At 43.6% G+C, this 63,696-nt stretch overlaps 1 protein-coding gene across 1 annotated transcript; it reads left to right on the top strand.

The window, feature by feature from the left end:
* Positions 1–5,569: 5,569 nt before the first annotated feature.
* On the top strand, positions 5,570–58,435 carry LOC145867166 (uncharacterized). The gene is made up of 3 exons (XM_082971219.1): positions 5,570–5,582; positions 7,657–7,954; positions 57,708–58,435. Exons 1-3 carry the CDS (start codon positions 5,570–5,572, stop codon positions 58,279–58,281), a joined length of 885 nt encoding a protein of 294 aa, XP_082827345.1. The 3' UTR covers positions 58,282–58,435.
* Positions 58,436–63,696: the final 5,261 nt, after the last annotated feature.

The raw sequence follows: 63,696 nt of genomic DNA on the forward strand, positions 1-63,696 counted from the left end.
CCTGCAACATCATCCAGCATGACCGGTTTAGCGGTGGGTCAGTCATGGTGTGGGGTGGCATTTCTTTGGGGGGCCGCACAGCACTCCATGTGCTCGCCAGAGGTAGCCTGACTGCCATTAGGTACCGAGATGAGATCCTCAGACCCCTTGTGAGACCATATGCTAGTGCGGTTGGCCCTGGGTTCCTCCTAATGCAAGACAATGCTAGACCTCATGTGGCTGGAGTGTGTCAGCAGTTCCTGCAAGAGGAAAGCATTGATGCTATGGACTGGCCCGCCCGTTCCCCAGACCTGAATCCAATTGAGCACATCTGGGACATCATGTCTCGCTCCATCCACCAACGCCACGTTGCACCACAGACTGTCCAGGAGTTGGCGGATGCTTTAGTCCAGGTCTGGGAGGAGATCCCTCAGGAGACCATCCGCCACCTCATCAGGAGCATGCCCAGGCGTTGTAGGGAGGTCATACAGGCACGTGGAGGCCACACACACTACTGAGCCTCATTTTGACTCGTTTTAAGGACATTACATCAACGTTGGATCAGCCTGTAGTGTGGTTTTCCACTTTCATTTTGAGTGTGACTCCAAATCCAGACCTCCATGGGTTGATAAATTGGATTTCCATTGATTATTTTTGTGTGATTTTGTTGTCAGCACATTCAACTATGTAAAGAAAAAAGTATTTAATAAGATTATTTCTTTCATTCAGATCTAGGATGTGTTGTTTAAGTGTTCCCTTTATTTTTTTGAGCAGTATATATATAAATATAATAATAAGAGTGAAAAGTAGCAGCAGTGCATATGCTGGGTGTGAGTCTGTGGTGGCGTGTGTGTGTGTGTATGTGACATCAGTATGCGTGAGTGTGTTATGTGTGTGTGTTGTGTGTGTGGATAGAGACATGTGTATGTGTATATAGCCAGTGCAGGTAGAGTCAGTACAGATAGTCTGAGAAGCTATTCAGCAGTCGAATTGCTTTCAAGATAGAAGCTATCTTGGAGCCTGTTGGTCTGAGACCCATTGCTCCGGTAGCACAGAGAACAGTCCATGTGCTTAGGTGGCTGAAGTCTTTGGCAATTTCCTGGGCCTTCCTTAGACACCGCCTGGTATAAACGTCCAGGATGGCATGGAGTTCGGCCCCAGAGAAGTACTAGGCTGTCCGCACCACCCTCTGTAGAGCCTTGTGGTCAAGGGCGGTGCAGTTGCCATACCAGACGGCGAAGCAGCCAGTCAAGATGCTCTCATTGGTGCAGCTTTAGAACTTCTTGAGTATCTGAGGACCAAATCGTGTGTGTGTGTGTGTGTGTGTGTGTGTGTGTGTGTGTGTGTGTGTGTGTGTGTGTGTGTGTGTGTGTGTGTGTGTGTGTGTGTGTGTAGTGTGTGTAGTGTGTGTAGTGTGTGTGTGTGTAGTGTGTGTGTGTGTGTGTGTGTGTGTGTGTGTGTAGTGTGTAGTGTGTGTAGTGTGTGTGTGTGTAGTGTGTGTGTGTGTGTGTGTGTGTGTGTGTGTGTGTGTGTGTGTGTGTGTGTCTGTGTGTGTGTGTGTGTGTGTGTGTGTGTGTGTAGTGTGTGTAGTGTGTGTGTGTGTAGTGTGTGTGTGTGTGTGTGTGTGTGTGTGTGTGTGTGTGTCTGTGTGTGTGTGTGTCTGTGTGTGTGTGTGTGTGTGTGTGTGTGTGTGTGTGTCTTCTTTGTTATTGTTTTTGTTTTGTTGTTGAAACAGAGGAGAGGAAACTCCGGCAGCGACGTCAGAAAATTGCAGTACATATTGTGCTGTTCTATCACGCATGCAATAATGTCAGAGGGAAAAACAGTGTTGGTTGTTTGCAGTAACTTCTTTGTTGTTGTAATCCCAAACGGATGTGGCAGTTTCACCAATTAAGGATTCCAGCTGTAGCCCTTTCCTGCAGTCAAATGACCTAGTGGCCTCAAAAAGGAGGATGGTTATGAACAAACCACTCCTACGAGTGGAGTACTTTTGTTTCAAAGTAGATTTGTTTGACTACCAAGAAACACTCTGTGTGACACTGATGTAGTCCTCTGCAGTAAAAGGTTTTTAAAGCAGGAGAAAGAGACGAGTTGGTGCACTGTTACCAGCCTTTACTCTTCAGCTGTATGGTTGCACTTTCACGTTGCTGTACTATGCATTACTGTACTATGCATCCTCTCTATTTTCGCTGCAGCACAAATCAGGATAGCTATGTCTGTCTATACAAAGGTCATGAATGTTTCAAGCTATTCACGTTGATTCAATCACTGCTATTCAATACGGAATCAACAAAGGTTTACACCACACACTGATTGCCAATCAGAGGATGGTGAACTGTCCCTTTGAACCAGGTGACTCAAATGCCTGAGTCATATGTGATCATATAACATTCAAAACCTCCTGAGATCAACAAGTTATCACATAGTCTTGAATGACAACTACAGGAATTTTGTAACTCTGGACGTCATTCATTTCTTTGATATTTTATTTTGAAAGAATATTTCAAATCCATTGCTCTGAGTCATAAGAGTTCATTGTATTTCAGTTGAATTAATTGTATTCACAAGTGCTGCTCCCATTGAGAAGCCTCTCTATCTATGTAAATAGTGTTGTGTATTTTTCCAGACCCTTAATAAAAAATTGTACTCTTCTGAATAGCAGGAGTCAGGCAAGTGGGCTGTGGACTTTCTTGACTTTTCTTGACGTCTTTTAGTTTGATTGACTCCACCAAGGGGCAAAGATATAATCCTGTCAACAGTTTAATTTATAGATTTGTTGCTTCAGAGTGCAATCATTTATGATGCTTACGCATTTGACCTTCACTGTCCTCAAACCTCTGTCAGACCACATACAAACAGACATCTGTTGTTAGATGTTCGTTACAAATATGAAATATTAAATCAGTGACTTTCTATATATTTCTGTGTTGGTATCAAAGCAGAGCACAGCTTGTGTGAGCAGACAAAGGTGCTCAGGCAGCAGTCTGGAGGACTGGCTGCTGGCTGCTTGTCAACAACTTTTCAATACATCTATTTATGACCTTAGTTTAACTGTTGTACCCCATCAGAATGCAAAATATAATCTAGTTTAACTCCATTGTTTGTAAACAATGTGAATGTAAACAAACACTGTATAGCCTCAAAACATGGTTAAAACTATAACTTTGATACCGTGGAAGGTCAGTCCTTGCATTCATAACTCTGTCTATAATTTTGAAAGTGGTTTCATTTCTCCAGTGCCATCCCTCATCCCTTTACTAAAACGTTGTTATGGTTCAAACTGCACATTACCATTGGCTACATCAGAGTGCTTCTGAGACAGGATGGAATAATTCACAAATGACAAGAGGAGAATCTACATAGTAAAGCACTCGTAGCAAAAATATCAATAACACCACTCTCAGTACAGATGCTATGACTCTACCTGACAGCCATGTGGTTGAAAATACAGTACATTCTTACCAGAGTGCCGTACCTTTAAAGAGAGAGGGTGTGCTGTGGGGGACCATATGTTGTGTTGTCTCTCTTGTTTTGATGTGTGTTTTGTCCTATATTTATATTGTTTTTATTTTTTATTTTTAATCCCAGGCCCACGTCTCTGCAGGAGGCCTTTTGCCTTTTGGTAGGCCGTCATTGTAAATAAGAATTTGCTCTCAACTGACTTACCTAGTTAAATAAAGGTTCAATTAAAAATAAATATGGTGAGAGGACACCAAGGGACTTTGCAGATCATAATGAGGTATGGGGTCATTAAGTGGGAGGGGGTGGGGAAAAGGGTGGGTGGGGTGCTGTGACTGACCGAGAAAATGGGCGGAGGGCATGGGAAGGCAATGGGAGCAGTGCTTCCCAGGTCTGACATTGTGATGTCAGCGTAGTAATCTACCGATCAGCTGCATTCCCCAGTTGTCTCTCATTGTGGGTCATATGACCATAGAATTATGAATTAGAATACTAGAATAGTTATTTAATAGGATCTCTATACATATTATTCAGCTGGAGTGGACCGACAAACTCATTAGCTAGCTACATCGCCTCATGAGAAACAAAAGTCATTTCAGAAAATTAGTCAAATTAACCGCATGGGTGAGCTTACTTTCATTCAGAGCATAATTTAGTTACATGGAGAGTTTTTCTCCTGGAATTTCTATTTTGCATCAGGCTATGTCACTACATGCTGATTAGCTTTTAAAAGAGGATAATAAACAGTCTTTTCTCTGGGTATTGTTTTGCTATCTTGTCTGTGTAATTCAAGGACAAGTTGACTGAGTGTGATCGTGGAGGGAAGACACTGTGCTGAAAATATACATATAAATAGCAACTGTCAGGCCCATTGACTGCACTGATACAGGTGGAGACTGTTGTATTATTCATTACATGAGCTTGAAGCCACAACAGACAGTGAAGTCATATGTTTGTCCCACTCCATTAACAGTCAGCACGCCATTTTAATTTAGCCTTCTGGATTTGTAGGTATGTGGACTCCATACCACACAAATGCATTATAAGACAAGACAAACATGGACATGCTAGGGGGAATGCTTTGACGTTGCCAGATTATCCAAATCGGAAAGAAGAATGACCTTGTTATATTGCTATGAGATTGAGTGTGTGCATTTATATGACGTTCATTTATATATTGTTAACAATTATGTGGTAAGTCATTAATAGTTCACCACCCCAGTATTACAATCTAGTGATTAAAGAAGTGTTTACCTGGCTAGGTGGATCTACCGTTGACTGCAAGCTGTTGTTATTTTATTGTGATAAGTTATTATGATTGGGTGAAGCAGCCATGAATGCTCAGTGCTTACACATGAAGTGCAGTGATAGTGGAGGGGGGAGTTGACTAGGATGGTGCCTCCCTGAAGGCTGCGGCAGGGCCGTGGCAGGATGTGACCCATGCCAGGGCCCCTAAGCGATATGCTGCTACCTCATCAACTGGAGCTGGGCTGACGGTCGCCAGCGTATGCTCTCTGCTCTACAAGGGCATGGACTCTGGCGGGGGGATTAAGAGTGCACTGCCAGGGGTGGAAGAATGAGAGAGGAACAGAGTAGAGAGGGGGAGAAAGGAGAGAAAGGGGGAAGAGGAGAGAGCGAGTAGGGGAGGGAGAGAGTGCCCAAACAAGGAAGCCAGGGGAAAGAATACAAGCCACAGAGAGAGAGAGAGAGAGAGAGCTAGGTAAGGGTTAGTCACGTGTCAAACTCATTCCACAGAGGGCCAAGAGTCTGCAGGTTATCCCTCCACCCTTGTACTTGATAGATGAATTAAGGTCACTAATTAGTTAGGAACTCCCCTCACCTGGTTGTCTAGGTCTTTATTGAAAGGAAAAACCAAAAACCCGCAGACACTTGTGAATCGAATTTGACACCCCTAGGCTAGACGTTGTTGACTGTGGAGTTGTTGACTGTGGAGTTACTGGAAAAAGACTGACTGAGGGAGAAAAAAAGAGCTAGACAGTGCCTAATTTGTAAATCAGGAGTTGCCGGAACAAGTGAGCACGAGAGGGGGGTGACCTGCATTGCATGCATATCATCACATTTGCGTAGTGGCATAGAGCAGTAAGTAGAGGCATTTACAGAAGTTGCCCACATGGGGAAAAAAGGTTTGTGGCCTAGGGTCCAGAAAATGTTTGGCCTTTTTATAAACGCATTTAATGCAATTCTACGTCATTTTACGATTGGAGATTTTGGCACGATCTTTTTTTAATGCTGCGTTCAAAACAACTGGGAACTCGGAGCTGGGCAATCTACGACTTCAGACTTCCGTGCGTTCAAGACAACTGCGAAATTGGGGAAATAACGAGCTCAGACTGGATTTTTTTTTTGTTGATGGTCATCCAATTTGAAATTCCACATGGGGAACTCTGGCCTCTTCTAGAGCTCCGACTTTCCGACCTGACGATCACTGACATCATGATTCGGCTTATTTTTTTTCGAGTTCCAAGTTGTCTTGAAAGCACAAAATGATCGAAATGACAGGCAATTTAGACACGGACAAACTGAGAATCTGAGATCAATGAAAACGACATTGAATCCATCAATAGCCTAGGCCTATTTAATGTATTTCTCAACAGACAGCAGTAACCATAACTTTGTCAAATGTATTTCAACCCTTTGCGCGGCTCTATAAGGACATTATGAATTGCAATGCTGGAGAGATGAGAGTTGCAGGCTCATGTCTATCGGAGTAGAGAGCGGGAGAGAGAGATAATAGAAAGTGAATCTCATTGTAGTGAGAGATGGGGGGGGATTAAAGAAGAGGCAACTCCAAAGAACTTTGATCACGTTTATTAGAATCTTTACATTGCAAAAAGTGACAATTATTTTTCATGCCAGAAGAGGTACCGGATCCGGACAAAACGAAACTGTTCCAAGACGGAGAGGTGCCAGATCCTGTTCCAGTAGGATCCGGCTAAAATTAAGCACTGGAGAGAGGGCAAGTGCTGAGCGATTAACCGAAATTTCGTATTTTTTTCTCCGGTTATTCAACAACTAATTGACCGATGTGGGTTCAATGACTTGAATTCCATTTAGTTCGTTATTTCTGTGATCCCAACGCGCCGTTTCTCCAGAGAGAAATCAAATCATTCACGAGAGAAATCAAGTCAAGAACTATGTGGGACACTGGGCTGAAGGGAGTTGTAGTTTTCATTAACCAAATATTCAACCTAGTTCAGCGCAGAAATGTCGTAATTAACTACATTAATCACGTTTTTATCAACAGTTTTTAATTTGTTCGTTCGACATGGTGGGATATTTTTGTCTGTAAAATTAATTATGCGAGAAATGGCGGTGGAAACGCCTTTATGCTCAAATCTTTATGTCATTTCCATCATATCGAAGTAAACTTGTCACGCGATGATATTGAGTGTGGCCCTCCCACTACTACTCAGGAAACCATGCAGTTTCTTAGGCAACAGATTAAGTATATTATGATGAATTTCACAGTGTTGAAAGTGCACGGTGATGAGCTTGGTGCTCCTTTCCAATAAATATCGAGGGTCTTATTCTGGTGACACGATGCTCAACTGCCCTTTTGACAAATACAAATATCATAAAGCCTTAGGAAGTGCAAAATGAACCCTAAGTCACTATGTTTGATAGGCAATGAGTTGAAAAACTACAGATCTCAGAATTCCACACTTCCTGGTTGGATTCTTCTCTGGTTTTTTGCCTGCGATATGAGTTCTGTTATACTCACAGACATCATTCAAAACGTTTTAGAAGCTTCAGTGTTTTCTATCCAAATCTACTAATAATATGCATATCCTATCTTCTGAGCCTGAGTAGCAGGCATTTTACTACGGGCACGCCTTTCATCCGGACGTCAAAATACTGTCCCCTACCCTAGAGAAGTTAAGACAATTGTCAAATAATCATTACATTCATTACAGACGACAATTGTTGTCCAACATCATGGCTCCGCTGTTGGCATCACCTTTTACAGTGGATTACCGCTGTTGTGGGCCTTTAATCATCTGTCTGACTTTGTTGTTCACACAGGAGAGAGACGGGACTATCGTGGATCCTCTGGGGAGCCTCAACACCCTCATGATGCTGAAGAGGCAGAGAAGAGTCTCTCCACATTAGAACACCTCAATAAACACCTGCAGAGATCCACAGGGAAGAGAACTCACTGCTGCTCTGACTGTGGGAAGAGATTCACCTCCCCATCAGGCATTAAAATTCATCAGAGAATCCACACAGGAGAGAAACCTTATAGCTGTAATCAATGTGGGAAGAGTTTTACAGACTCTAGCGGTCTGACTAAACACCGGAGAACACACACAGGAGAGAAATCTTATAGCTGTAATCAATGTGGGAAGAGTTTTGGTCTATCTGGAAGTCTGACTGTACACCAGAGAACACACACAGGAGAGAAATCTTATAGCTGTGATCAATGTGGGAAGAGTTTTACTACATTTGCCACTGTGACTCGACACCAGAGAATACACACAGGAGAGAAACCATATAGGTGTGATCAATGTGGGAAGAGTTTTGGTGGATCTGGATGGCTGACAGTGCACCAGAGAACACACACAGGAGAGAAACCTTATATCTGTGGTCAATGTGGGAAGAGTTTTGGTGGGTCTGGAAATCTGACTGCACACCAGAGAACACACCAGAGAACACACACAGGAGAGAAATCTTATAGCTGTGGTCAATGTGGGAAGAGTTTTACTACATTTGGCACTGTGACTCGACACCAGAGAATACACACAGGAGAGAAATCTTATAGCTGTGGTCAATGTGGGAAGAGTTTTACTACATTTGGCACTGTGACTCAACACCAGAGAACACACACAGGAGAGAAACCTTATAGCTGTGATATATGTGGGAAGAGATACTCTGATAAAAGATCTCTGATCAAACATCAGAAAATACATACATGAAGGAATTGTTTCATGATATCAATGAAATGAAATCTCACAATGTAGAATGTTTTAACATTGTAGAAGGAGTATTTTAATGTCACAATGTAGGACCCTAAACGTTTGTCCCCTGTTCTATTGATTTCAACATGATATGGATATTAGCCTCAGGGGGAAAATCCAGGCTCTGAATTGAAAGAGTTACTATTTATGAGATTTAACAAAAAGTGACTAACACAAAAAGAGTTGTGTTACACTTACCATGTTGGTGACCCACTTGAATCAAAATGCAACACTTCAAAATGTAGCGAGCTGTTTTCTACAAATTGTCCTCTAACCAGGGATGTACACATTATTCCCAGATTCCGTGTGGTTGTGGAGCTGTTCGTTTTAACAGGACGCGCAACCTCATCTTCCTCCTTTCGCACAATTGATTGCCAGCAGCATACCACCCTGCATCCCACTGCTTGCTTCTGAAGCTAAGCAGGGTTGGTCCTGGTCAGTCCCTGGATGGGAGACCATATGCTGCTGGAGGGCTAGTCGGAGGTACTCTTTCCTCTGGTCTAAACAATATCCCAATGCCCCAGGGCAGTGACTGCCCAGTGTAGGGTGCCGTCTTTCGGATGGGACGTTTAAACGGGTGTCCTGACTCTCTGAGGTCATTAAAGATCCCATTGCACTTATTGTAAGAGTAGGGGTGTTAACCCCGGTGTCCTGGCTAAATTCCCAATCTGGCCCTCATACCATCACGGCCACCTAATCATCCCCAGCTTACAATTGGCTCATTCATCCCCCTCCTCTCCCCTGTAACTATTCCCCAGGTTGTTGCTGTAAATGAGAATGTGTTCTCAGTCAACTTAACTGGTAAAACAACGGTAGAAAAAAAATCTACATGATATCGATGAGTTATGACAAATAAGTGTTGTGTTCCTTTGTTTAGCGACCCCTACATTTAAATGCATCACTCCAAAATGTAGCTGACTGTCTTCTGCAGGTTGTCCTCTAACCAGTGAGGTAACAGATATCTCCCATTTCCATGTGTTTTTTTTTAGTTGTGTTAATTTCAACAACGTGTAGAACTGATTTCCCCTCTAATTGATATCAGTGATTTATTGCTACTTGTCAAAACAACAGCGTTTCTGGTGCTTGTGCAGTTTATAAGGAGCTTGTTTTAAAAAATCCAAGTAATATGATTATTGTGGCAGATGTTTGTGTATATAGCACATGTTATGTTTAGGTTTTCAATTTATCACAAACTGTTTCTGTTTCTGCATGTTGGTTATTGATTTAGACACGTTAAAACTGTGTTTTGACATTGGGGATATCCCATCTAGCAAAATGTCATTGAAAAGTCGTTGAAAATAACACTATGCAACCAAACATTTCATTTTTACATTTCATGTAACATTTAGTAGTGGTATTTATTCATGCAACCAACTGACCATTTTTTGGGTACAATTATATTGACATTGTTGCCCTGCTTTTAGAATATCAGGGTTCATTCTCAGATGTGCCAACCCAAATGTACTAGAGCATGACATTGGGGACTGGGCCCCGATCCAACAACATGCCTATCTAGTGAACCCTGAAAAGAGAGAGAAGCTCTGCAGTGAGGTGGAAAGTTACATGTCCGTGTTAAGGACAACTTGGTTGCTGATTGTCTCAAAGTGGGCAGTCAAAAAGACTTGTGTTGTGCATTTAACCAGTGCTTAAAGCATGGATCACAATTTATTTTGACTGCACGTTTTTCCGTATTGGAGATGAGTTTTGTTTGGGCTCGTTCCAAGGGGACGAGAGTTCTAGAAGCTAGTGAGTTTTAGGAAGACGAGAGTTCTAGAAGCTAGTGGGATTTAGGAAGACGAGAGTTCTAGAAGCTAGTGGGTTTTAGGATTCTATGGAAAGAAAATGGATCTTAAAAATTATGCAATTGTAAATTATTATTTAGAAATACGTGTTTTTAATTGTTGACAGCCAGTAGACACCATGTTTATATTGTAGAAGGTGAAGCATTGTAGAAGCATTGTGAAGCATTAAGTGAAATGGAAGTTGTAGAGATCTGAATGAAGACGAGAGTTCTAGAAGCTAGTGAGTTTTAGGAAGACGAGAGTTCTAGAAGCTAGTGAGTTTTAGGAAGACGAGAGTTCTAGAAGCTAGTGAGTTTTAGGAAGACGAGAGTTCTAGAAGCTAGTGAGTTTTAGGAAGACGAGTGTTCTAGAATCTAGTGAGTTTTAGGAAGAGGAGTGTTCTAGAAGCTAGTGGGATTTAGGAAGATGAGTGTTCTAGAAGCTAGTGGGATTTAGGATTCTATAGAAAGAAAAAGGAGAAACAAATAATACTATTGTATATTATTATTTAGAAATGCGTGTTTTTTTCTTGTTTTTAATTGTTGACAGCCAGTAGACACCATGTTTATATTGGTGAAGGTGAATCATTCTAGTTGATTATAATGAGAAATGGAAGTTGTTTTCTGTTGGTGGTGAGCAAACTTGTCCAACTAAAATATAGGATATATTTGTTGTCTTAAGGGGGGAGGTATTACAGGCTTTGGTTTTTCCATTTATGTTTTGAGGTTGGACTTTAGCACGTCTAGCTCGTTAGCACGTCTAGCTCGTTAGCACGTCTAGCTCGTTAGCACGTCTAGCTCCGTCAGCCCGTCTAGCTCGTTAGCACGTCTAGCTCCGTCAGCCCGTCTAGCTCGTTAGCACGTCTAGCTCGTCAGCACGTCTAGCTCGTTAGCACGTCTAGCTCGTTAGCCCGTCTAGCTCGTTAGCACGTCTAGCTCCGTCAGCCCGTCTAGCTCGTTAGCCCGTCTAGCTCGTTAGCACGTCTAGCTCGTTAGCAGGTCTAGCTCGTCAGCGCGTCTAGCTCGTTAGCGCGTCTAGCTCGTTAGCACGTCTAGTACGTATAGCTCGTTAGCACGTCTAGCTCGTCAGCCCGTCTAGCTCGTCAGCCCGTCTAGCTCCGTCAGCACGTCTAGCTCGTTAGCCCGTCTAGCTCGTCAGCCCGTCTAGCTCGTTAGCCCGTCTAGCTCGTTAGCCCGTCTAGCTCGTTAGCCCGTCTAGCTCGTTAGCCCGTCTAGCTCGTTAGCACGTCTAACTCGTTAGCACGTAGGACGCACTGATTGGTGTCACCTCGTTAGTCAGTATGTGTTACACCTGTGCTGGCTTGTCCATCTCGTTAGTGGGAAGGTGATTCACCTGAGCTGGTCCAGGTTCTATTTAAGAGTGTCTGGCCCAGTGCTCCAGTTGTCTTGATACATGTGGAGAGTCAACACCTTTAGTTGCTCCACCTTTTTGGTTTGCTTCCTGTCTTTAAGTTTGGTGTGGGTTTTTCTTTTGTTTTCCTCTTCTTGGGAAGATTTAGTGGGTCTCATGGTGGGTGTCTTTTATGTCCCAGTTGTTGTTACTAGTCAACTTCCAGTGGACACCCCCATAGTGTCTTTCAGAGACCCTCCTAAAAAACAAGCTTATATTTTGGGTTGGATGTTGCATCCAATTAATATTTTAATCAATGGCATTTCCTTAGAATGTTCATTAGTCTTTCAGTTGTTAGTCTTCTGTTTGTTGTTTACTAAATATTTCTGTTTATTTTCATTTTTTTATTTTTTCCTGTGAAGCCATTGTGTTGCATCCATGTCTGAAATGTGCTGTATAAATAAAGCTGGATTTGATTTCAACAAATTAACCCAATGACTGGCCAATCAACAGACTCTTGGTATGAAAAACAGTATCACGTTTCCAGCCTGCTGAAGGCGTGGTGGAGTGGTAAACACCACCCCCGGCTCTACCAGGGGCTTGAGGTGGTCTCCCACAGCTCTGCTTATGTCATGTTCTGTGGCCTTGCTGTTCCATTTCTTGACTGCCCCTGCAACACAGAAATGCATTTAGTCATATTATATAAAACACTCAATGTAATGTATATGGAGCATCTATGGCCTCAGTTACACCTGGCACCTAAATGTGACTTCTGTCATCTGATCACTCCAAGCTGCATTAGGTTCAGATCTACCAGGATGGGCCTTTGACATAGTCTGGACGCAGTCAGACCACTGAATATGCATAAGCAATGTAAAGAGGTGGGGTGAATGAGGGGAAAAGTACATTTGACACAAATGACCTTCATAATAAATCAAATGTTGTTGGTCACATACAGGTGTTCAGCAGATGTTATTGCAGGTGTAGTGAAATGCTTGTCCTTCTAGTTCCCACAGTGCAGTAATATCTAACAATTAATATCTAACAATTTCACAACAAATACCTAATACACACAAATCTAAGTAAAGGAATGGAATTAGGAATATATAAATATATGGATAAACAATGTCAGAGCAGCATAGACTGAGATACAGTTTATACATATGAGATGAGAAATGATATGTAAACATTATTAAAGTGACTAGTGTTCCATTTATTAAAGTGGCCAATGATGTCAAGTCTATATGTAGGCTGCAGCCTCTCTGTGCTGTTTAACAGTCTGATGGCCTTGAGATAGAAGCTGTTTTTCTGTCTTTCGGTCTCAGCTTTGATGCACCTGTACTGACCTCGCCTTCTGGATGATAGCAGGCTGAACAGGCAGTGGCTCGGGTAATAACAAAGAACAAATGTGTGTGCCTGAGGGGAAATTAACTTTCATACAGCCAAAAGGGGTGAGAAATGTGAACAATTTGCACTAATGTAAATAAATATAGATGATGGAACATATTCCCTTTTGCTGACGTGATGAACCACTAAGGGGACATAAATATTTACCATCTAAATCATGTGTGACCTCTCACCTCTCTGGCTGTAGAAGTGTTCTTCCTAACCAGTCCCTCAACAGCTCTCTGACTGAGCTCCACCCTCACTGGGTCTTCAGAGGAGAGGAAGGCTGAGGAGGGATGGAAGGATGAATGGATCAGTCAGTCAATAAAGTGTAGAGCTGCTGTCTATGCTGTCTGACTAAATCACTATTTTAGTAGTTCATTAAAGTAAATAAGGCTTTATGACTGCTGAATACCAACTATCAATCACTTAGATCATGTATTTTCAGGTAGAGATACATCCTTGGGACGTCCCTAGCCCGTTGAAGTTGACATTTAAAATGGTTAAGGTAGGGGTTAAGGTTAGGGTTTAGGGTAGGGATGTCCCAAGGATCCCAGATAGCATTGACCATTGTGCATTCTTCTGTCTATTTTACATAGCAGGTGATGGGTTCTGACTTCTGAACTTGAAAATATTAAATATCTTTATTATGTGAAATTGAATGAAACAATAATGTATGTTGATGGTCATATAATGTACAATATTCCATGATGTTTCTATATGATAACAATAGAGTAATATATTTAATATGATGTACAATATTCCATGATGTTTCTATATGATAACAATAGAGTAATATATTTAATATGATGTACAATATTCCATGATGTTTCTATATGATAACAATAGAGTAATATATTTAATATGATGTACAATATTCCATGATGTTTCTATATGATAACAATAGAGTAATATATTTAATATGATGTACAATATTCCATGATGTTTCTATATGATAACAATACAGTAATATATTTAATATGTCATATATTTTTTAACAATTTCACTAATTCATTTTAATGAACTTAATGATTATGACACACCCCTCACTATTGTCATTGGTTGCACTAATTGCACTGTTTGTCTACATAAGCTGGTTCAAGTATTCATGACATCACCCTGAGGAAGGCACAGTGATGCTGAAACGTTGGTAAATACCCAATAAATTACTGGGAGTTTATATATGGAGTGTGCGACTTTATTTATTTTGATAGTTTATAGTTTATTCGCCGTTAGTCAGCACCTCCACACAAACAATTTTTCTGGGTGTGCGCCAGCTCATGTTTTTTAACCTGTTAGGGGTAGGGGGCAGTATTTACACGGCCGGATAAAAAACGTCCCTGATTTAATCTGGTTATTACTGCTGCCCAGAAACTAGAATATGCATATAATTGGCTTTGGATAGAAAACACCCTAAAGTTTCTAAAACTGTTTGAATGGTGTCTGTGAGTATAACAGAACTCATATGGCAGGCAAAAACCTGAGAAGATTCTGCACAGGAAGTGCCCTCTCTGACCATTCCTTGGGCTTCTTGACTCTCTTTATTGAAAACTTAGGATCTTTGCTGTAAAGTGACACTTCCTACGGCTCCCATAGGCTCTCAGAACTCGGGAAAAATCTGAATGATGTCTTTGCAGCCCCTGGCTGAAAAACATTAGCGCCTTTGGTAAGTGGTCTATCAGAGGACAATGAGACTGAGGCGCGTGCACGAGGCGACCACATGTTTTTATTTTCTCTGTCTTTGAACTAAAACACGGTTTCCCGGTCGGAATATTATCGCTTTTTTACGAGAAAAATGGCATCAAAATTGATTTTAAACAGCGGTTGACATGCTTTGAAGTACGGTAATGGAATATTTAGAAATGTTTTGTCACGAAACGCGTCGGGCGCATCACCCTTATTTACCCTTCGGATAGTGTCTTGAACGCACGAACAAAACGCCGCTATTTGGATATAACTATGGATTATTTTGAACCAAACCAACATTTGTTATTGAAATAGAAGTCCTGGGAGTGCATTCTGACGAAGAACAGCAAAGGTAATAACATTTTTCTTATAGTAAATCTGACTTTGGTGAGGGCTAAACTTGGTGGGTGTCTAAATAGCTAGCCCTGTGATGCTGGGCTATCTACTCAGAATATTGCAAAATGTGCTTTCACCGAAAAGCTATTTTAAAATCGGACATATCGAGTGCATAAAGGAATTCTGTATCTATAATTCTTAAAATAATTGTTATGTTTTTTGTGAATGTTTATCGTGAGTAATTTAGTAAATTCACCGGAAGTGTTCGGTGGGAATGCTAGTTCTGAACGTCACATGCTAATGTAAAAAGCTGTTTTTTGATATAAATATGAACTTGATTGAACAAAACATGCATGTATTGTATAACATAATGTCCTAGGATTGTCATCTGATGAAGATCATCAAAGGTTAGTGCTGCATTTAGCTGTGGTTTGGGTTTATGTGACATTATATGCTAGCTTGAAAAATGGGTGTCTGATTATTTCTGTCTGGGTACTCTGCTGACATAATCTAATGTTTTGCTTTCGTTGTAAAGCCTTTTTGAAATCGGACAGTGTGGTTAGATTAACGAGAGTCTTGTCTTTAAAATGGTGTAAAATAGTCATATGTTTGAGAAATTGAAGTAATAGCATTTCTAAGGTATTTGAATATCGCGCCACGGGATTACACTGGCTGTTGCGTAGCCCAGAGAGGTTTTTTAAGGGTAGGTAACAACACACCCGCCACGCTGATCCTCAACACAGGGGCCCCTCTGGGGTGCTGCTCAGTCTCCTCCTGTAGTCCCTGTTCACTCATGACTGCACGGCCAGGCACGACTCCAACACCATCATTAAGTTTGCCCATGCCACAATAGTGGTAGGCCTGATCACCAACAACGATGAGACAGCCTATAGGGAGGAGGTCAGAGACCTGGCCGTGTGGTGCCAGAAAAACAACCTCTCCCTCAACGTGATCAAGACAAAGGAGATGATTGTGGACTACAGGAAAAGGAAGACAGCACGCCCCCATTCTCATCGACGGGGCTGTAGTGGAGCAGGTTGAGAGCTTCAAGTTCCTTGGTGTCCACATCACTAACAAACTATCATGGTCCAAGCACACCAAGATAATCGTGAAGAGGGCACAACAAAACCTATTCCTCCTCAGGAGACTGAAAAGATTTAGCATGGGTCCTCAGATCCTCAAAAGCTTCTACAGCTGCACCATCGAGAGCATCCTGACTGGTTGCATCCCTGCCTGGTATGGCAACTGCTCTGCCTCCGACCGCAAGGCACTACAGAGGGTAGTGCGTACAGCCCAGTACATCACTGGGGCCAAGCTTCCTGCCATCCAGGAGCTCTTTACCAGGCGGTGTCAGAGGAAGGCCCCCCCCCCCCCCCCCCCCCCCCCCACACTCTCTGTTATCATCTATGCATAGTCACTTTAATAACTCTACCTACATGTACATATTACCTACTAACCGGTGCCCCCGCACATTGACTCTGTACCGGTACCCCCTGTATATAGTCTAGCTATTATTATTTAACTTCTGCTCTTTCATTCTTGTTCCTTTTATTTAGTATTCTTATTTGTACTTTTTTAATCTGCATTGTTGGTTAGGGGCTTGTAAGTAAGCATTTCACTGTAAGGTCAAATTCAATTTGATTTGATAGACTCATAGTACAGAATGAATGACTGACTGCCCAGTTCAACATCAGTTCACCGTCTCACCTCATACTGTATTGGAGCAGCAGCAGCTGACTGCCCAGTTCAACATCAGTTCACCGCCTCACCTCATACTGTATTGGAGCAGCAGCAGCTGACTGCCCGGTTCAACATCAGTTCACCGTCTCACCTCATACTGTATTGGAGCAGCAGCAGCTGACTGCCCAGTTCAACATCAGTTCACCGTCTCACCTCATACTGTATTGGAGCAGCAGCAGCTGACTGCCCAGTTCAACATCAGTTCACCGTCTCACCTCATACTGTATTGGAGCAGCAGCAGCTGACTGCCCGGTTCAACATCAGTTCACCGTCTCACCTCATACTGTATTGGAGCAGCAGCAGCTGACTGCCCAGTTCAACATCAGTTCACCGTCTCACCTCATACTGTATTGGAGCAGCAGCAGCTGACTGCCCAGTTCAACATCAGTTCACCGTCTCACCTCATACTGTATTGGAGCAGCAGCAGCTGACTGCCCAGTTCAACATCAGTTCACCGTCTCACCTCATGCTGTATTGGAGCAGCAGCAGCTGACTGCCCAGTTCAACATCAGTTCACCGTCTCACCTCATACTGTATTGGAGCAGCAGCAGCTGACTGCCCAGTTCAACATCAGTTCACTGTCTCACCTCATACTGTATTGGAGCAGCAGCAGCTGACTGCCCGGTTCAACATCAGTTCACCGTCTCACCTCATACTGTATTGGAGCAGCAGCTGACTTGATCGTTGATACTAATCATCATGTTTGAATCTGAGAGTAAATAGAGCCGACTACACTCTAAAAATGAAGGGTTCAACTGGAGTTGTTCTCAGATCCCCTAAGAACCGTAGGGTTCTTGGTCAATGAAAAACATCCCCAAAAGGTTCTTCAAAGAACTTGTTAGAAGGTGGGTTCATCGAGGAACCTCCGTTGTTGCTGGACTTCTTCCGGGAACTTCGCAATTACAACTGAAAACGATGGTGACAAGTTTGGATGCGACAACAGTTAAAAAGGTTAAGTTGGGTTGATGTTTGGCTCTGAATATGTCTCGAAATAATGTATTATAATAATATAACATACTAATAATGAATAACGAAGACAATGATGGTTTTCTGTGAATATCTTCCATAACGTTACTATAGTTAATGAACGTAAATATTAGAAAGCCGGGTTTGACCGTCGGCGTTGTATGAGCTACAGTACAGTACCGTTAGCTAGCTAGCTAACGTTATGTCCTAACTAGGCACAACTAGGTTTGGATTATTTCCTCAACTATATTCTTTCCCATATATTGTATATCGTTTCCATAAAGCCAACATGGCTTTACACTCATTAACGTAAGTTTCCAATCTAGAGCAGTTCTCACTTTTGTGATAATGAACTAGCTAACGTTAGCTTCGTTAACTAACTAATTAACTAACTAAGGACGGTGACTTGTCCAGACGAGATGTTACAACGAACTGAATCGTCAATGGAGGTCTTCCTCTTTATATAGCCTGCTACAGCATGCAATACTATTAACTCACAAGGGGGCATAACGTGACATGGACAATACTATCCCATTTTGGAAACGTTACATGTACAATACTATCCCATTTTGGAAACATTACATGTACAATACTATCCCATTTTGGAAACATTACATGTACAATACTATCCCATTTTGGAAACGTTACATGTACAATACTATCCCATTTTGGAAACGTTACATGTCCGCCCCCTTGTGGAGGGAAATTAATATCTTAGATGGTAGCTGTAGATGGGATTCAAATGCATAATGGTATTAATACAGTGTCTAGACTACCTCTTTTGTATAAATGCCCTTCAGAATCCAAACACAGTATTGCCACGCAGTAAAATGTTGAGTATAATCTTTCAAGTCAGCCTGTCACACAATGCTATTCTCAAACATAACTAATCAATTAGTTGTTTTTCAACAATATTTTAACCTGCAGAAATATTTTCACATTTCTATCTCATGGTTAGTTCCTAGGATAATGCAACTCATACATTTTTCATTACTTGTAAAATGGGGTACAGGTTTAAAATAATTACAGGTTTAGAATAAGTACAGGTTTAAAACAAGTTTCCATAAAGACAATATGGCTTTACTCTCATTAACGTAAGTTTCCAATCTAGAGCAGTTCTCACTTTTGTGATAATGAACTAGCTAACGTTAGCTTCGCTAACTAACTATTACAGGTTTAAATCAAGTATATGTTTAAAATAATTACAGGTGCACCTTACTAGCTTATACTATATCATAAATGGTCTTAACTAGTAAACACAGATTCTAGTTTTCATTCAGTTCACAGATGGCTGGCTGGGCTTTACACCACCTTTTTTTTAAACTACGTTCGAAATGTGGTATCCACTCAGCTCGCTGCCTCTGGAGATGTACTGATGTATATACTATACTGATGGTATCCACTCGGCTCACTGCCTCTCAGATTAAAGGTGGGTCCATCTGCTCTGTTCCCGCAGTGTGGTCTCCCTGAGATCCCAAGTTAGAGGGGTCCCTGGTGCACCATTTACCCAGGTCATCAGGAGCGGTCACCAAGTCAAGATTCACATCCCCAAATGTGGTGATTAATTTCTTTAACATCAAATGAGGAGACAAACTTATCACACAAGTCAGAGTTATACTTAAACTAAATCTTTATTAACTTATTAATAAGGGAGCAGGTCAATACAACACGCAAATATAGGGTGAATCAATTGAGTGCTCTACGATAATGATGGCTGGTCGACGAATCACTCCCAGATGATTCGTTGAGAGATGAATCACCCCCAGATGATTTGTTGAGAGATGAATCACCCCCAGATGATTCGTTGAGAGATGAATCACCCCCAGATGATTCATTGAGAGATGAATCACTCCCAGATGACTCGTTGAGAACCACGATACAAAAGTACAAAGGTATTTTAAAGCCAAGATACACCCCTTTCAACCTACATGACAAACAACCGATGAATAGAACGGGTCACAAGGTTAAGATTTGTATGAAAGATACTTATAATTCTCAGCAGACAGTATCTGCTGTAAAAACAGTACTCTGTGTAGAGACCAGGGTCTGGCCCTGAGGTCATCTCTCCCTGGTACCATATAGAACAGAAACATTAACTCATGTTCTGGAATGCGGTCTCTTTAGGTTTTATCACCCAAAAGACATTGTAAATCTCCTGTCAGTGTTTTCTCCCAGTGGCCCATCCTCAGTAGAACACACAGACACAATAAGAACCCTCTATTCTGTTGCATAAAACAACCATTTGATGCAATAAAAGTATTATAACATAATCTTGCAGTTTTGCTCTCAGTGTCCACTGGAAGTTGACTAGTAACAACAACTGGGACCTAAAAGACACCCACCATGAGACCCACTAAATCTGCCCAAGAAGAGGAAAACAAAAGAAAAACCCTTCTAGCTTCTAGAACTCTCGTCTCCTTGGAACGAGCCTAAACAAAACTCATCTCCAATACGGAAAAACGTGCAGTCAAAATAAATTGTAATGCACTGACAAAACACAAATCTTTTTGACTGCCCACCCTTGAGACAATCAGCAACCAAGTTGTCCTTACCACGGACATGTCTGATTTCAAGAGGAAACTCCTGCAATATCCATAGTAACTTTCCACCTCACTGCGGAGCTTCTCTCTCTTTTCAGGGTTCACTAGATAGGCATGTTGTTGGATCGGGGCCCAGTCCCCAATGTCATGCTCTAGTACATTTGGGTTGGCACATCTGAGAATGAACCCTGATATTCTAAAAGCAGGGTAACAATGTCAATAAAATAGTCAGTTGGTTACATAAATAATTATTACTAAATGTTACATGAAATGTAAATATGAAATATTTGGTCGAAGTCTTTTCAATTACATGTTGCTAGATGGGATATCCCCAATGTCAAAACACAGTTTTAACGTGTCCAAATCAATAACCAATATGCAGAAACAGTTTGTGATATATTGAAAACCTAAACATAAAATGTGCTATATACACAAACATCTGCCACAATAATCATATTACTTGTATTTTTTAAAACAAGCAGCTTTTAAACTGCACAAGCACCAAAAACGCTGTTGTTTTGACAAGTAGCAATAAATCACTGATATCGATTAGGGGGGAAATCAGGTTGTACGTGCTGTTGAAACTAACAACTAAACAAAAACACATGGAAATGGGAGATATATTTCACCTCACTGATTAGAGGACAACCTGCAGAAGACAGTCAGCTACATTTTGGAGTGATGCATTTAAATGTAGGGGTTGCTAAACAAAGGAACACAACACTTATTCATCGATATCATGCTAAAATCATTTGTGTGACAGGAGGGAGTTGAAGTTGCAAGTCCTGTTAAAACTAACAGCTCAAAAACCACACGGAATCTGGGAATAATGTGTACATCCCTGGTTAGAGGACAACATGTAGAAAACAGCTAGCTACATTTTGAAGTGTTGCATTTTGATTCAAGTGGGTCGCCAACGTGGTAAGTGTAACAACTCTTTTTTTGTTAATCACTTTTTGTTAAATCTCATATATAGTAACTCTTCCATTTCAGAGCCTGGATTTTCCCCCTGAGGCTAATATCCATATCATGTTGAAATCAATAGAACAGGGGACAAACATTTACGGTTCTACATTCTGACATCATTAAAATTCTCCTTCTACAATGTTAAAACATTCTACATTGTGAGATTTCATTTCATTGATATCATGAAACAACTCCTTCATGTATGTATTTTCTGATATTTGATCAGAAGTCTTTAATCAGATTATCTCTGGTCACAGCTATAAGATTTCTCTCCTGTGTGTGTTCTCTTGTGTACTGTCAGACCGCTAGATGAAACAAAACTCTTCCCACATTGATTACAGCTATAAGGTTTCTCCCCTGTGTGTTCTCGTCGGTGTATAGTCAGATAGCTAGATTGACTAAAACTCTTCCCACATTGACCACAGATATAAGATTTCTATCCTGTGTGCGTTCTCTGGTGTGAAGTCAGAGAGCCAGATGTGGTAAAACTCTTCCCACAGTGATTACAGCTATACGATTTCTCCCCTGTGTGTGTTCGTCGGTGTATAGTCAGATGTAGTACAACTCTTCCCACATTGATCACAGCTATAAGGTTTCTCTCCTGTGTGTCTTCTCTGGTGTAGTGTCAGAGTTCTAGATGCAGCAAAATTCTTCCCACATTGACCACAGCTATAAGGTTTTTCTCCTGTGTGTATTCTCTGGTGCACTGTCAGCTCTCCAGATCGACCAAAACTCTTCCCACATTGATCACAGCTATAAGGTTTCTCTCCTGTGTGTATTCTCTGGTGTTGAGTCAGAGTGATAGATGCAGCAAACCTCTTCCCACATTGACCACAGCTATAAGGTTTCTCTCCTGTGTGTGTTCTCTGGTGTAGAGTCAGAGTGCTAGATGCAGCAAACCTCTTCCCACATTGACCACAGCTATAAGATTTCTCTCCTGTGTGTGTTCTCTGGTGTTGAGTCAGAGTGCTAGATGCAGCAAACCTCTTCCCACATTGACCACAGCTATAAGATTTCTCTCCTGTGTGTGTTTTCTGGTGTGATATCAGATGGCCAGATTGACCAAAACTCTTCCCACATTGACCACAGCTATAAGATTTCTCTCCTGTGTGTATTCTCTTGTGTACTGTCAGACGGCTAGATGAAACAAAACTCTTCCCACATTGATTACAGCTATAAGGTTTCTCTCCTGTATGTTCTCGTCGGTGTATAGTCAGATAGCTAGATTGACTAAAACTCTTTCCACATTGATCACAGCTATAAGGTTTATCTCCTGTGTGCCTTCTCTGGTGCATTGTCAGATAGCTAGATTGACTAAAACTCTTCCCACATTGATCACAGCTATAGGGTTTCTCTCCTGTGTGTGTTCTCTGATGAATTTTAATGCCTGATGAGGAAGTAAATCTCTTCCCACAGTCAGAGCAGCAGTGAGTTCTCTTCCCTGTGGATGTCTGCAGGTGTTTATTGAGGTGTTCTGATGTGGAGAGACTCTTCTCTGCCTCTTCAGCATCATGAGGTTGTTGAGGCTCCCCAGAGGATCCACAATAGTGAAGTTTCTCTCCTGTGTGAACAACAAAGTCAGACAGATGGTTCAAGGCCCACAACAGCGGTAATCCACTGTAAAAGGTGATGCCAACAGCGGAGCCATGATGTTATACAACAATTGACATCTGTAATGAATGTTAAAATTATTTGACAATTGTCTTAAAATGAGCAAGAAGTCATATTTTGTCTTGTTTTCACATTAGTAGTAACATCTAAGATTGTAGGCTAGAAATAAGTTATTCATGTTGTTGAAACTCTAAGCAGTGTGCCAGACGACTTTTGGTCTCCAATATAGGCCCCTTTCTGTGTTAGCTAAAATTGCGACATGAGGGCGATGCACACACAATATGGTTGTAGAAACTCCTCCCTGCTAATGAGGAAACCGATAGTTATGGATGTAGTATATCTGCCTGGAGCAAAAATTGTGAGCAAAGATTTTAGTTTTTCACAATGTATTCTGAATGCGAATGTTACGGATACAGGTATCCTGTGTGTGTGTTTCTTTTCTCTCCTTCTCTCCTCACAGGTGACAATCATCACTCCCCAATCAGTCATCAATCAGAAGACACCTATTCCTTTTCCCTCAACCTATCACAGCCCCTTTCCCTTGGTTTAAAAACCCAGTCAGTTGTTTTCTCCCCAGATCAATCTTTGTGTTCATTCTCTCTCGCTGTGTGTTGATCTCTTTTGTTTTTACAACTACATGTCACATTTGTCCGGTAATCCTGTGAGTATTGTTTTGTTGTTTGACTGTTTGTTTGTTTGGTGGGAAAAGGGGGTACCAAGACAAGTCGCCCATGGGCATACATTACCCGTAGGAATACTGTGTCTAAGTACCCTAGTTAGAACTGGGCGGACCACCCACTGTATTTTTGGTTAGTTAGCTAGCTGTTGTGGAAATAGGCCAGTCTAACTTAGGGGTGTTTTTGATTATTGTTTCTTTGCTTGGGTCCAACTCAGCCCCTTTTCTCACACCCCTTTACCGTGTGTTTAAAATAAACCTTTTGAGTTTGACGGTAGATTTCAGTTGTCTGTGGTTTTTGGTTCTCACTGTTACTTGTCACGATTATAATTTGCATGATTTATGTTACGGGTCTCGTATCCATCCCCCCCCCCCCCCCCCTAGACCGCTGGGCCAAAGGGATTCGTAACATAAGTGGGGGCTCATCCGGAATTTGAACCCAGGACCTCTCGCACCCCAAGGAAGAATCATACCCCTAGACTCGTAACAGCGAATGTTGGAAAACTCAGGGGAGTAACCTCCATTTCCAGGTTGATGATGAGTTCATTTCACACTATTTTGGATTATAATTGTAAGGCTCGTTTGAATGTCCTGTTTAATATAATGTTTGCTACAGTATTAAGAATTATGTGTAATTACTGAAGAACCGCATTTCACCAGGCCAGTCAACAAGTTCTCATTTACAACTGGCCAAGACAATGCGCTGTAAGCCTTTTTGAAATCGGACAATGTGGTTACATCAAGGAGAAGTGTATCTTTAAAATGGTGTAAAATAGTTGTATGTTTGACAAAGTTGAATTATGACATTTTGTTTTGAATCTGATATTTCACTGGCTGTGCCCCGCAGGTGGACGCAGCCCTGAGAAGTTAAATTATTTGACAATTAAGACAGTCAAATTAGCAAAAAGGCATTTTGTCTTGTTTTCACATTAGTGGAAACTAGAAATAAGTTATTCATGTTGTTGAAACTCTAAGCAGTGTGCCAGATGACTTTTGGTCTCCAATATAGGCCCCTTTCTGTGTTTAATAAAATTGCGGCACGAGGGCAGAAACACCTCCCTGCTAATAAGGAAACAGCTAGTTATGGATGTAGTATATCTAAAAGGGTGAGCAAAGATTTTAGTTTTTCACAATGTATTCTGAATATTACAGCGCAAGATCGGGAGTGCTACTCAAGGAAACTCACATTAAGCTCTGTGTCTATTCACTAATTCACCACCGTGGGGGAAACTCAGGGGAGTTCTCAGAGGCTGACAGCAAAAACAGTCTCCATTTACAGGTTGCTTATGAGTGCATTTCACATTACTTTTGGATTATAATTGTAAAGCTCGTTTGAATCTCCTGCTTAATATGTTTGTGTTATTGTCTAAAATCAACTGCTTTATACTTTAAAAAACACTTCAACCAGTAAAATGCTCTTTGGCTAGCTTTGATACCAGCCTGACAATGAGGGTTTGAACAGTAAGTGTTTAACAAACAGTAACATGGTAGAGGTCGGCCGATTATGATTTTTCAACGCCGATACCGATTTATTGGAGTACCAAAAAAAGCCGATACCGATAAATCGGACGATTTTATATATATATTTGGAATATTTTATTTGTAATAATGACAATTACAACAATACTGAATGAACACTTATTTTAACTTAATATAATACCATAAATAAAATAAATGTAGTCTCAAATAAATAATGAAACATGTTCAATTTGGTTTAAATAATGCAAAAACAGTGTTGGAGAAGAAAGTGAAAGTGCAATATGTGCCATGTAAAAAAGCTAACGTTTAAGTTCCTCGCTCAGAACATGAGAACATATGGAAGCTGGTGGTTCCTTTTAACATGAGTCTTCAATATTCCCAGGTAAGAAGTTTTAGGTTGTAGTTATTATAAGAATTATATTACTATTTCTCTCCATACCATTTGTATTTCATATACCTTTGACTATTGGATGTTCTTATAGGCACTTTAGTATTGCCAGCCTAATCTCAGGAGTTGATAGGCTTGAAGTCATAAACAGAGCTGTGCTTCAAGCATTGCTAAGAGCTGCTGGCAAACGCAGTAAAGTTTGAATGAATGCTTACGAGCCTGCTGCTGCCTACCACCACTCAGTCAGACTGCTCTATCAAAGATCAAATCATAGACTTAATTATAATATAATAAACACAGAAATACGAGCCTTAGGTCATATTCAATTTAATATCGCTCTTCCCCGACCCAGGAAGGGGTGGGGCCAAACAGGTGTTGTACCTCGTTTCCCTCCTTCAGGGAAGTGTAATTATAGTCATAAAGTTACACTCCCTTTCAGTTGGTCAACTTCGGTACAACATACTATGGGACAATACAATCATTCCCCAACTGACCCAAACAGATACTAAATGAAACGGCCCCTGGCAGACCACCCAGACCTGACCCCGTAAGATGCTTCAGTTGTCAATTTATTAATTGTCTTTTGTTTGAAACACTCCTGTCAATGTTGAGTAAGGACGCACACCTGAATACGCATATAGAAGTAGGACTAGTCTACCTGGTTACACATATAGAAGTAGGACTAATCTACCTGGTTACCCATATAGAAGTAGGACTAGTCTACCTGGTTACACATATAGAAGTAGGACTAGTCTACCTGGTTACACATATAGAAGTAGGACTAGTCTACCTGGTTACACATATAGAAGTAGGACTAGTCTACCTGGTTACACATATAGAAGTAGGACTAGTCTACCTGGTTACACATATAGAAGTAGGACTAGTCTACCTGGTTACACATATAGAAGTAGGACTAGTCTACCTGGTTACACATATAGAAGTAGGACTAGTCTACCTGGTTACGCATATAGAAGTAGGACTAGTCTACCTAATTACACATATAGAAGTAGGACTAGTCTACCTGGTTACACATATAGAAGTAGGACTAGTCTACCTGGTTACACATATAGAAGTAGGATTAGTCTACCTGGTTACACATATAGAAGTAGGACTAGTCTACCTGGTTACCCATATAGAAGTAGGACTAGTCTACCTGGTTACACATATAGAAGTAGGACTAGTCTACCTGGTTACACATATAGAAGTAGGACTAGTCTACCTGGTTACACATATAGAAGTAGGACTAGTCTACCTGGTTACACATATAGAAGTAGGACTAGTCTACCTGGTTACCCATATAGAAGTAGGACTAGTCTACCTGGTTACACATATAGAAGTAGGACTAGTCTACCTGGTTACACATATAGAAGTAGGACTAGTCTACCTGGTTACACATATAGAAGTAGGACTAGTCTACCTGGTTACACATATAGAAGTAGGACTAGTCTACCTGGTTACACATATAGAAGTAGGACTAGTCTACCTGGTTACACATATAGAAGTAGGACTAGTCTACCTGGTTACACATATAGAAGTAGGACTAGTCTACCTGGTTACCCATATAGAAGTAGGACTAGTCTACCTGGTTACACATATAGAAGTAGGACTAGTCTACCTGGTTACACATATAGAAGTAGGACTAGTCTACCTGGTTACACATATAGAAGTAGGACTAGTCTACCTGGTTACACATATAGAAGTAGGACTAGTCTACCTGGTTACACATATAGAAGTAGGACTAGTCTACCTGGTTACACATATAGAAGTAGGACTAGTCTACCTTGCCTGTGTGCAAATGTAGGTCTATAAATGTGCCCATTTGGGGATGTCTGATAGTATTTCTGATTGTCTTAACGCACCACCACTAATGAGTTGTGGAGCTTCTCAAAGTATTATTTTCTTCACATCAAAAAGCAAGTAAACAAAGTCTAATCAAAATCAATTGCAAATGAGAATAGTTCCTCAAAGTATTTAAAAAATATATTTCCAGCTCTCACCCTTTCGATAAACACTCAGCATAAAAGGGAAAAATGTAATGCTCTGATCCAGTGGAAATGTCATAAAATACCTGATTACTTCTTATCCTTTGCACAAATAGCCTACAGCTGTGTCTGTCCAGAACTCACTGGCAGGGAATAAGGCCCAGAATATTTTATACAATGTTGCAGGCTTGCTATCACAAGTTTAGGAGGACCCAGTTGATAGTTGATATGTTTTAAGTTCGTTGTAGACAGGCCATGTGCAGCCAAAGTGATTTATAGGATATTTATTACCTGCAGGCTGCAATGTTTTTATTTGTTGGTTTTATGTAGGCTATTTTTACATAGTTGGCAATGGCAATAAAAGTTACTTTTAGATTTGTATAATTTTCATTTAGATTTAGATAGAATGTAGATTAATCACAGACAATGATTTTAAAATCTTCCATGAAAATGTGCATATGAAAATCCTAACTGGCACCAGATCAGTAGAAATGGTCAGATAAATTGCCACTCGAAATGGAAAAGGTTCGAGTCATCCCTCGAGTCATTTGTGTGTCTTAATTATTTGGTCAAACAGTGTGCTTAAAGCATCAGACCAGTTCAGTACATATAGTTGATTTTATTAAAACACATGGGTTGTGTCTATATATGGAAAAATATACATAACATTTCAACCAATCGATTGGTAGAAAGAACAGATGACTCTTGGTTGACCAAGATGTATTTTAGTTGGGGACAGCACTAGAACATGATGTTGGGGCCCCTGAGTGGTGCAGCGGTCTAAAACACTGTATCTCAGTGCTTGAGGCGTCACTACAGACACCCTGGTTCGAGTCCAGGCTGTGTCACAACTGGCCGTGATTGGGAGTTACAGTGAGGGAAAAAAGTATTTGATCCCCTGCTGATTTTGTACATTTGCCCACTGACAAAGAAATGATCAGTCTATAATTTTAATGGTAGGTTTATTTGAACAGTGAGAGACAGAATAACAACAAAAAAATCCAGAAAAACACATGTCAAAAATGTTATAAAATGATTTGCATTCAATGTTTGGGGCATCGCGACTGGTTACCTATTTTGATGTGATATGAAAGTATTGTGTGAAATTATTTTGATGTGAAAGTATTTTAAATAACTTTGATGTGATATGAAAGTATTATTTCAAATAATTTTGATGTGATATTTAAGTATTGTGTGAAATTATTCTGAATTGATATGAAAGTACAGCAATTTATGTTTCTAGAAACGTATCGCAATTGAGAATCGATTCACATTTAGATGGAATATTTTACTATTTTAGCTGCCAGAGCCAGTCTACCTCTGAAAATAACATACAGTCCTTGGACCTTGAGGAGTAACGGGGGCAGCAATCAGCAGTAGAAACAATAACAAAGCGTACTCCCTGCCCGTTTCGGTAAAAAGCTGAGGGATGGGGCTGGAGAAATGCAACCATCCATAATATCAACATTCTAGTTTTAACCATGTTTTGAGGATATACAGTGTTTGTTAATATTTACTGACAAACATTGGAGTAAAAGAAGCTTATATTTTGGGTTCTGATGGGGTATGACAGTTGAACTAAGCTCATGAGGCATTTATAAGTGAATTCTTCAAGAAACAGATGGGTACATATCATTAATGTATAAGTCCCTAAATGGATGTAACAACTGCTGATGGCCCCTTTAAGAGAACATCTTGGGCTAATCTAATAGGAGATATTGAGGACTACAGTATTTCAGGCATTGTCATTGGATGCATTTGATCAATTGTTAACGTTTTGTTGATGGTCCACTCTTGATGTTCTACACGTTACAGTGTAGCTTCAGCCATTCCTACAGAACAACATTAAAGTGTAGAACCCCTTTACTGCATATTGGTTCGACTGCAGAGACGGTACTTACTGGTGTTAAACACATCTCCAACCTCCTCTTCTTCCTCCAATGTGACAGTCATCTCCCCCTCTTCCTCTTTCACCCCATAAACTGCATCCTCCTCTTTCTCTTCCTCCTCTTCTTTTACTGTAACATCCTCCTCCTCTTTCACTCTGAACGCGTCTTCCTCTTCTTTCACTGAAACGTCTTTCTCTTCTTCTTTCACGGTAACAGCCTCATCCTCTACTTCTTGTTTTACTGTAGGAGGAGAGTAGCTTCGTGAACTCATGGTCAGTATGTTAGCTAGCTGGCATTAGCGACTAGCCTAGTTCTAAGCTAACTTAGCAAACCAGCTAGCTGACAAACAACGTAAATATATAATTAAATGGTCCAACAAGTACATACAACAGAAGTGTGTTTAATACACAGCGACTAATATACACCAAAACAGTGTAAAGAGCGTGAATGTTGTAGCTATGTCTGCTAGAAAGCTACCGAGGTGTCTGACTAGTTGTTGTTGTTGTTGAAGGAGCGTCCCGTCCACTAGATTATACGTCACACTGGCAGCATCGCCTGAACCTAAAAGACGCACATCGCCATCTGCTGACTGGACTGGGCAACGCAGTTGAGGAACCAAACGTTTATTTTTCATTTATTTCATAAAAGTTTAAGATTATATTAACCTCTCTAGATATTTACAACACATGGACACTTACCGAGGCTGAATCAAAGGTACTGAAAACATACTACGATCGTTTTGAAGCATATGTTGTGCCGAAGACTAATACAATTTTCGCTAGGTACAAATTCCATGAGAAAGTACAGGGAGCTAGCGAGTCTTTTGAACAGTTTGTGACTGAGCTGCGTCTGCTTGTGAAAGACTGTGATTATGCAAACAAGGATGAGATGGTCAGGGACCGTATTGTATTTGGAATACACTCACCGCGAGTGAGAGAGAAACTTTTGAATGTTGGGTCTGAGCTAACGCTGGACAAAGCTATCGACATAGCCAGATCTCATCGCACAGGCTCAGATGAAAAGCATTTCGCGCCGCAGCACGAGCGCATCACGTGAACAAGCAGTGCACGCAGTCAGGCAGACATCAAAGCACACCTCCGGTGCCCAGAGAGAGCGTTTCAGAACGGAGAGAGACATAACTCCAAAACAGAGCGACACAGACTCAAAACATGTGGATATTGTGGATACAAAGTGCATGGCGAACAAGGAAATTGCCCAGCTAAAGGCAAACAGTGTACTAAATGTGGTAAATGGAATCACTTTGCAAAAGTGTGCAGAGCTTACCGTGGAAAAACAGTACACACAGTGAGTGAAGATGAAATGTCAATCAAAGAGTCAAATGCTGATGAACTGTTTATTGATTCAGTGACACAGAAAAGTCACATATCAGAGACAGAGCAAGCCTTTGCTGACATTGAGATAGGAACACAAGGCACAAAGCTAAAGTTCAAACTAGACACTGGTGCACAAGTAAACATTATTCCTCTGAATAAGTACCGCAGCTTGACATCTGAGTGCGAGCTACAGCCCACCATGCGCAGACTGAATGGTTATGGTGGTGAACAGCTCCCAGTAAAAGGCACATGCACTTTCAAATGCAAATACAAGGAAAGTGACATGATGTTGGACTTTTACGTTGTTGACACTAGAGCACCTGCAGTGCTAGGTCTTAAAGCATGTTTAGCATGCATTTCCTTGTAGCTGACGACCTCAGGTTGCAGCTGCTGGTTGGTGCTGGGAAGGGTTGAGCGAAGTCTGCGGCTCATCAACAGCTGGGCTGGTGATTTGAAATTGTGGCAATTGTGGACGACATCCTTGTTTATGGTCGAACCAAAGAGGAGCACGACCAAAACCTCCGCGCGATGCTGCAAAGGTCCCGCGAGAGAGGAGTCCGGCTCAACCCAGAGAAGAGCACAGTCAGCGCTACAGAGGTCAGCTACTTCGGACATCTTCTCACAGCGAATGGAACCAAGCCAGATCCACAGAAGATCTCAGCCATAAAAGAAATGGAGCCACCAAAGAACCGTGCAGAGCTGGAAACAGTGCTTGGCATGGTCAACTACTTAGCCAAGTTCGCACCCAGCCTCTCCAATGCTAATGCACCCCTTCGTCAACTGCTAAAGCAGTCCAGTGAGTTTCTCTGGGACAAGCAACACGACATTGCTTTCCAGAATTTGAAAGACTTGATCACGAGAGAACCAGGACCAATCCTTGCCTACTACGACCCCAACAAAGAGCTCAGACTCCAAGTGGACGCGTCGAAGTATGGACTAGGTGCAGTGCTACTGCAAGAAGGAAAGCCCATCGGCTACGCTTCCAAATCTCTCACAGACTGTGAAATCAACTACGCTCAAATCGAAAAGGAGCTCTATGCCATTCTGTTCGGATGTAAACGTTTCCATCAGTACGTATATGGACGACAAGTCATTGTGGAATCCGACCACAAGCCCCTTGAGTCAATCATGAGGAAACCACTAGCTGCAGCCCCGCCAAGGCTACAGAGAATGATCCTTCAACTACAAAAATATGACTTCACAATCACTCACCGTCCAGGCAAAGACATCCCTGTCGCAGACACACTCTCCAGGAAGTTTCTGACCTACAAGGACAGCAGCCTCAGTGAGGGCATGGACATGCAAGTGCACACTGTGTACAGCAACTTACCAGTTAGTGACACAAAACTGTAGGAGATCCAAGCAGAAACAGACAAGGACTCACAACTCACACAGCTGAGGGAAGTCATACAGGATGGATGGCCTGAGGAGAGGAGAAAATGCCCTCAGAGCGTCTCAGAATTCTGGAACCATCGTGATGAACTATCACAGATCAACGGAATCATTTTCAAAGGAGAGAAAATCATTATTCCTACCAGTCTCAGAGAAGAGATTTCGACAAAGATCCATGCTGGACACATGGGCATGGAAAAGTGCAAACAGAGAGCACGGGACATTTTGTTTTGGCCTGGAATGTGCAAACAAATAGAGGACATTGTTGGTAGATGCACCATCTGTCTTGAAAGACGCCCCTCAAACACCAAAGAGCCAATGTTACCTCACTGTATCCCAGACCGACCCTGGCAGGTCGTGGCAACCGATCTGTTCACCTGGAACAACGAGGACTACATCGTAACAGTGGACTACTACAGCAGATACTTCGAACTCGACAAGCTTCACAGCACCACATCTGCAGCTGTGATACACAAGCTGAAAGCAGCCTTTGCCAGGCATGGCATTGTAGAGACTTTAATATCTGACAATGGGCCCTGTTACAAATCAAATGAGTTTGAATCCTTCACAAAAGCATGGGAGTTTACACATGTCACCACAAGCCCACATTACCCTCAAAGTAATGGCCTTGCTGAAAAATCTGTGCAGATTGCTAAATCACTCATGGACAAAGCAAAAGCAGACAAGAGAGACCCCTACCTCAGTCTCCTTGAATACCGCAACACTCCAGTTGACAACTTCAAATCACCAGCCCAGCTGTTGATGAGCCGCAGACTTCGCTCAACCCTTCCCAGCACCAACCAGCAGCTGCAACCTGAGGTCGTCAGCTACAAGGAAATGCATGAAAAACGTGCACAGAGACAACAACAACAAAAGCGATACTACGACAGGTCAGCTAGACCACTGCCACCACTGATCGGCGGAGAGTCAGTTAGAATCCAGGAGCATGGCCTCTGGAAGCCAGCAGTCGTCATCCAGCCAGCTGACACTGAACGTTCATATCACGTCCGCACAGCAGAAGGAGCGGTGTACCGCCGCAATCGTCGTCACTTACTGAACACAAAAGAACAACACACTGATGAGATGAACTGTTCCCCTGAAAGAGAACGTGATGGACTAAACACACACACAGCACAACATACACCACACTTACCTGCAACACCACAAGAGCTGTTGACTGACACAGAAGCATGCTCAACATCATATCGCACAAGGTCAGGAAGAGAGGTCAAGCCCAGAGCTGTCCTCGACCTATGAAATGTCAAAGGGTGTAGGCGGATCGCTGCCCTAAAAGAGTTCCAGACTGTAAACTTGTTATTGAAAGTTGACTTGACATGCTTTGGTATTGTATTTGTTTGAAATGTTAAGATGTAATTTCTACAGTGAAGCTGAGTTGCTGAGAATCCCTTGTTTGAAAAGTAACAGTATGTTGGATCATTGTTTCAGAGTCTATGTTGATTCAGTTGGTGTAGTATGCAATATAAATGGTTACTTACCTTGAGTTCAAACTACAGAGCATGTATCCAAAAGAAAAGCTTAGAATATGTAAAACATTTGTATTTTGTTTAAAAGAAGGGGGATGTAATATTCATATGTGAATACATGCTGAGTTATGGTTGGATGCATTTTGCCGCCGTGTCATACTGTGCGGTGATTGGTTGGGACCACCCAGACGGTTGATCGTGGGCAGTTGATCGTGGTTGGAGATAGGCTAACATGGAGTTGTAACTAGTTAATAAAGAGTTATGTTAAGAAACATCCTGTGGTTCTGCGTTTTATTATTTTGTACAAAGTGTACAAAACAAAACACTGTACATGTTTTTGCATGATTCGTTATGACGTTATAATCCCTTACATTTGCTTCCATCCTAGTATTTCTGTCCTCCATCTTTGATCCAGTTCAGTTCTGTGTAGGGGTACCCCTCTCTCCTAGTATTTCTGTCCTCCATCTTTGATCCAGTTCAGTTCTGTGTAGGGGTACCCCTCTCTCCTAGTATTTCTGTCCTCCATCTTTGATCCAGTTTAGTTCTGTGTAGGGGTACCCCTCTCTCCTAGTATTTCTGTCCTCCATCTTTGATCCAGATCAGTTCTGTGTAGGGGTACCCCTCTCTCCTAGTATTTCTGTCCTCCATCTTTGATCCAGTTCAGTTCTGTGTAGGGGTACCCCTCTCTCCTAGTATGTCTGTCCGCCATCTTTGATCCAGATCAGTTCTGTGTAGGGGTATCCCTCTCTCCTAGTGTTTCTGTCCACCATCTTTACTGAATAAATTCTAACAGTCACTAGTGCAGCAGCAGCCTCCCCTGGTCCTAGTGCGGCCCCATAAAAAGTTTAAGATGCGATGTAACTGTTCACGGAAAAAATTAATTACAGAAAAAATATATTGACTGATATTGATTTATTTAAGGGGGGCTAATGAATATTTAGGCTATTGAATATTTAGGCCTAGCGACGTCCCGGATTCCTACCCTTTAACTTTTGTCTGAAAATTAAATAAACATTTTACTCTACTGCGTTACCCACTCCAGTCAGCAGATGGCGGTGTGGGAATTTAACGCAATGCTGTTGGTGTGACGTATAATGTAGTGGAGGGAACGCTTCTTTAAACAGCAGCAACAATTAGTCAGCCACCTCCGTAGGTTGCTAGACAAAATAGCCGACCAAATAAAGCTCTTTAGACGCTTTAGTGTATATTAACCACTGTGTTTTAAACCCACTTCTGTCGTCTAGTTAGTTATCCGATTTAATTTCATATTTACGGTGTTGTTGTTATTATTCAGCTAGCGGGCTGGTTAAGTTAGCATTAGCCTAGCTAGCTAACATCTCCGACCATGCGGTCACTGAGCTACTCTCCTGCTAATGAAGAGGAGGACATCACAGTAAAACAAGAAGTAGAGGGTGAGGCCGTTACTGTGAAAGAAGAAAAAGACGCGTTCAGAGTGAAAGAGGAGGAGGATGTTACAGTAAAAGAAGAGGAGGATGCAGTTTATGGAGTGAAAGAGGAAGAGGGGGAGATGACTGTTACATCGATAGAGGAGGAAACTGGACATCTGGGCCCGGTTTCCCAAACGCATCTTAAGGCGTCCAATGGTTCTAACGGTGAACTTAGCCATAAGATGGTTTTGAGAAACCGTTCCCTGATTAACACTAGTAAGTACTGTCTTAAATACAGAGGCACAAACTCTGCAGTTGTTGAACTGATGTGTGGTGTTAAAGCTGAAATATGCAATAGCTACATCCATATTGCGACTTTTAAATTATTAATTTATAGCCATTGATTCTTGAAGAATATAACACATGCCTCATGAGCTTAGTTCGACTGTTGTACCCCATCAGAACCCCAAATAAGCTTTTTTTTACTCCAATGTTTAGAAATGTAAACCAACACTGTATAGCCTCAACATAGTTAAAACTATAATGTTGATATCATGGATGGTCAGTCCTTGCATCCATAGGTCTGTCTATGAATTTGAAAGTAGTTACATTTCTCCAGACCCATAATCATCTTATAACCAAAACAGTGGTGGAATGACAGATTTGTTGTTGTATGAACTGCAGATTGCTGGGTTGTGTGGGTTTTTTCAACAGTAACAAAATGGCTGCCCAGAGGCTTGGTTTGGTAAACAGCTGAGGGATGGGGGAAGGAGGAGTGTAACCACTCAAATGTATTCATCCATGATGTCATAATGATAGTTTAACCAGGTTTCTAGGCTATATAGTATATTCTAGAATTCATCCATGATGTCATAATGATAGTTTAACCAGGTTTCTAGGCTATATAGTATATTCTAGAATTCATCCATGGTGTCATAATGATAGTTTAACCAGGTTTCTAGGCTATATAGTATATTCTAGAATTCATCCATGATGTTATAATGATAGTTTAACCAGGTTTCTAGGATGTATAGTATATTCTAGAATTCATCCATGAGGTCATAATGATAGTTTAACCAGGTTTCTAGGCTATATAGTATATTCTAGAATTCATCCATGATGTCATAATGATAGTTTAACCAGGTTTCTAGGATGTATAGTATATTCTAGAATTCATCCAGGATGTCATAATGATAGTTTAACCAGGTTTCTAGGATGTATAGTATATTATAGAATTCATCCATGATGTCATAATGATAGTTTAACCAGGTTTCTAGGATATATAGTATATTCTATAACTGCCAGTGTAGATTTCCTGTGGAGGCAAATTATTAGAGCTGTTGATAAGTCATTGTATAATATTCAGACAATTGTTTTTCATGCCATTACATTAAAGGCAAGACATACCTAGATTCAATTACATTCATGAATTGGTTTGAAACCTTTGTTTTAAAACCTTCTCAAAGTTGGTGCCTTGCCGGATTTGTAAAAAATGGTTTGTCATGAAACTCTATTTTTTAAATGTATTTAAATGTAACCTTTATTTAACTAGACAAGTCAGTTAAGGACAAATTCTTATTTACAATGACTGCCTACCCCGGACAACGCTGGGCCAATTGTGCGCCGCCCTATGGAACTCCCAATCACGGCCGGTTGTGATACAGCCTGGATTTGAACCAGGGTGTCTGTAGTGAAGCCTCAAGCACTGAGATGCAGTGTCCGCTGCGCCACTCGGGAGCCCCAAAATCACTATAACCTGACTGGAGGGAGCCAGTCATCACTATAACCTGACTGGAGGGAGCCAGTCATCACTATAACCTGACTGGAGGGAGCCAGTCATCACTATAACCTGACTAGAGGGAGCCAGTCATCACTATAACCTGACTAGAGGGAGGGAGCCGGTCATCACTATAACCTGACTAGAGGGAGGGAGCCAGTCATCACTATAACCTGACTGGAGGGAGCCAGTCATCACTATAACTGACTAGAGGGAGGGAGCCAGTCATCACTATAACCTGACTAGAGGGAGGGAGCCAGTCATCACTATAACCTGACTAGAGGGAGGGAGCCAGTCATCAATATAACCTGACTAGAGGGAGGGAGCCAGTCATCACTATAACCTGACTAGAGGGAGGGAGCCAGTCATCACTATAACCTGACTAGAGGGAGGGAGCCAGTCATCACTATAACCTGACTAGAGGGAGGGAGCCAGTCATCACTATAACCTGACTAGAGGGAGGGAGCCAGTCATCACTATAACCTGACTAGAGGGAGCCAGTCATCACTATAACCTGACTAGAGGGAGGGAGCCAGTCATCACTATAACCTGACTAGAGGGAGGGAGCCAGTCATCACTATAACCTGACTAGAGGGAGGGAGCCAGTCATCAATATAACCTGACCAGAGGGAGCCAGTCATCACTATAACCTGACTAGAGGGAAGGAGCCAGTCATCACTATAACCTGACTAGAGGGAGGGAGCCAGTCATCACTATAACCTGACTAGAGGGAGGGAGCCAGTCATCACTATAACCTGACTAGAGGGAGGGAGCCAGTCATCACTATAACCTGACTAGAGGGAGGGAGCCAGTCACCACTATAACCTGACTAGAGGGAGGGAGCCAGTCATCACTATAACCTGACTAGAGGGAGGGAGCCAGTCATCACTATAACCTGACTAGAGGGAGGGAGCCAGTCATCACTATAACCTGACTAGAGGGAGGGAGCCAGTCATCACTATAACCTGACTAGAGGGAGGGAGCCAGTCATCACTATAACCTGACTAGAGGGAGGGAGCCAGTCATCACTATAACCTGACTAGAGGGAGCCAGTCATCACTATAACCTGACTAGAGGGAGCCAGTCATCACTATAACCTGACTAGAGGGAGCCAGTCATCACTATAACCTGACTAGAGGGAGGGAGCCAGTCATCACTATAACCTGACTAGAGGGAGGGAGCCAGTCATCACTATAACCTGACTAGAGGGAGCCAGTCATCACTATAACCTGACTAGAGGGAGCCAGTCATCACTATAACCTGACTAGAGGGAGGGAGCCAGTCATCACTATAACCTGACTAGAGGGAGGGAGCCAGTCATCACTATAACCTGACTAGAGGGAGGGAGCCAGTCATCACTATAACCTGACTAGAGGGAGGGAGCCAGTCGTCACTATAACCTGACTAGAGGGAGGGAGCCAGTCATCACTATAACCTGACTAGAGGGAGGGAGCCAGTCATCACTATAACCTGACTAGAGGGAGGGAGCCAGTCATCACTATAACCTGACTAGAGGGAGGGAGCCAGTCATCACTATAACCTGACTAGAGGGAGGGAGCCAGTCATCACTATAACCTGACTAGAGGGAGGGAGCCAGTCATCACTATAACCTGACTAGAGGGAGGGAGCCAGTCATCACTATAACCTGACTAGAGGGAGGGAGCCAGTCATCACTATAACCTGACTAGAGGGAGGGAGCCAGTCATCACTATAACCTGACTAGAGGGAGGGAGCCAGTCATCACTATAACCTGACTAGAGGGAGGGAGCCAGTCATCACTATAACCTGACTAGAGGGAGGGAGCCAGTCATCACTATAACCTGACTAGAGGGAGGGAGCCAGTCATCACTATAACCTGACTAGAGGGAGGGAGCCAGTCATCACTATAACCTGACTAGAGGGAGGGAGCCAGTCATCACTATAACCTGACTAGAGGGAGGGAGCCAGTCATCACTATAACCTGACTAGAGGGAGCCAGTCATCACTATAACCTGACTAGAGGGAGGGAGCCAGTCATCACTATAACCTGACTAGAGGGAGGGAGCCAGTCATCACTATAACCTGACTAGAGGGAGGGAGCCAGTCATCACTATAACCTGACTAGAGGGAGCCAGTCATCACTATAACCTGACTAGAGGGAGGGAGCCAGTCATCACTATAACCTGACTAGAGGGAGGGAGCCAGTCATCACTATAACCTGACTAGAGGGAGGGAGCCAGTCATCACTATAACCTGACTAGAGGGAGGGAGCCAGTCATCACTATAACCTGACTAGAGGGAGGGAGCCAGTCATCACTATAACCTGACTAGAGGGAGGGAGCCAGTCACCACTATAACCTGACTAGAGGGAGCCAGTCATCACTATAACCTGACTAGAGGGAGGCAGCCAGTCATCACTATAACCTGACTAGAGGGAGGGAGCCAGTCATCACTATAACCTGACTAGAGGGAGGGAGCCAGTCATCACTTTAACCTGACTAGAGGGAGGGAGCCAGTCATCACTATAACCTGACTAGAGGGAGGGAGCCAGTCATCACTATAACCTGACTAGAGGGAGGGAGCCAGTCATCACTATAACCTGACTAGAGGGAGGGAGCCAGTCATCACTATAACCTGACTAGAGGGAGCCAGTCATCACTATAACCTGACTAGAGGGAGGGAGCCAGTCATCACTATAACCTGACTAGAGGGAGGGAGCCAGTCATCACTATAACCTGACTAGAGGGAGGGAGCCAGTCATCACTATAACCTGACTAGAGGGAGCCAGTCACCACTATAACCTGACTAGAGGGAGGGAGCCAGTCATCACTATAACCTGACTAGAGGGAGCCAGTCATCACTATAACCTGACTAGAGGGAGGGAGCCAGTCATCACTATAACCTGACTAGAGGGAGGGAGCCAGTCATCACTATAACCTGACTGGAGGGAGGGAGCCAGTCATCACTATAACCTGACTAGAGGGAGGGAGCCAGTCATCACTATAACCTGACTAGAGGGAGGGAGCCAGTCATCACTATAACCTGACTAGAGGGAGGGAGCCAGTCATCACTATAACCTGACTAGAGGGAGGGAGCCAGTCATCACTATAACCTGACTAGAGGGAGCCAGTCATCACTATAACCTGACTAGAGGGAGGGAGCCAGTCACCACTATAACCTGACTAGAGGGAGGGAGCCAGTCATCACTATAACCTGACTAGAGGGAGGGAGCCAGTCATCACTATAACCTGACTAGAGGGAGGGAGCCAGTCATCACTATAACCTGACTAGAGGGAGGGAGCCAGTCATCACTATAACCTGACTAGAGGGAGCCAGTCATCACTATAACCTGACTAGAGGGAGGGAGCCAGTCATCACTATAACCTGACTAGAGGGAGGGAGCCAGTCATCACTATAACCTGACTAGAGGGAGGGAGCCAGTCATCACTATAACCTGACTAGAGGGAGGGAGCCAGTCATCACTATAACCTGACTAGAGGGAGGGAGCCAGTCATCACTATAACCTGACTAGAGGGAGGGAGCCAGTCATCACTATAACCTGACTAGAGGGAGGGAGCCAGTCATCACTATAACCTGACTAGAGGGAGGGAGCCAGTCATCACTATAACCTGACTAGAGGGAGGGAGCCAGTCATCACTATAACCTGACCAGAGGGAGGGAGCCAGTCATCACTATAACCTGACTAGAGGGAGGGAGCCAGTCATCACTATAACCTGACTAGAGGGAGGGAGCCAGTCATCACTATAACCTGACTAGAGGGAGCCAGTCATCACTATAACCTGACTAGAGGGAGGCAGCCAGTCATCACTATAACCTGACTAGAGGGAGGGAGCCAGTCATCACTATAACCTGACTAGAGGGAGCCAGTCATCACTATAACCTGACTAGAGGGAGGGAGCCAGTCATCACTATAACCTGACTAGAGGGAGGGAGCCAGTCATCACTATAACCTGACTAGAGGGAGGGAGCCAGTCATCACTATAACCTGACTAGAGGGAGGGAGCCAGTCATCACTATAACCTGACTAGAGGGAGGGAGCCAGTCATCACTATAACCTGACTAGAGGGAGGGAGCCAGTCATCACTATAACCTGACTAGAGGGAGGGAGCCAGTCATCACTATAACCTGACTAGAGGGAGGGAGCCAGTCATCACTATAACCTGACTAGAGGGAGGGAGCCAGTCATCACTATAACCTGACTAGAGGGAGCCAGTCACCACTATAACCTGACTAGAGGGAGGGAGCCAGTCATCACTATAACCTGACTAGAGGGAGCCAGTCATCACTATAACCTGACTAGAGGGAGGGAGCCAGTCATCACTATAACCTGACTAGAGGGAGGGAGCCAGTCATCACTATAACCTGACTAGAGGGAGGGAGCCAGTCATCACTATAACCTGACTAGAGGGAGGGAGCCAGTCATCACTATAACCTGACTAGAGGGAGGGAGCCAGTCATCACTATAACCTGACTGGAGGGAGGGAGCCAGTCATCACTATAACCTGACTAGAGGGAGGGAGCCAGTCATCACTATAACCTGACTAGAGGGAGCCAGTCATCACTATAACCTGACCAGAGGGAGCCAGTCATCACTATAACCTGACTAGAGGGAGCCAGTCATCACTATAACCTGACTAGAGGGAGGGAGCCAGTCATCACTATAACCTGACTAGAGGGAGCCAGTCATCACTATAACCTGACTAGAGGGAGCCAGTCATCACTATAACCTGACTAGAGGGAGGGAGCCAGTCATCACTATAACCTGACTAGAGGGAGGGAGCCAGTCATCACTATAACCTGACTAGAGGGAGGGAGCCAGTCATCAATATAACCTGACTAGAGGGAGGGAGCCAGTCATCACTATAACCTGACTAGAGGGAGGGAGCCAGTCATCACTATAACCTGACTAGAGGGAGGGAGCCAGTCATCACTATAACCTGACTAGAGGGAGGGAGCCAGTCATCACTATAACCTGACTAGAGGGAGGGAGCCAGTCATCACTATAACCTGACTAGAGGGAGCCAGTCATCACTATAACCTGACTAGAGGGAGGGAGCCAGTCATCACTATAACCTGACTAGAGGGAGGGAGCCAGTCATCACTATAACCTGACTAGAGGGAGCCAGTCATCACTATAACCTGACTAGAGGGAGCCAGTCATCACTATAACCTGACTAGAGGGAGGGAGCCAGTCATCACTATAACCTGACTAGAGGGAGCCAGTCATCACTATAACCTGACTAGAGGGAGCCAGTCATCACTATAACCTGACTAGAGGGAGGGAGCCAGTCATCACTATAACCTGACTGGAGGGAGGGAGCCAGTCATCACTATAACCTGACTAGAGGGAGCCAGTCATCACTATAACCTGACTAGAGGGAGCCAGTCATCACTATAACCTGACTAGAGGGAGCCAGTCATCACTATAACCTGACTAGAGGGAGGGAGCCAGTCATCACTATAACCTGACTAGAGGGAGGGAGCCAGTCATCACTATAACCTGACTAGAGGGAGGGAGCCAGTCATCACTATAACCTGACTAGAGGGAGCCAGTCATCACTATAACCTGACTAGAGGGAGCCAGTCATCACTATAACCTGACTAGAGGGAGGGAGCCAGTCATCACTATAACCTGACTAGAGGGAGCCAGTCATCACTATAACCTGACTAGAGGGAGCCAGTCACCACTATAACCTGACTAGAGGGAGCCAGTCATCACTATAACCTGACTAGAGGGAGGGAGCCAGTCATCACTATAACCTGACTAGAGGGAGGGAGCCAGTCACCACTATAACCTGACTAGAGGGAGCCAGTCATCACTATAACCTGACTAGAGGGAGGGAGCCAGTCATCACTATAACCTGACTAGAGGGAGGGAGCCAGTCATCACTATAACCTGACTAGAGGGAGGGAGCCAGTCATCACTATAACCTGACTAGAGGGAGCCAGTCATCACTATAACCTGACTAGAGGGAGGGAGCCAGTCATCACTATAACCTGACTAGAGGGAGGGAGCCAGTCATCACTATAACCTGACTAGAGGGAGGGAGCCAGTCATCACTATAACCTGACTAGAGGGAGGGAGCCAGTCATCACTATAACCTGACTAGAGGGAGGGAGCCAGTCATCACTATAACCTGACTAGAGGGAGGGAGCCAGTCATCACTATAACCTGACTAGAGGGAGGGAGCCAGTCATCACTATAACCTGACTAGAGGGAGGGAGCCAGTCATCACTATAACCTGACTAGAGGGAGGGAGCCAGTCATCACTATAACCTGACTAGAGGGAGGGAGCCAGTCATCACTATAACCTGACTAGAGGGAGGGAGCCAGTCATCACTATAACCTGACTAGAGGGAGGGAGCCAGTCATCACTATAACCTGACTAGAGGGAGGGAGCCAGTCATCACTATAACCTGACTAGAGGGAGGGAGCCAGTCATCACTATAACCTGACTAGAGGGAGCCAGTCATCACTATAACCTGACTGGAGGGAGCCAGTCATCACTATAACCTGACTAGAGGGAGGGAGCCAGTCATCACTATAACCTGACTAGAGGGAGCCAGTCATCACTATAACCTGACTAGAGGGAGGGAGCCAGTCATCACTATAACCTGACTAGAGGGAGGGAGCCAGTCATCACTATAACCTGACTAGAGGGAGGGAGCCAGTCATCACTATAACCTGACTAGAGGGAGGGAGCCAGTCATCACTATAACCTGACTAGAGGGAGGGAGCCAGTCATCACTATAACCTGACTAGAGGGAGCCAGTCACCACTATAACCTGACTAGAGGGAGCCAGTCATCACTATAACCTGACTAGAGGGAGGGAGCCAGTCATCACTATAACCTGACTAGAGGGAGGGAGCCAGTCATCACTATAACCTGACTAGAGGGAGGGAGCCAGTCATCACTATAACCTGACTAGAGGGAGCCAGTCATCACTATAACCTGACTAGAGGGAGGGAGCCAGTCATCACTATAACCTGACTAGAGGGAGGGAGCCAGTCATCACTATAACCTGACTAGAGGGAGGGAGCCAGTCATCACTATAACCTGACTAGAGGGAGGGAGCCAGTCATCACTATAACCTGACTAGAGGGAGGGAGCCAGTCATCACTATAACCTGACTAGAGGGAGGGAGCCAGTCATCACTATAACCTGACTAGAGGGAGCCAGTCATCACTATAACCTGACTAGAGGGAGGGAGCCAGTCATCACTATAACCTGACTGGAGAGGAGCCAGTCATCACTATAACCTGACTAGAGGGAGCCAGTCATCACTATAACCTGACTAGAGGGAGGGAGCCAGTCATCACTATAACCTGACTAGAGGGAGGGAGCCAGTCATCACTATAACCTGACTAGAGGGAGGGAGCCAGTCATCACTATAACCTGACTAGAGGGAGCCAGTCATCACTATAACCTGACTAGAGGGAGGGAGCCAGTCATCACTATAACCTGACTAGAGGGAGCCAGTCACCACTATAACCTGACTAGAGGGAGCCAGTCATCACTATAACCTGACTAGAGGGAGGGAGCCAGTCATCACTATAACCTGACTAGAGGGAGGGAGCCAGTCATCACTATAACCTGACTAGAGGGAGCCAGTCATCACTATAACCTGACTAGAGGGAGGGAGCCAGTCATCACTATAACCTGACTAGAGGGAGGGAGCCAGTCATCACTATAACCTGACTAGAGGGAGCCAGTCATCACTATAACCTGACTAGAGGGAGGGAGCCAGTCATCACTATAACCTGACTAGAGGGAGGGAGCCAGTCATCACTATAACCTGACTAGAGGGAGGGAGCCAGTCATCACTATAACCTGACTAGAGGGAGGGAGCCAGTCATCACTATAACCTGACTAGAGGGAGGGAGCCAGTCATCACTATAACCTGACTAGAGGGAGGGAGCCAGTCATCACTATAACCTGACTAGAGGGAGGGAGCCAGTCATCACTATAACCTGACTAGAGGGAGGGAGCCAGTCATCACTATAACCTGACTAGAGGGAGGGAGCCAGTCATCACTATAACCTGACTAGAGGGAGGGAGCCAGTCATCACTATAACCTGACTAGAGGGAGGGAGCCAGTCATCACTATAACCTGACTAGAGGGAGGGAGCCAGTCATCACTATAACCTGACTAGAGGGAGCCAGTCATCACTATAACCTGACTAGAGGGAGGGAGCCAGTCATCACTATAACCTGACTAGAGGGAGGGAGCCAGTCATCACTATAACCTGACTAGAGGGAGGGAGCCAGTCATCACTATAACCTGACTAGAGGGAGGGAGCCAGTCATCACTATAACCTGACTAGAGGGAGGGAGCCAGTCATCACTATAACCTGACTAGAGGGAGGGAGCCAGTCATCACTATAACCTGACTAGAGGGAGGGAGCCAGTCATCACTATAACCTGACTAGAGGGAGGGAGCCAGTCATCACTATAACCTGACTAGAGGGAGGGAGCCAGTCATCACTATAACCTGACTAGAGGGAGGGAGCCAGTCATCACTATAACCTGACTAGAGGGAGGGAGCCAGTCATCACTATAACCTGACTAGAGGGAGGGAGCCAGTCATCACTATAACCTGACTAGAGGGAGGGAGCCAGTCATCACTATAACCTGACTAGAGGGAGGGAGCCAGTCATCACTATAACCTGACTAGAGGGAGCCAGTCATCACTATAACCTGACTAGGAGGGAGCCAGTCATCACTATAACCTGACTAGAGGGAGGGAGCCAGTCATCACTATAACCTGACTAGAGGGAGCCAGTCATCACTATAACCTGACTAGAGGGAGGGAGCCAGTCATCACTATAACCTGACTAGAGGGAGGGAGCCAGTCATCACTATAACCTGACTAGAGGGAGGGAGCCAGTCATCACTATAACCTGACTAGAGGGAGGGAGCCAGTCATCACTATAACCTGACTAGAGGGAGGGAGCCAGTCATCACTATAACCTGACTAGAGGGAGCCAGTCATCACTATAACCTGACTAGAGGGAGGGAGCCAGTCATCACTATAACCTGACTAGAGGGAGGGAGCCAGTCATCACTATAACCTGACTAGAGGGAGGGAGCCAGTCATCACTATAACCTGACTAGAGGGAGGGAGCCAGTCATCACTATAACCTGACTAGAGGGAGGAGCCAGTCATCACTATAACCTGACTAGAGGGAGGGAGCCAGTCATCACTATAACCTGACTAGAGGGAGGGAGCCAGTCATCACTATAACCTGACTAGAGGGAGGGAGCCAGTCATCACTATAACCTGACTAGAGGGAGGGAGCCAGTCATCACTATAACCTGACTAGAGGGAGCCAGTCATCACTATAACCTGACTAGAGGGAGCCAGTCATCACTATAACCTGACTAGAGGGAGCCAGTCATCACTATAACCTGACTAGAGGGAGGGAGCCAGTCATCACTATAACCTGACTAGAGGGAGGGAGCCAGTCATCACTATAACCTGACTAGAGGGAGGGAGCCAGTCATCACTATAACCTGACTAGAGGGAGGGAGCCAGTCATCACTATAACCTGACTAGAGGGAGGGAGCCAGTCATCACTATAACCTGACTAGAGGGAGGGAGCCAGTCATCACTATAACCTGACTAGAGGGAGGGAGCCAGTCATCACTATAACCTGACTAGAGGGAGGGAGCCAGTCATCACTATAACCTGACTAGAGGGAGGGAGCCAGTCATCACTATAACCTGACTAGAGGGAGGGAGCCAGTCATCACTATAACCTGACTAGAGGGAGGGAGCCAGTCATCACTATAACCTGACTAGAGGGAGCCAGTCATCACTATAACCTGACTAGAGGGAGGGAGCCAGTCATCACTATAACCTGACTAGAGGGAGGGAGCCAGTCATCACTATAACCTGACTAGAGGGAGGGAGCCAGTCATCACTATAACCTGACTAGAGGGAGGGAGCCAGTCATCACTATAACCTGACTAGAGGGAGGGAGCCAGTCATCACTATAACCTGACTAGAGGGAGGGAGCCAGTCATCACTATAACCTGACTAGAGGGAGCCAGTCATCACTATAACCTGACTAGAGGGAGGGAGCCAGTCATCACTATAACCTGACTAGAGGGAGCCAGTCATCACTATAACCTGACTAGAGGGAGGGAGCCAGTCATCACTATAACCTGACTAGAGGGAGGGAGCCAGTCATCACTATAACCTGACTAGAGGGAGGGAGCCAGTCATCACTATAACCTGACTAGAGGGAGGGAGCCAGTCATCACTATAACCTGACTAGAGGGAGGGAGCCAGTCATCACTATAACCTGACTAGAGGGAGGGAGCCAGTCATCACTATAACCTGACTAGAGGGAGGGAGCCAGTCATCACTATAACCTGACTAGAGGGAGGGAGCCAGTCATCACTATAACCTGACTAGAGGGAGGGAGCCAGTCATCACTATAACCTGACTAGAGGGAGGGAGCCAGTCATCACTATAACCTGACTAGAGGGAGCCAGTCATCACTATAACCTGACTAGAGGGAGGGAGCCAGTCATCACTATAACCTGACTAGAGGGAGGGAGCCAGTCATCACTATAACCTGACTAGAGGGAGCCAGTCATCACTATAACCTGACTAGAGGGAGGGAGCCAGTCATCACTATAACCTGACTAGAGGGAGGGAGCCAGTCATCACTATAACCTGACTAGAGGGAGCCAGTCATCACTATAACCTGACTAGAGGGAGGGAGCCAGTCATCACTATAACCTGACTAGAGGGAGGGAGCCAGTCATCACTATAACCTGACTAGAGGGAGCCAGTCATCACTATAACCTGACTAGAGGGAGGGAGCCAGTCATCACTATAACCTGACTAGAGGGAGCCAGTCATCACTATAACCTGACTAGAGGGAGCCAGTCATCACTATAACCTGACTAGAGGGAGGGAGCCAGTCATCACTATAACCTGACTAGAGGGAGGGAGCCAGTCATCACTATAACCTGACTAGAGGGAGGGAGCCAGTCATCACTATAACCTGACTAGAGGGAGGGAGCCAGTCATCACTATAACCTGACTAGAGGGAGGGAGCCAGTCATCACTATAACCTGACTAGAGGGAGGGAGCCAGTCATCACTATAACCTGACTAGAGGGAGGGAGCCAGTCATCACTATAACCTGACTAGAGGGAGGGAGCCAGTCATCACTATAACCTGACTAGAGGGAGGGAGCCAGTCATCACTATAACCTGACTAGAGGGAGGGAGCCAGTCATCACTATAACCTGACTAGAGGGAGGGAGCCAGTCATCACTATAACCTGACTAGAGGGAGGGAGCCAGTCATCACTATAACCTGACTAGAGGGAGGGAGCCAGTCATCACTATAACCTGACTAGAGGGAGGGAGCCAGTCATCACTATAACCTGACTAGAGGGAGGGAGCCAGTCATCACTATAACCTGACTAGAGGGAGGGAGCCAGTCATCACTATAACCTGACTAGAGGGAGCCAGTCATCACTATAACCTGACTAGAGGGAGGGAGCCAGTCATCACTATAACCTGACTAGAGGGAGGGAGCCAGTCATCACTATAACCTGACTAGAGGGAGGGAGCCAGTCATCACTATAACCTGACTAGAGGGAGCCAGTCATCACTATAACCTGACTAGAGGGAGGGAGCCAGTCGTCACTATAACCTGACTAGAGGGAGGGAGCCAGTCATCACTATAACCTGACTAGAGGGAGCCAGTCATCACTATAACCTGACTAGAGGGAGCCAGTCACCACTATAACCTGACTAGAGGGAGGGAGCCAGTCATCACTATAACCTGACTAGAGGGAGGGAGCCAGTCATCACTATAACCTGACTAGAGGGAGGGAGCCAGTCATCACTATAACCTGACTAGAGGGAGCCAGTCATCACTATAACCTGACTAGAGGGAGGGAGCCAGTCATCACTATAACCTGACTAGAGGGAGGGAGCCAGTCATCGCTATAACCTGACTAGAGGGAGGGAGCCAGTCATCACTATAACCTGACTAGAGGGAGCCAGTCATCACTATAACCTGACTAGAGGGAGGGAGCCAGTCATCACTATAACCTGACTAGAGGGAGGGAGCCAGTCATCACTATAACCTGACTAGAGGGAGCCAGTCATCACTATAACCTGACTAGAGGGAGCCAGTCATCACTATAACCTGACTGGAGGGAGGGAGCCAGTCATCACTATAACCTGACTAGAGGGAGGGAGCCAGTCATCACTATAACCTGACTAGAGGGAGCCAGTCACCACTATAACCTGACTAGAGGGAGGGAGCCAGTCATCACTATAACCTGACTAGAGGGAGCCAGTCATCACTATAACCTGACTAGAGGGAGGGAGCCAGTCATCACTATAACCTGACTAGAGGGAGGGAGCCAGTCATCACTATAACCTGACTAGAGGGAGGGAGCCAGTCATCAATATAACCTGACTAGAGGGAGGGAGCCAGTCATCACTATAACCTGACTAGAGGGAGCCAGTCATCACTATAACCTGACTAGAAGGAGCCAGTCATCACTATAACCTGACTAGAGGGAGGGAGCCAGTCATCACTATAACCTGACTAGAGGGAGCCAGTCATCACTATAACCTGACTAGAGGGAGCCAGTCATCACTATAACCTGACTAGAAGGAGCCAGTCATCACTATAACCTGACTAGAGGGAGGGAGCCAGTCATCACTATAACCTGACTAGAGGGAGGGAGCCAGTCATCACTATAACCTGACTAGAGGGAGGGAGCCAGTCATCACTATAACCTGACTAGAGGGAGGGAGCCAGTCATCACTATAACCTGACTAGAGGGAGCCAGTCATCACTATAACCTGACTAGAGGGAGCCAGTCATCACTATAACCTGACTAGAGGGAGGGAGCCAGTCATCACTATAACCTGACTAGAGGGAGGGAGCCAGTCATCACTATAACCTGACTAGAGGGAGGGAGCCAGTCATCACTATAACCTGACTAGAGGGAGGGAGCCAGTCATCACTATAACCTGACTAGAGGGAGGGAGCCAGTCATCACTATAACCTGACTAGAGGGAGGGAGCCAGTCATCACTATAACCTGACTAGAGGGAGGGAGCCAGTCATCACTATAACCTGACTAGAGGGAGGGAGCCAGTCATCACTATAACCTGACTAGAGGGAGCCAGTCATCACTATAACCTGACTAGAGGGAGCCAGTCATCACTATAACCTGACTAGAGGGAGCCAGTCATCACTATAACCTGACTAGAGGGAGGGAGCCAGTCATCACTATAACCTGACTAGAGGGAGGGAGCCAGTCATCACTATAACCTGACTAGAGGGAGCCAGTCATCACTATAACCTGACTAGAGGGAGGGAGCCAGTCATCACTATAACCTGACTAGAGGGAGGGAGCCAGTCATCAATATAACCTGACTAGAGGGAGCCAGTCATCACTATAACCTGACTAGAGGGAGCCAGTCATCACTATAACCTGACTAGAGGGAGGGAGCCAGTCATCACTATAACCTGACTAGAGGGAGCCAGTCATCACTATAACCTGACTAGAGGGAGGGAGCCAGTCATCACTATAACCTGACTAGAGGGAGGGAGCCAGTCATCACTATAACCTGACTAGAGGGAGGGAGCCAGTCATCACTATAACCTGACTAGAGGGAGGGAGCCAGTCATCACTATAACCTGACTAGAGGGAGGGAGCCAGTCACCACTATAACCTGACTAGAGGGAGGGAGCCAGTCATCACTATAACCTGACTAGAGGGAGGGAGCCAGTCATCACTATAACCTGACTAGAGGGAGGGAGCCAGTCATCAATATAACCTGACTGGAGGGAGCCAGTCATCACTATAACCTGACTAGAGGGAGGGAGCCAGTCATCACTATAACCTGACTAGAGGGAGCCAGTCATCACTATAACCTGACTAGAGGGAGGGAGCCAGTCATCACTATAACCTGACTAGAGGGAGGGAGCCAGTCATCACTATAACCTGACTAGAGGGAGGGAGCCAGTCATCACTATAACCTGACTAGAGGGAGGGAGCCAGTCATCACTATAACCTGACTAGAGGGAGGGAGCCAGTCATCACTATAACCTGACTAGAGGGAGGGAGCCAGTCATCACTATAACCTGACTAGAGGGAGGGAGCCAGTCATCACTATAACCTGACTAGAGGGAGGGAGCCAGTCATCACTATAACCTGACTAGAGGGAGGGAGCCAGTCATCACTATAACCTGACTAGAGGGAGGGAGCCAGTCATCACTATAACCTGACTAGAGGGAGGGAGCCAGTCATCACTATAACCTGACTAGAGGGAGGGAGCCAGTCATCACTATAACCTGACTAGAGGGAGGGAGCCAGTCATCACTATAACCTGACTAGAGGGAGGGAGCCAGTCATCACTATAACCTGACTAGAGGGAGGGAGCCAGTCATCACTATAACCTGACTAGAGGGAGGGAGCCAGTCATCACTATAACCTGACTAGAGGGAGGGAGCCAGTCATCACTATAACCTGACTAGAGGGAGGGAGCCAGTCATCACTATAACCTGACTAGAGGGAGGGAGCCAGTCATCACTATAACCTGACTAGAGGGAGGGAGCCAGTCATCACTATAACCTGACTAGAGGGAGGGAGCCAGTCATCACTATAACCTGACTAGAGGGAGGGAGCCAGTCATCACTATAACCTGACTAGAGGGAGGGAGCCAGTCATCACTATAACCTGACTAGAGGGAGGGAGCCAGTCATCACTATAACCTGACTAGAGGGAGGGAGCCAGTCATCACTATAACCTGACTAGAGGGAGGGAGCCAGTCATCACTATAACCTGACTAGAGGGAGGGAGCCAGTCATCACTATAACCTGACTAGAGGGAGGGAGCCAGTCATCACTATAACCTGACTAGAGGGAGGGAGCCAGTCATCACTATAACCTGACTAGAGGGAGGGAGCCAGTCATCACTATAACCTGACTAGAGGGAGGGAGCCAGTCATCACTATAACCTGACTAGAGGGAGGGAGCCAGTCATCACTATAACCTGACTAGAGGGAGCCAGTCATCACTATAACCTGACTAGAGGGAGGGAGCCAGTCATCACTATAACCTGACTAGAGGGAGGGAGCCAGTCATCACTATAACCTGACTAGAGGGAGGGAGCCAGTCATCACTATAACCTGACTAGAGGGAGCCTGTCATCACTATAACCTGACTGGAGGGAGGGAGCCAGTCATCACTATAACCTGACTGGAGGGAGGGAGCCAGTCATCACTATAACCTGACTGGAGGGAGGGAGCCAGTCATCACTATAACCTGACTAGAGGGAGGGAGCCAGTCATCACTATAACCTGACTAGAGGGAGGGAGCCAGTCATCACTATAACCTGACTGGAGGGAGGGAGCCAGTCATCACTATAACCTGACTGGAGGGAGGGAGCCAGTCATCACTATAACCTGACTAGAGGGAGGGAGCCAGTCATCACTATAACCTGACTAGAGGGAGCCAGTCATCACTATAACCTGACTAGAGGGAGGGAGCCAGTCATCACTATAACCTGACTGGAGGGAGGGAGCCAGTCATCACTATAACCTGACTAGAGGGAGGGAGCCAGTCATCACTATAACCTGACTAGAGGGAGCCAGTCATCACTATAACCTGACTAGAGGGAGGGAGCCAGTCATCACTATAACCTGACTAGAGGGAGGGAGCCAGTCATCACTATAACCTGACTAGAGGGAGGGAGCCAGTCATCACTATAACCTGACTAGAGGGAGCCAGTCATCACTATAACCTGACTAGAGGGAGCCAGTCATCACTATAACCTGACTAGAGGGAGGGAGCCAGTCATCACTATAACCTGACTAGAGGGAGCCAGTCATCACTATAACTGACTAGAGGGAGGGAGCCAGTCATCACTATAACCTGACTAGAGGGAGGGAGCCAGTCATCACTATAACCTGACTAGAGGGAGGGAGCCAGTCATCACTATAACCTGACTAGAGGGAGGGAGCCAGTCACCACTATAACCTGACTAGAGGGAGGGAGCCAGTCATCACTATAACCTGACTAGAGGGAGCCAGTCATCACTATAACCTGACTAGAGGGAGCCAGTCATCACTATAACCTGACTAGAGGGAGGGAGCCAGTCATCACTATAACCTGACTAGAGGGAGGGAGCCAGTCATCAATATAACCTGACTAGAGGGAGGGAGCCAGTCATCACTATAACCTGACTGGAGGGAGCCAGTCATCACTATAACCTGACTAGAGGGAGCCAGTCATCACTATAACCTGACTGGAGGGAGGGAGCCAGTCATCACTATAACCTGACTAGAGGGAGGGAGCCAGTCATCACTATAACCTGACTAGAGGGAGGGAGCCAGTCATCACTATAACCTGACTAGAGGGAGCCAGTCATCACTATAACCTGACTAGAGGGAGGGAGCCAGTCATCACTATAACCTGACTAGAGGGAGCCAGTCATCACTATAACCTGACTAGAGGGAGGGAGCCAGTCATCACTATAACCTGACTAGAGGGAGGGAGCCAGTCATCACTATAACCTGACTAGAGGGAGGGAGCCAGTCATCACTATAACCTGACTAGAGGGAGGGAGCCAGTCATCACTATAACCTGACTAGAGGGAGCCAGTCATCACTATAACCTGACTAGAGGGAGGGAGCCAGTCATCACTATAACCTGACTAGAGGGAGGGAGCCAGTCATCACTATAACCTGACTAGAGGGAGGGAGCCAGTCATCACTATAACCTGACTAGAGGGAGGGAGCCAGTCATCACTATAACCTGACTAGAGGGAGGGAGCCAGTCATCACTATAACCTGACTAGAGGGAGCCAGTCATCACTATAACCTGACTAGAGGGAGCCAGTCATCACTATAACCTGACTAGAGGGAGGGAGCCAGTCATCACTATAACCTGACTAGAGGGAGGGAGCCAGTCATCACTATAACCTGACTAGAGGGAGCCGACCAGTTCTGAAAGCCTTTTGCCGTTCCCTCATCCTACTTCTCTGTTCCTCGGGTGATGTAGAGGTTATCCCAGGCCCTGTGTGTCCCCAGGCGCTCTCATTTGTTGACTTCTGTAACCGTAAAAGCCTTGGTTTCATGCATGTTAACATCAGAAGCCTCCTCCCTAAGTTTGTTTTACTCACTGCTTTAGCACACTCCACCAACCTTGATGTCCTTGCCGTGTCTGAATCCTGGCTTTGGAAGGTCACCAAAAATTCTGAAATTTCCATCCCCAACTACAACATTTTCCATCAAAATGAGAGGAGTTGCAATCTACTGCAGAGATGACCTGCAAAGTTCTATCATACTTTCCAGGTCTAAGCCCAAACAGTTCAAGCTTTTAATTAAAAAAATGAATCTCTCCAGAAATAAGTCTCTCACTGTTGCCGCCTGTTACAGACCCCCCTCATCTCCCAGCTGTGCCCTGGACACCATATGTGAATTGATTGGCCCCCATCTATCTTCAGAGTTTGTTCTGTTAGGTGACCTAAACTGGGATATGCTTAACCTCTCTAGGGGGTGTGGGACGCTACCGTCCCACATGGCCAACATCCAGTGAAATTGCAGAGCACCAAATTCAAAAACAGAAATACTCATTATAAGAATTCATAAAACATTCAAGTGTTATACATCGGTTTAAAGATTAACTTCTTGTTAATCAAACCATGGTGTCAGATTTCAAAAAGGCTTTACCGTGAAAGCATACCATGCGATTATCTGAGAACAGCGCCCAGCAGACAAATCATTAGTAACAGTTACCAGCCAAGTAGAGGAGTTACACAAGTCAGAAATAGCGATAAAATGAATCACTTACTTTTGATGATCTTCATATCGTTGCAACTCACAAGACTCCCATTTACTCAATAAATGTTTGTTTTGTTCGATAAAGTCTCTCTTTATATCCAAAAACCTCCGTTTTGTTCATGCGTTTTGTTCAGTAATCCACAGGCTCAAAGGCAGTCACCTACAGCCAGACGAAAAATCCTAAAAGTATCAGTAAAGTTCGTAGAAACATGTCAAACGATGTTTATAATCAATCTTCAGGTTTTTAGCCTAAATAATATATAACATTTCAACCGGACAATAACGTCGTCAATATAAAAGGTAAACAAGAAAGGTGCGCTCTCGGTCTCGCGCATGAAAAATCTCTGAGATACTGAATGGTCCACTCATTCAGAGTGGTCTTACACTCTCATTTTTCAGAATACAAGCCTGAAACTATTTCTAAAGACTGTTGACATCTAGTGGAAGCCATAGGAAGTGCAATTTGAGGCCTAAGTCAATGGAATCTGTATAGGCAGTCAATGGAAAACTACAACAACAACAAATCCCACTTCCTGGATGTATTTTTCTCAGGTTTTTGCCTGTCATATCAGTTCTGTTATACTCACAGACATTATTTTAACAGTTTTGGAAACTTTAGAGTGTTTTCTATCCAAATCTACCAAGTTTACTTTGGCACGCTTTTCATCCGGAGGTGAAAACAGTGCCCCCTACCCTAGTGAGGTTAACACCCCGGCCGTCCTACAATTCAAGCTAGATGCCCTCAATCTCACACAAATTATCAAGGAACCCACCAGGTACAACCCCTAAATCTGTAAACATGGGTACCCTCATAGATATTATCCTGACCAACTTGCCCTCCAAATACACCTCTGCTGTTTTCAATCAGGATCTCAGCGATCACTGCCTCATCGCCTGCATCCGTTATGGGTTTGCGGTCAAACGGCCACCCCTCATCACTGTCACATGCTCCCTAGAACACTTCTGCGAGCAGGCCTTTCTAATCGACCTGGTATACATATTCGTCACCAAACCCACTGGCTCCAGGTCATCTATAAGTCTTTGCTAGGCCGACTTCACTCAGCTCACTGGTCACCATAGCAACACCCACCCATAGCACGCGCTCCAGGAGGTATATCTCACTGGTCATCCCCAAAGCCAACACCTCCTTTGGCCGCCTTTCCTTCCAGTTCTCTGCTGCCAATGACTGCAACGAATTGCAAAAATCGCTGAAGTTGGAGACATATATCTCCCTCACTAACTTTAAGCATCAGCTATCTGAGCAGCTTACCGATCGCTGCAGCTGTACACAGCCCATCTGTAAATAGCCCATCCAACTGCCTACCTCATCCCCATGTTTTTATTTACGTTTTTTTGCTCTTTTGCACACCAGTATTTCTACTTGAACATCTATCACTCCAGTGTTAAATTGTAATTACTTCACTACTATGGCCTATTTATTGCCTTACCTCCGTACTCCATTTGCACACACTATATATAGATTTTTCTATTGTGTTATTGACTGTTCGTTTGTTTATCCAACGTGTAACTCTGTTGTTTTTGTCGCACTGCTTTGCTTTATCTTGGCCAGGTTGCAGTTGTAAATGAGAACTTGTTCTCAACTAGCCTACCTGGTTAAATAAAGGTGAAATACATTTTTTTTTTTTTTTTATCTTAGCTTTATTGACAACACTCAAATGGATACTGTCATTAACGCAGTTCTTCAATAATTACACATAATACTTAATACTGTAGATGTTTAGTTACAGTCACATGATCAACTATCAGAAGATCCAGGAAATACTTTTCTGAATGCCAGTCAAATTACAAACATCACGACATGCAACAACAACCAAAGTGCTTCTTCATTCATTACTCTGGTAAAGACAGTTATGCCGTGCTCCACGTTGGATCCAACATCCCTAACAAATTGATGTTTATAATGTGTTATTGTCTGCTTGATTTACTGTAGGGTCTCGTTAGTCCGTTTGGAAACGGAGATACTTAGCTCATAATGTGTAGAGAACTGTTCCTTGATGGATAGGCTATTGTTCAACACACAGAGCTATTTTCCTATATTTGTTGTTAGGTGTAGTTATGGGTCCTACAGTAGGTCTATGTTATTGTTAGGTGAAGTTATGGGTCCTACAGTAGGTCTATGTTGTTGTTAGGTGAAGTTATGGGTCCTACAGTAGGTCTATGTTATTGTTAGGTGAAGTTATGGGTCCTACAGTAGGTCTATGTTATTGTTAGGTGAAGTTATGGGTCCTACAGTAGGTCTATGTTATTGTTAGGTGAAGTTATGGGTCCTACAGTAGGTCTATGTTGTTGTTAGGTGAAGTTATGGGTCCTACAGTAGGTCTATGTTATTGTTAGGTGAAGTTATGGGTCCTACAGTAGGTCTATGTTATTGTTAGGTGAAGTTATGGGTCCTACAGTAGGTCTATGTTGTTGTTAGGTGAAGTTATGGGCCAATTTGGCAAACAGTGTACAAACCCTCATTGTCAGGCTGATGGAAAAGCCAAAGAGCATTTTACTGGTTGAAGTGTTTTTTAAGTACAAAGCGGTTGATTTGCGATGACGACACAAACATTATATTAAGCAGGAGATTCAAGCGAGCCTGACAATTATAATCCAAAGTAGTGTGAAATGAACTCATTAGCAACCTGGTAATGGAGGTTACTCCCCTGAGCAAAAATCTTTTCTCACCAGCAAACATAGAAAAGGGCCTCCAATCTTAGATGTTACTACTAATGTGAAAACAAGACAAAATATGACTATTGTTGCTCATTTTAAGACAAATGTCAAGTAATCATTACATTCATTACAGATGTCAATTGTTGTACAACATCATGGCTCCGCTGTTGGCATCACCTTTTACAGTGGATTACCGCTGTTGTGGGCCTTTAATCATCTGTCTGACTTTGTTGTTCACACAGGAGAGATATGGGACTATCGTGGATCCTCTGGGGAGCCTCAACAACCTCTTGATGCTGAAGAGGCAGAGAAGAGTCTCTCCACATTAGAACACCTCAATAAACACCTGCAGAGACCCACAGGGAAGAAAACTCACTGCTGCTCTGACTGTGGGAAGAGATTCACCTCCCCATCAGGCATTAAAATTCATCAGAGAACACACACAGGAGAGAAACCTTATAGCTGTACTCAATGTGGGAAGAGTTTTGGTCTATCTGGAAATATGACTGCACACCAGAGAACACACACAGGAGAGAAACCTTTTAGCTGTAATCAATGTGGGAAGAGTTTTGGTTTGTCTGGAAATCTGACTGCACACCAGAGAACACACACAGGAGAGAAATCGTATAGCTGTGATCAATGTGGGAATAGTTTTACTACATTTGGCACTCTGACTCAACACCAGAGAATACACACAGGAGAGAAACCATACAGCTGTGATCAATGTGGGAAGTGTTTTGGTCAATCTGGCCTTCTGGTATCACACCAGAGAACACACACAGGAGAGAAACCTTTTAGCTGTAATCAATGTGGGAAGAGTTTTGGTCTATCTGGAAGTCTGACTGCACACCAGAGAACACACACAGGAGAGAAACGTTATAGCTGTGATCAATGTGGGAAGAGTTTTGGTGAATCTGGCCATCTGGTATCACACCAGAGAACACACACAGGAGAGAAACCATATAGCTGTGGTCAATGTGGGAAGAGTTTTACTACATCTAGCACTCTGACTCAACACCAGAGAACACACACAGGAGAGAAACTTTATAGCTGTGGTCAATGTGGGAAGAGTTTTACTACATCTAGATATCTGACTATACACCAGCGGAGACACACAGGAGAGAAACTTTATAGCTGTGGTCAATGTGACAAGAGATACTCTGATAAAAGACCTCTGATCAAACATCAGAAAATACATACATGAAGGAATTGTTTCATGATATCAATGAAATGAAATCTCACAATGTGGAATGTTTTAACATTGTAGTAGGAGTATTTTAGTGATGTCACAATGTAGAATGTTTTAACATTGTAGAAGGAGTATTTTAATGATGTCACAATGTAGAACCCTAAACGTTTGTCCCCTGTTCTATTGATTTCAGCATGATATGGATATTAACCTCAGGGGGAAAATCCAGGCTCTGAAATGGAGGAGTTACTATTTATGAGATTTAACAAAAAGTGACTAACAAAAAAAGAGTTGTGTTACACTTACCATGTTAGTGACCCACTTGAATCAAAATGCAACACTTCAAAATGTAGCGAGCTGTTTTCTACAAATTGTCCTCTAACCAGGGATGTACACATTATTCCCAGATTCCGTGTGGTTTTTGAGCTGTTCGTTTTAACAGGACGTGTAAACTCATCTTCCTCCTTTCGCACATTGGGGATATCCCACCTAGCAACATGTAATTGAAAAGCTGTTGAAAATAAGACTATGCAACCAAATATTTCATATTTACATTTCATGTAACATTTAGTAATAATTATTTATGTAACCAACTGACTATTATATTGACATTGTTACCCTGCTTTTAGAATATCAGGGTTCATTCTCAGATGTGCAAACCCAAATGTACTAGAGCATGACATTGGGGACTGGGCCCCGTTCCAACAACATGCCTATCTAATGAACCCTGAAAAGAGAGACAAGCTCTGCAGTGAGGTGAAAAGTTACTATGGATATTGCAGGAGTTTCCTCTTGAAATCAGACATGTCAGTGGTGAGGACAACTTGGTTTCTGATTGTCTCAAGGGTGGGCAGTTAAAAAGTTGAGTGTTTTGTGTTTAGCCAGTGTGTTGCCATGGATCACAATTTATTTTGACTGCATGTTTTTCCTTATTGGAGATGAGTTTTGTTTGGGCTCGTTCCAAGGGGACGAGAGTTCTAGAAGCTAGTGAGTTTTAGGAAGACTAGAGTTCTAGAAGTGTATATATATTGTCTTGAATTGTTGACAGCCAGTGGACACCATGTTTATATTGGTGAAGCATTGTAGTTGATTATAATGTGAATTGGAAGTTTTTTTCTGTTGTTGGTAAGCATTCTCTTAAGGTGTTACCGTCTTTGGTTTTTCCATTTTTGTTTTGAGGTTTGGAATGTAGCACGTAGGACGCACTGATTGGTGTCACCTCGTTAGTCAGTATGTGTTACACCTGTGCTGGCTTGTCCATCTCGTTAGTGGGAAGGTGTTTCACCTGAGCTGGTCCAGGTTCTATTTAAGAGTGTCTGGCCCAGTGCTCCAGTTGTCTTGATACATGTGGAGAGTCAACACCTTTAGTTGCTCCACCTTTTTGGTTTACTTCCTGTCTTTAAGTTTGGTGTGGGTTTTTCTTTTGTTTTCCTCTTCTTGGGCAGATTTAGTGGGTCTCATGGTGGGTGTCTTTTATGTCCCAGTTGTTGTTACTAGTCAACTTTCAGTGGACACTGAGAGCAAAACTGCAAGATTATGTTATAATACTTTTATTGCATCAAATGGTTGTTTTATGTGTGTTCTACTGAGGATGGGCCTCTGGGAGAAAACACTGACAGGAGATTTGCAATGTCTTTTGGGTGATAAAACCTAAAGAGACCGCATTCCAGAACATGAGTTAATGTTTCTGTTCTATATGGTAACCGGGAGAGGTGACCTCAGGGCCAGACCCTGGTCTCTACACAAAGAGTACTGTTTTTACAGCAGATACTGTCTGCTGAGAATTATAAGTATCTTTCATACAAATCTTAACCTTGTGACCCGTTCTATACATCTGTTGTTGGTCATGTAGGTTGAAAGGGGTGTATCTTGGCTGTAAAAGACCTTTGTACTTTTGTCTCATGGCTCTCAACGAATCATCTGGGGGTGATTCATCTCTCAACGAATCATCTGGGGGTGATTCATCTCTCAACGAATCATCTGGGGGTGATTCGTCGACCAGCCATCATTATCGTAGAGCACTCAATTGATTCACCCTATATTTGCGTGTTGTATTGACCTGCTCCCTTATTAATAAGTGAATAAAGATTTAGTTTAAGATTAACTCTGACTTGTGTGATAAGTTTGTCTCTCCTCATTTGATATTAAAGAAATTAACCACATTTGGCGATGGGGATGTGAATCTTCTCTTGGTGACCGCTCCTGGGTAAATGGTGGTCCAGGGATCCCTCTAACTTGGGATCACAGGGAGACCACACTTCAGGAACGGAGCAGATGGTCCCACCTTTGATCTGAGAGACAGCGAGCCGAGTATAGCTAACCATGAGATAGAAATGTGAAAATATTCCTGCAGGTTAAAATATTGTTGGAAAAACAACTACTTGATTAGGTACGTTTGGGAATAGCATTGTGTGACTGAGTCTTAATCTGATGTTTGGATAGTAACAGATCTGTAGTTCCTCATATAGAAATATGCTTAATCAGATGACTGACATGTGGATACATTTTAGTCATTTAGCAGATGTTATTATCCAGAGTGACTTACAGTAGTGAATGCATACATTTCATACATTTTTTTTTTTGTACCACCCCTCCGTGGGAATCGAACCCACAACCCTGGCGTTGCACACACCATGCTGGCGTTGCAAACACCATGCTCTACCAACTAACGTTATCTTGGGGTTCCGTTCCTTCACTGCCAACATAGAATATCACGGGGTGGTATTGAGAGGGGAATGATATTTTAGAAAGCAGCGGAAGGTCTATAGTTCCTGGGAGACTTGATTTTGCCGTGGTCTCTGGGAGGTTAGAGAACCGTTGAGGATCCCATGGTCATTGTCTGGGAAACTAAAGTTTATTTTTGGTTCTGCTGGGAGGATGTTTGGAGAGATGCTTCGTAGCTATGGAGAATCCCTGAAAAAGCAAATGGAATGGTTGTCGTGACTACCTGAGAATTTCTTACGTTTTATATGGATTCTGTGAATATATGAAAATATGATGAATTGTATGTGTGTATAATGATTACTAGAGATTTGATGAAGTAATACTGGGAATATAATTAGATACAATTTAAACAACCCATATGTAGACGAACGTAGGTTTTGAGTTGGTATCTTTAATGGATCATTTGATAAAGATGAGGGTTAAGCGTTATTAAACTGTCTACAAAGTCTGGCCAGTTGTCTCAGAAACTGATGGGAGTGTGTCCACTTTAGGGTAAGTTACCTTAACGATGTAACTATAAAACGCTTATTGGATTTTCTCCATCCGGCTACTACATTTGAAATAAAAACTGCCCTTAAGGCCTGTGGGGGGTTCTTCCCAGTATGAGAGGAGTTGCTAGATTTATTGAATAAACCTTTTTCCATAAAGTTAGAGTGAACCAAGGTGGCTGACTAGCTGTTGATGTTGAAGAAGCGTCCCGTCCACTAGATTATACGTCACAGTGGCAGAATCACCTGAAAGACGCACATCGCCATCTGCTGACTGGAGTTGGTATCGCAGTTGAGAAAATACTTTCAAACGCTCAAAAGCGACTGCCCCTAAAAACCAACGACTCCCTTTGAAAACGGGCGATGTGGCATCAGAAACATTTATTATAGTGTTAAAATGTACTACAAAGTGTAGCTAAATAGAATAACTTTGGTCATACCCCCTCAGCACGTGACGTCCAAGGACGTCGAATTATGGTCGATATCAGGTCTGTCTGTTGTGGCCGCTATTTCGCCCTAAAATAATCATCCCAAATTGGGCTGTGTATAACTATGTAAATGTCTCTCGGACCAGGTGACTTTTATCAATATACACTCTAAAAAGTAAAGGTTCCTGGAGTATCCTGTAGGGGTTCTTCAAATTGGAACTGTGGGGGAACCCCTAAAAGTTATTTGAAGAACATTTTGTGGGAACTCCTATAAGTTCTTCGAAGAACCCCTTATCATGGTTCCTCAAAGAACCTTTTGGGGTTAATTTTTTTAACTCCCTGTCCACCCTCTCCCCATTATAAAACAATATTTTAATAATAATAACAATATTGACAATATTGATTTAAATCATTCATTGTTTATTTAGTGGCACCACAAATGTGAATTAATATTTACAAAACAATTTAACAAACAAAACACATTACAAAATTGCAACATTTCTGCAGACATGTCAGACCATAAAAAATAATACATTTACTTTGTATAGTGATTTTCATGACATTTAAAAAAAAATAAAAAAAAATATGTACAATAAAAACAACATTAAAAATGAATCACAGGTAAACTAACAATATTGTAGACTTGATGCTAAATACAGATTTTTCAGCTTTAGTGTGTATATCATATCCACTTAGTTATGTTAGGAAGTTTTCCATCTTTATGACCGGCCCTGTTAACTTCACCCCAACTTCTCTGATCCCCAGAACAACATAACTGTTTTTGGTGTATAGGCATACCTTGTCACGGACATAATGGCCACCCGGGTCCTCATTGAAGAGGTAGGGCAAGAGCAGAATCGCTGCTGTGGTCTCCAGTCCTAGTAAAGTAAAGCAATGATCTTACTACACTTGCTAATTTTATTACAAAATACTTTAGAGAAAGGGAAGGAATAAGAGCAGATACCTCTTCTGTATTGTCCTTCAGGGACTGTCAAAATAGCAGGATGATGTCCTCACCCCTGCCTCGCCTCTCTACCTCTGATAGTCCTTGAATTATATTTTTGTCTATATCCATACCATGGACTTGATTCATTTCTGAGAAGATCTGAAAAGATTATTTGCACACATTTGTACGCTAATAGATGTCAGTTTGTATTGACTGCTATGTAGGTTAAATGTACATTTCAAATACAGCTGTCCTACAACATATCTGTACCTTCTTGAAAATGTGTCAAAGAATAGTCTTACAAGCATTAATATATATATATATATATATATATATATATATACTTTGTAATTTGTAAGTCGCTCTGGATAAGAGCGTCTGCTAAATGACGTAAATGTAAATGTACTACATCAATATTTAAAGATAAATGGCATCGACATACAATTTAATGTAAAATAGAAGAACATATTGGAGAACATGTTGTCTTTATGGAAACGATATACAATATATGGGAAAGAATATAGTTGAGGAAATAATCCAAACCTAGTTGTGCCTAGTTAGGACATAACGTTAGCTAGCTAGCTAACGGTACTGTACTGTAGCTCATACAACGCCGACGGTCAAACCCGGCTTTCTAATATTTACGATAATTAACTATAGTAACGTTATGGAAGATATTCACAGAAAACTATCATTGTCTTCGTTATTCATTATTAGTATGTTATATTATTATAATACATTATTTCGAGACATATTCAGAGCCAAACATCAACACAACTTAACCTTTTTAACTGTTGTCGCATCCAAACTTGTCACCATCGTTTTCAGTTGTAATTGCGAAGTT

Source organism: Salmo salar, unplaced genomic scaffold (genome assembly GCF_965601325.2).
Source record: "Salmo salar unplaced genomic scaffold, fSalSal1 ptg000221l, whole genome shotgun sequence".
NCBI classification, from domain to species: Eukaryota; Metazoa; Chordata; class Actinopteri; order Salmoniformes; family Salmonidae; genus Salmo; species Salmo salar.

What these genes read in the sequence shown, in the direction of transcription:
- LOC145867166 (XM_082971219.1), top strand. An exon ending in ACAGGAGAGAAACCATATAG is followed by an intron (nt 7,955 to 57,707) that starts GTGTGATCAATG and finishes GAAATCGTATAG; the next exon opens with CTGTGATCAATGTGGGAATA.